Below are 72089 nucleotides of genomic sequence, written 5' to 3'. Positions count from 1 at the left end.
ATTGTAGTGGGGTTTATGTGGTGTCCTATTGTAGTGGGGTTTATGTGGTGTCCTATTGTAGTGGGGTTGATGTGATGTCCTATTGTAGTGGGGTTGATGTGATGTCCTATTGTAGTGGGGTGATGTGATGTTCTATTGTAGTGGGGTTGATGTGATGTCCTATTGTAGTGGGGTTGATGGGTTGATGTGATGTCCTATTGTAGTGGGGTTGATGTGATGTCCTATTGTAGTGGGGTTGATGTGATGTCCTATTGTAGTGGAGTTGATGGGTTGATGTGATGTCCTATTGTAGTGGGGTTGATGTGGTGTCCTATTGTAGTGGGGTTGATGTGATGTCCTATTGTAGTGGGGTTGATGGGATGATGTGGTGTCCTATTGTAGTGGGGTTTATGTGGTGTCCTATTGTAGTGGGGTTTATGTGGTGTCCTATTGTAGTGGGGTTTATGTGGTGTCCTATTGTAGTGGGGTTGATGTGATGTCCTATTGTAGTGGGGTTGATGTGGTGTCCTATTGTAGTGGGGTTGATGTGATGTCCTATTGTAGTGGGGTTGATGTGATGTCCTATTGTAGTGGGGTTGATGTGGTGTCCTATTGTAGTGGGTTTGATGTGATGTCCTATTGTAGTGGGGTTGATGTGATGTCCTATTGTAGTGGGGTTGATGTGATGTCCTATTGTAGTGGGGTTGATGTGATGTCCTATTGTAGTGGGGTGGATGTGATGTCCTGTTGTAGTGGGGTTGATGTGATGTCCTATTGTAGTGGGGTTGATGTGATGTCCTATTGTAGTGGGGTTGATGGGTTGATGTGATGTCCTATTGTAGTGGGGTGGATGTGATGTCCTATTGTATTGGGGTTGATGTGATGTCCTATTGTAGTGGGGTTGATGGGTTGATGTGATGTCCTATTGCAGTGGGGTTGATGTGATGTCCTATTGTAGTGGGGTTGATGTGATGTCCTATTGTAGTGGGATTGATGTGGTGTCCTATTGTAGTGGGGTTGATGTGGTGTCCTATTGTAGTGGGGTTGATGTGATGTCCTATTGTAGTGGGGTTGATGTGATGTCCTATTGTAGTGGGGTTGATGTGATGTCCTATTGTAGTGGGGTTGATGTGATGTCTTATTGTAGTGGGGTTGATGTGGTGTCTTATTGTAGTGGGGTTGATGTGATGTCCTATTGTAGTGGGGTTGATGTGATGTCCTATTGTAGTGGGGTTGATGGGTTGATGTGATGTCCTATTGTAGTGGGGTTGATGTGTTGATGTGATGTCCTATTGTAGTGGAGTTGATGGGTTGATGTGATGTTCTATTGTAGTGGGGTTGATGGGTTGATGTGATGTCCTATTGTAGTGGGGTTGATGTGGTGTCCTATTGTAGTGGGGTTGATGTGATGTCCTATTGTAATGGGGTTGATGTGGTGTCTTATTGTAGTGGGGTTGATGTGATGTCCTATTGTAGTGAGGTTGATGTGATATACTATTGTAGTGGGTTTGATGTGATGTCCTATTGTAGTGGAGTTGATGGGTTGATGTGATGTCCTATTGTAGTGGGGTTGATGTGATGTCGTATTGTAGTGGGGTTGATGTGATGTCCTATTGTAGTGGGGTTGATGTGATGTCCTATTGTAGTGGGGTTGATGTGATGTTCTATTGTAGTGGGGTTGATGGGATGATGTGGTGTCCTATTGTAGTGGGGTTGATGTGATGTTCTATTGTAGTGGGGTTGATGTGATGTCCTATTGTAGTGGGGTTGATGGGTTGATGTGATGTCCTATTGTAGTGGGGTTGATGTGATGTCCTATTGTAGTGGTGTTAATGCGATGTCCTATTGCAGTGGGGTTAATGCGATGTCCTATTGTAGTGGGGTTGATGTGATGTCCTATTGTAGTGGGGTGATGTGATGTTCTATTGTAGTGGGGTTGATGTGATGTCCTATTGTAGTGGGGTTGATGGGTTGATGTGATGTCCTATTGTAGTGGGGTTGATGGGTTGATGTGATGTCCTATTGTGGTGGGGTTGATGTGATGTCCTATTGTAGTGGGGTTGATGTGATGTCCTATTGTAGTGGGGTTGATGTGGTGTCCTATTGTAGTGGGGTTGATGTGATGTCCTATTGTAGTGGGGTTGATGTGATGTCCTATTGTAGTGGGGTTGATGTGATGTCCTATTGTAGTGGGTTTGATGTGATGTTCTATTGTAGTGGGGTTGATGGGTTGATGTGATGTCCTATTGTAGTGGGGTTGATGGGTTGATGTGATGTTCTATTGTAGTGGGGTTGATGTGATGTCCTATTGTAGTGGGGTTGATGTGATGTCTTATTGTAGTGGGGTTGATGTGATGTCCTATTCTAGTGGGGTTGATGGGTTGATGTGATGTTCTATTGTAGTGGGGTTGATGTGATGTCCTATTGTAGTGGGGTTGATGTGGTGTCCTAATGTGGTGGGGTTGATGTGATGTTCTATTGTAGTGGGGTTGATGTGATGTCCTATTGTAGTGGGGTTGATGTGAGGTACTATTGTAGTGGGGTTGATGTGATGTCCTATTGTAGTGGGGTTGATGTGATGTCCTATTGTAGTGGGGTTGATGTGATGTCCTATTGTAGTGGGTTTGATGTGATGTTCTATTGTAGTGGGGTTGATGGGTTGATGTGATGTCCTATTGTAGTGGGGTTGATGGGTTGATGTGATGTTCTATTGTAGTGGGGTTGATGTGATGTCCTATTGTAGTGGGGTTGATGTGATGTTCTATTGTAGTGGGGTTGATGTGATGTCCTATTGTAGTGGGGTTGATGGGTTGATGTGATGTTCTATTGTAGTGAGGTTGATGTGGTGTCCTATTGTAGTGGGGTTGATGTGGTGTCCTATTGTAGTGGGGTTGATGTGATGTCCTATTCTAGTGGGGTTGATGGGTTGATGTGATGTCCTATTGTAGTGGGGTTGATGTGATGTCCTATTGTAGTGGGGTTGATGTGATGTCCTATTGTAGTGGGGTTGATGTGGTGTCCTATTGTAGTGGGGTTGATGTGGTGTCCTATTGTAGTGGGGTTGATGTGATGTCCTATTGTAGTGGGGTTGATGTGAGGTACTATTGTAGTGGGGTTGATGTGATGTTCTATTGTGGTGGGGTTTATGTGATGTCCTATTGTAGTGGGGTTGATGGGTTGATGTGATGTTCTATTGTGGTGGGGTTGATGTCATGTCCTATTGTAGTGGGGTTGATGTGATGTCCTATTCTAGTGGGGTTGATGGTTTGATGTCATGTCCTATTGTAGTGGGGTTGATGTGAGGTACTATTGTGGTGGGGTTGATGTGATGTCCTATTGTAGTGGGGTTGATGTGATGTCCTATTGTAGTGGGGTTGATGTGATGTCCTATTGTAGTGGGGTTGATGGGTTGATGTGATGTCCTATTGTAGTGGGGTTGATGTGATGTCCTATTGTAGTGGGGTTGATGTGGTGTCCTATTGTAGTGGGGTTGATGGTTTGATGTCATGTCCTATTGTAGTGGGGTTGATGTTGTGTCCTATTGTAGTGGGGTTGATGTGATGTCCTATTGTAGTGGGGTTGATGTGATGTCCTATTGTAGTGGGGTTGATGTGATGTCCTATTGTAGTGAGGTTGATGTGAGGTACTATTGTAGTGGTGTTGATGTGATGTCCTATTGTAGTGAGGTTGATGTGAGGTACTATTGTAGTGGGGTTGATGTGATGTCCTATTGTAGTGGGGTTGATGTGATGTCCTATTGTAGTGGGGTTGATGTGATGTCCTATTGTAGTGAGGTTGATGTGATGTCCTATTGTAGTGGGGTTGATGTGATGTCCTATTGTAGTGGGGTTGATGTGATGTCCTATTGTAGTGGGGTGATGTGATGTTCTATTGTAGTGGGGTTGATGTGATGTCCTATTGTAGTGGGGTTGATGGGTTGATGTGATGTCCTATTGTAGTGGGGTTTATGTGATGTCCTATTGTAGTGGGGGTTGATGTGATGTCCTATTGTAGTGGAGTTGATGGGTTGATGTGATGTCCTATTGTAGTGGGGTTGATGTGATGTCCTATTGTAGTGGGGTTGATGTGATGTCCTATTGTAGTGGGGTTGATGGGATGATGTGGTGTCCTATTGTAGTGGGGTTTATGTGGTGTCCTATTGAATTGGGGTTTATGTGGTGTCCTATTGTAGTGGGGTTTATGTGGTGTCCTATTGTAGTGGGGTTGATGTGATGTCCTATTGTAGTGGGGTTGATGTGGTGTCCTATTGTAGTGGGGTTGATGTGATGTCCTATTGTAGTGGGGTTGATGTGATGTCCTATTGTAGTGGGGTTGATGTGGTGTCCTATTGTAGTGGGTTTGATGTGATGTCCTATTGTAGTGGGGTTGATGTGATGTCCTATTGTAGTGGGGTTGATGTGATGTCCTATTGTAGTGGGGTTGATGTGATGTCCTATTGTAGTGGGGTGGATGTGATGTCCTGTTGTAGTGGGGTTGATGTGATGTCCTATTGTAGTGGGGTTGATGTGATGTCCTATTGTAGTGGGGTTGATGGGTTGATGTGATGTCCTATTGTAGTGGGGTGGATGTGATGTCCTATTGTAGTGGGGTTGATGTGATGTCCTATTGTAGTGGGGTTGATGGGTTGATGTGATGTCCTATTGCAGTGGGGTTGATGTGATGTCCTATTGTAGTGGGGTTGATGTGATGTCTTATTGTAGTGGGGTTGATGTGGTGTCTTATTGTAGTGGGGTTGATGTGATGTCCTATTGTAGTGGGGTTGATGTGATGTCCTATTGTAGTGGGGTTGATGGGTTGATGTGATGTCCTATTGTAGTGGGGTTGATGTGTTGATGTGATGTCCTATTGTAGTGGAGTTGATGGGTTGATGTGATGTTCTATTGTAGTGGGGTTGATGGGTTGATGTGATGTCCTATTGTAGTGGGGTTGATGTGGTGTCCTATTGTAGTGGGGTTGATGTGATGTCCTATTGTAATGGGGTTGATGTGGTGTCTTATTGTAGTGGGGTTGATGTGATGTCCTATTGTAGTGAGGTTGATGTGATATGCTATTGTAGTGGGTTTGATGTGATGTCCTATTGTAGTGGAGTTGATGGGTTGATGTGATGTCCTATTGTAGTGGGGTTGATGTGATGTCGTATTGTAGTGGGGTTGATGTGATGTCCTATTGTAGTGGGGTTGATGTGATGTCCTATTGTAGTGGGGTTGATGTGATGTTCTATTGTAGTGGGGTTGATGGGATGATGTGGTGTCCAATTGTAGTGGGGTTGATGTGATGTTCTATTGTAGTGGGGTTGATGTGATGTCCTATTGTAGTGGGGTTAATGGGTTGATGTGATGTCCTATTGTAGTGGGGTTGATGTGATGTCCTATTGTAGTGGTGTTAATGCGATGTCCTATTGCAGTGGGGTTAATGCGATGTCCTATTGTAGTGGGGTTGATGTGATGTCCTATTGTAGTGGGGTGATGTGATGTTCTATTGTAGTGGGGTTGATGTGATGTCCTATTGTAGTGGGGTTGATGGGTTGATGTGATGTCCTATTGTAGTGGGGTTGATGGGTTGATGTGATGTCCTATTGTGGTGGGGTTGATGTGATGTCCTATTGTAGTGGGGTTGATGTGATGTCCTATTGTAGTGGGGTTGATGTGGTGTCCTATTGTAGTGGGGTTGATGTGATGTCCTATTGTAGTGGGGTTGATGTGATGTCCTATTGTAGTGGGGTTGATGTGATGTCCTATTGTAGTGGGTTTGATGTGATGTTCTATTGTAGTGGGGTTGATGGGTTGATGTGATGTCCTATTGTAGTGGGGTTGATGGGTTGATGTGATGTTCTATTGTAGTGGGGTTGATGTGATGTCCTATTGTAGTGGGGTTGATGTGATGTCTTATTGTAGTGGGGTTGATGTGATGTCCTATTCTAGTGGGGTTGATGGGTTGATGTGATGTTCTATTGTAGTGGGGTTGATGTGATGTCCTATTGTAGTGGGGTTGATGTGGTGTCCTAATGTGGTGGGGTTGATGTGATGTTCTATTGTAGTGGGGTTGATGTGATGTCCTATTGTAGTGGGGTTGATGTGAGGTACTATTGTAGTGGGGTTGATGTGATGTCCTATTGTAGTGGGGTTGATGTGATGTCCTATTGTAGTGGGGTTGATGTGATGTCCTATTGTAGTGGGTTTGATGTGATGTTCTATTGTAGTGGGGTTGATGGGTTGATGTGATGTCCTATTGTAGTGGGGTTGATGGGTTGATGTGATGTTCTATTGTAGTGGGGTTGATGTGATGTCCTATTGTAGTGGGGTTGATGTGATGTTCTATTGTAGTGGGGTTGATGTGATGTCCTATTGTAGTGGGGTTGATGGGTTGATGTGATGTTCTATTGTAGTGAGGTTGATGTGGTGTCCTATTGTAGTGGGGTTGATGTGGTGTCCTATTGTAGTGGGGTTGATGTGATGTCCTATTCTAGTGGGGTTGATGGGTTGATGTGATGTCCTATTGTAGTGGGGTTGATGTGATGTCCTATTGTAGTGGGGTTGATGTGATGTCCTATTGTAGTGGGGTTGATGTGGTGTCCTATTGTAGTGGGGTTGATGTGGTGTCCTATTGTAGTGGGGTTGATGTGATGTCCTATTGTAGTGGGGTTGATGTGAGGTACTATTGTAGTGGGGTTGATGTGATGTTCTATTGTGGTGGGGTTTATGTGATGTCCTATTGTAGTGGGGTTGATGGGTTGATGTGATGTTCTATTGTGGTGGGGTTGATGTCATGTCCTATTGTAGTGGGGTTGATGTGATGTCCTATTCTAGTGGGGTTGATGGTTTGATGTCATGTCCTATTGTAGTGGGGTTGATGTGAGGTACTATTGTGGTGGGGTTGATGTGATGTCCTATTGTAGTGGGGTTGATGTGATGTCCTATTGTAGTGGGGTTGATGTGATGTCCTATTGTAGTGGGGTTGATGGGTTGATGTGATGTCCTATTGTAGTGGGGTTGATGTGATGTCCTATTGTAGTGGGGTTGATGTGGTGTCCTATTGTAGTGGGGTTGATGGTTTGATGTCATGTCCTATTGTAGTGGGGTTGATGTTGTGTCCTATTGTAGTGGGGTTGATGTGATGTCCTATTGTAGTGGGGTTGATGTGATGTCCTATTGTAGTGGGGTTGATGTGATGTCCTATTGTAGTGAGGTTGATGTGAGGTACTATTGTAGTGGTGTTGATGTGATGTCCTATTGTAGTGAGGTTGATGTGAGGTACTATTGTAGTGGGGTTGATGTGATGTCCTATTGTAGTGGGGTTGATGTGATGTCCTATTGTAGTGGGGTTGATGTGATGTCCTATTGTAGTGAGGTTGATGTGATGTCCTATTGTAGTGGGGTTGATGTGATGTCCTATTGTAGTGGGGTTGATGTGATGTCCTATTGTAGTGGGGGTGATGTGATGTTCTATTGTAGTGGGGTTGATGTGATGTCCTATTGTAGTGGGGTTGATGGGTTGATGTGATGTCCTATTGTAGTGGGGTTTATGTGATGTCCTATTGTAGTGGGGTTGATGTGATGTCCTATTGTAGTGGAGTTGATGGGTTGATGTGATGTCCTATTGTAGTGGGGTTGATGTGATGTCCTATTGTAGTGGGGTTGATGTGATGTCCTATTGTAGTGGGGTTGATGGGATGATGTGGTGTCCTATTGTAGTGGGGTTTATGTGGTGTCCTATTGAATTGGGGTTTATGTGGTGTCCTATTGTAGTGGGGTTTATGTGGTGTCCTATTGTAGTGGGGTTGATGTGATGTCCTATTGTAGTGGGGTTGATGTGGTGTCCTATTGTAGTGGGGTTGATGTGATGTCCTATTGTAGTGGGGTTGATGTGATGTCCTATTGTAGTGGGGTTGATGTGGTGTCCTATTGTAGTGGGTTTGATGTGATGTCCTATTGTAGTGGGGTTGATGTGATGTCCTATTGTAGTGGGGTTGATGTGATGTCCTATTGTAGTGGGGTTGATGTGATGTCCTATTGTAGTGGGGTGGATGTGATGTCCTGTTGTAGTGGGGTTGATGTGATGTCCTATTGTAGTGGGGTTGATGTGATGTCCTATTGTAGTGGGGTTGATGGGTTGATGTGATGTCCTATTGTAGTGGGGTGGATGTGATGTCCTATTGTAGTGGGGTTGATGTGATGTCCTATTGTAGTGGGGTTGATGGGTTGATGTGATGTCCTATTGCAGTGGGGTTGATGTGATGTCCTATTGTAGTGGGGTTGATGTGATGTCTTATTGTAGTGGGGTTGATGTGGTGTCTTATTGTAGTGGGGTTGATGTGATGTCCTATTGTAGTGGGGTTGATGTGATGTCCTATTGTAGTGGGGTTGATGGGTTGATGTGATGTCCTATTGTAGTGGGGTTGATGTGTTGATGTGATGTCCTATTGTAGTGGAGTTGATGGGTTGATGTGATGTTCTATTGTAGTGGGGTTGATGGGTTGATGTGATGTCCTATTGTAGTGGGGTTGATGTGGTGTCCTATTGTAGTGGGGTTGATGTGATGTCCTATTGTAATGGGGTTGATGTGGTGTCTTATTGTAGTGGGGTTGATGTGATGTCCTATTGTAGTGAGGTTGATGTGATATACTATTGTAGTGGGTTTGATGTGATGTCCTATTGTAGTGGAGTTGATGGGTTGATGTGATGTCCTATTGTAGTGGGGTTGATGTGATGTCGTATTGTAGTGGGGTTGATGTGATGTCCTATTGTAGTGGGGTTGATGTGATGTCCTATTGTAGTGGGGTTGATGTGATGTTCTATTGTAGTGGGGTTGATGGGATGATGTGGTGTCCAATTGTAGTGGGGTTGATGTGATGTTCTATTGTAGTGGGGTTGATGTGATGTCCTATTGTAGTGGGGTTAATGGGTTGATGTGATGTCCTATTGTAGTGGGGTTGATGTGATGTCCTATTGTAGTGGTGTTAATGCGATGTCCTATTGCAGTGGGGTTAATGCGATGTCCTATTGTAGTGGGGTTGATGTGATGTCCTATTGTAGTGGGGTGATGTGATGTTCTATTGTAGTGGGGTTGATGTGATGTCCTATTGTAGTGGGGTTGATGGGTTGATGTGATGTCCTATTGTAGTGGGGTTGATGGGTTGATGTGATGTCCTATTGTGGTGGGGTTGATGTGATGTCCTATTGTAGTGGGGTTGATGTGATGTCCTATTGTAGTGGGGTTGATGTGGTGTCCTATTGTAGTGGGGTTGATGTGATGTCCTATTGTAGTGGGGTTGATGTGATGTCCTATTGTAGTGGGGTTGATGTGATGTCCTATTGTAGTGGGTTTGATGTGATGTTCTATTGTAGTGGGGTTGATGGGTTGATGTGATGTCCTATTGTAGTGGGGTTGATGGGTTGATGTGATGTTCTATTGTAGTGGGGTTGATGTGATGTCCTATTGTAGTGGGGTTGATGTGATGTCTTATTGTAGTGGGGTTGATGTGATGTCCTATTCTAGTGGGGTTGATGGGTTGATGTGATGTTCTATTGTAGTGGGGTTGATGTGATGTCCTATTGTAGTGGGGTTGATGTGGTGTCCTAATGTGGTGGGGTTGATGTGATGTTCTATTGTAGTGGGGTTGATGTGATGTCCTATTGTAGTGGGGTTGATGTGAGGTACTATTGTAGTGGGGTTGATGTGATGTCCTATTGTAGTGGGGTTGATGTGATGTCCTATTGTAGTGGGGTTGATGTGATGTCCTATTGTAGTGGGTTTGATGTGATGTTCTATTGTAGTGGGGTTGATGGGTTGATGTGATGTCCCTATTGTAGTGGGGTTGATGGGTTGATGTGATGTACTATTGTAGTGGGGTTGATGTGATGTCCTATTGTAGTGGGGTTGATGTGATGTTCTATTGTAGTGGGGTTGATGTGATGTCCTATTGTAGTGGGGTTGATGGGTTGATGTGATGTTCTATTGTAGTGAGGTTGATGTGGTGTCCTATTGTAGTGGGGTTGATGTGGTGTCCTATTGTAGTGGGGTTGATGTGATGTCCTATTCTAGTGGGGTTGATGGGTTGATGTGATGTCCTATTGTAGTGGGGTTGATGTGATGTCCTATTGTAGTGGGGTTGATGTGATGTCCTATTGTAGTGGGGTTGATGTGGTGTCCTATTGTAGTGGGGTTGATGTGGTGTCCTATTGTAGTGGGGTTGATGTGATGTCCTATTGTAGTGGGGTTGATGTGAGGTACTATTGTAGTGGGGTTGATGTGATGTTCTATTGTGGTGGGGTTTATGTGATGTCCTATTGTAGTGGGGTTGATGGGTTGATGTGATGTTCTATTGTGGTGGGGTTGATGTCATGTCCTATTGTAGTGGGGTTGATGTGATGTCCTATTCTAGTGGGGTTGATGGTTTGATGTCATGTCCTATTGTAGTGGGGTTGATGTGAGGTACTATTGTGGTGGGGTTGATGTGATGTCCTATTGTAGTGGGGTTGATGTGATGTCCTATTGTAGTGGGGTTGATGTGGTGTCCTATTGTAGTGGGGTTGATGTGATGTCCTATTGTAGTGGGGTTGATGTGATGTCCTATTGTAGTGGGGTTGATGGGTTGATGTGATGTCCTATTGTAGTGGGGTTGATGTGATGTCCTATTGTAGTGGGGTTGATGTGGTGTCCTATTGTAGTGGGGTTGATGGTTTGATGTCATGTCCTATTGTAGTGGGGTTGATGTTGTGTCCTATTGTAGTGGGGTTGATGTGATATCCTATTGTAGTGGGGTTGATGTGATGTCCTATTGTAGTGGGGTTGATGTGATGTCCTATTGTAGTGAGGTTGATGTGAGGTACTATTGTAGTGGTGTTGATGTGATGTCCTATTGTAGTGAGGTTGATGTGAGGTACTATTGTAGTGGGGTTGATGTGATGTCCTATTGTAGTGGGGTTGATGTGATGTCCTATTGTAGTGGGGTTGATGTGATGTCCTATTGTAGTGAGGTTGATGTGATGTCCTATTGTAGTGGGGTTGATGTGATGTCCTATTGTAGTGGGGTTGATGTGATGTCCTATTGTAGTGGGGTGATGTGATGTTCTATTGTAGTGGGGTTGATGTGATGTCCTATTGTAGTGGGGTTGATGGGTTGATGTGATGTCCTATTGTAGTGGGGTTGATGTGATGTCCTATTGTAGTGGGGTTGATGTGATGTCCTATTGTAGTGGAGTTGATGGGTTGATGTGATGTCCTATTGTAGTGGGGTTGATGTGATGTCCTATTGTAGTGGGGTTGATGTGATGTCCTATTGTAGTGGGGTTGATGGGATGATGTGGTGTCCTATTGTAGTGGGGTTTATGTGGTGTCCTATTGAATTGGGGTTTATGTGGTGTCCTATTGTAGTGGGGTTTATGTGGTGTCCTATTGTAGTGGGGTTGATGTGATGTCCTATTGTAGTGGGGTTGATGTGGTGTCCTATTGTAGTGGGGTTGATGTGATGTCCTATTGTAGTGGGGTTGATGTGATGTCCTATTGTAGTGGGGTTGATGTGGTGTCCTATTGTAGTGGGTTTGATGTGATGTCCTATTGTAGTGGGGTTGATGTGATGTCCTATTGTAGTGGGGTTGATGTGATGTCCTATTGTAGTGGGGTTGATGTGATGTCCTATTGTAGTGGGGTGGATGTGATGTCCTGTTGTAGTGGGGTTGATGTGATGTCCTATTGTAGTGGGGTTGATGTGATGTCCTATTGTAGTGGGGTTGATGGGTTGATGTGATGTCCTATTGTAGTGGGGTGGATGTGATGTCCTATTGTAGTGGGGTTGATGTGATGTCCTATTGTAGTGGGGTTGATGGGTTGATGTGATGTCCTATTGCAGTGGGGTTGATGTGATGTCCTATTGTAGTGGGGTTGATGTGATGTCCTATTGTAGTGGGATTGATGTGGTGTCCTATTGTAGTGGGGTTGATGTGGTGTCCTATTGTAGTGGGGTTGATGTGGTGTCCTATTGTAGTGGGGTTGATGTGATGTCCTATTGTAGTGGGGTTGATGTGATGTCCTATTGTAGTGGGGTTGATGTGATGTCTTATTGTAGTGGGGTTGATGTGATGTCCTATTGTAGTGGGGTTGATGTGATGTCCTATTGTAGTTGGGTTGATGGGTTGATGTGATGTCCTATTGTAGTGGGGTTGATGTGTTGATGTGATGTCCTATTGTAGTGGAGTTGATGGGTTGATGTGATGTTCTATTGTAGTGGGGTTGATGTGATGTCCTATTGTAGTGGGGTTGATGTGGTGTCTTATTGTAGTGGGGTTGATGTGATGTCCTATTGTAGTGGGGTTGATGTGATGTCCTATTGTAGTGGGGTTGATGGGTTGATGTGATGTCCTATTGTAGTGGGGTGGATGTGATGTCCTATTGTAGTGGGGTTGATGTGATGTCCTATTGTAGTGGGGTTGATGGGTTGATGTGATGTCCTATTGCAGTGGGGTTGATGTGATGTCCTATTGTAGTGGGGTTGATGTGATGTCCTATTGTAGTGGGATTGATGTGGTGTCCTATTGTAGTGGGGTTGATGTGGTGTCCTATTGTAGTGGGGTTGATGTGGTGTCCTATTGTAGTGGGGTTGATGTGATGTCCTATTGTAGTGGGGTTGATGTGATGTCCTATTGTAGTGGGGTTGATGTGATGTCTTATTGTAGTGGGGTTGATGTGATGTCCTATTGTAGTGGGGTTGATGTGATGTCCTATTGTAGTGGGGTTGATGGGTTGATGTGATGTCCTATTGTAGTGGGGTTGATGTGTTGATGTGATGTCCTATTGTAGTGGAGTTGATGGGTTGATGTGATGTTCTATTGTAGTGGGGTTGATGTGATGTCCTATTGTAGTGGGGTTGATGTGGTGTCTTATTGTAGTGGGGTTGATGTGATGTCCTATTGTAGTGAGGTTGATGTGATATACTATTGTAGTGGGTTTGATGTGATGTCCTATTGTAGTGGAGTTGATGGGTTGATGTGATGTCCTATTGTAGTGGGGTTGATGTGATGTCCTATTGTAGTGGGGTTGATGTGATGTCCTATTGTAGTGGGGTTGATGTGATGTTCTATTGTAGTGGGGTTGATGGGATGATGTGGTGTCCTATTGTAGTGGGGTTGATGTGATGTCCTATTGTAGTGGGGTTGATGTGATGTCCTATTGTAGTGGGGTGATGTGATGTTCTATTGTAGTGGGGTTGATGTGATGTCCTATTGTAGTGGGGTTGATGGGTTGATGTGATGTCCTATTGTAGTGGGGTTGATGTGGTGTCCTATTGTAGTGGGGTTGATGTGATGTCCTATTGTAGTGGTGTTAATGCGATGTCCTATTGCAGTGGGGTTAATGCAATGTCCTATTGTAGTGGGGTTGATGTGATGTCCTATTGTAGTGGGGTAATGTGATGTTCTATTGTAGTGGGGTTGATGTGATGTCCTATTGTAGTGGGGTTGATGGGTTGATGTGATGTCCTATTGTAGTGGGGTTGATGGGTTGATGTGATGTCCTATTGTGGTGGGGTTGATGTGATGTCCTATTGTAGTGGGGTTGATGTGATGTCCTATTGTAGTGGGGTTGATGTGGTGTCCTATTGTAGTGGGGTTGATGTGATGTCCTATTGTAGTGGGGTTGATGTGATGTCCTATTGTAGTGGGGTTGATGTGATGTCCTATTGTAGTGGGTTTGATGTGATGTTCTATTGTAGTGGGGTTGATGGGTTGATGTGATGTCCTATTGTAGTGGGGTTGATGGGTTGATGTGATGTTCTATTGTAGTGGGGTTGATGTGATGTCCTATTGTAGTGGGGTTGATGTGATGTCTTATTGTAGTGGGGTTGATGTGATGTCCTATTCTAGTGGGGTTGATGGGTTGATGTGATGTTCTATTGTAGTGGGGTTGATGTGATGTCCTATTGTAGTGGGGTTGATGTGGTGTCCTAATGTGGTGGGGTTGATGTGATGTTCTATTGTAGTGGGGTTGATGTGATGTCCTATTGTAGTGGGGTTGATGTGAGGTACTATTGTAGTGGGGTTGATGTGATGTCCTATTGTAGTGGGTTTGATGTGATGTTCTATTGTAGTGGGGTTGATGAGTTGATGTGATGTCCTATTGTAGTGGGGTTGATGGGTTGATGTGATGTTCTATTGTAGTGGGGTTGATGGGTTGATGTGATGTCCTATTGTAGTGGGGTTGATGGGTTGATGTGATGTTCTATTGTAGTGGGGTTGATGTGATGTCCTATTGTAGTGGGGTTGATGTGAGGTACTATTGTAGTGGGGTTGATGTGATGTCCTATTGTAGTGGGTTTGATGTGATGTTCTATTGTAGTGGGGTTGATGGGTTGATGTGATGTCCTATTGTAGTGGGGTTGATGGGTTGATGTGATGTTCTATTGTAGTGGGGTTGATGGGTTGATGTGATGTCCTATTGTAGTGGGGTTGATGGGTTGATGTGATGTTCTATTGTAGTGGGGTTGATGTGATGTCCTATTGTAGTGGGGTTGATGTGATGTTCTATTGTAGTGGGGTTGATGTGATGTCCTATTGTAGTGGGGTTGATGGGTTGATGTGATGTTCTATTGTAGTGAGGTTGATGTGGTGTCCTATTGTAGTGGGGTTGATGTGGTGTCCTATTGTAGTGGGGTTGATGTGATGTCCTATTCTAGTGGGGTTGATGGGTTGATGTGATGTCCTATTGTAGTGGGGTTGATGTGATGTCCTATTGTAGTGGGGTTGATGTGATGTCCTATTGTAGTGGGGTTGATGTGGTGTCCTAATGTGGTGGGGTTGATGTGATGTCCTATTGTAGTGGGGTTGATGTGAGGTACTATTGTAGTGGGGTTGATGTGATGTCCTATTGTAGTGGGATTGATGTGATGTCCTATTGTAGTGGGGTTGATGGGTTGATGTGATGTCCTATTGTAGTGGGGTTGATGTGATGTCCTATTGTAGTGGGGTTGATGTGATGTCCTATTGTAGTGGGGTTGATGTGATGTCCTATTGTAGTGGGGTTGATGTGATGTCCTATTGTAGTGGGGTTGATGTGATGTCCTATTGTAGTGGGTTTGATGTGATGTTCTATTGTAGTGGGGTTGATGGGTTGATGTGATGTCCTATTGTAGTGGGGTTGATGGGTTGATGTGATGTTCTATTGTAGTGGGGTTGATGTGATGTCCTATTGTAGTGGGGTTGATGTGAGGTACTATTGTAGTGGGGTTGATGTGGTGTCCTATTGTAGTGGGGTTGATGTGATGTCCTATTGTAGTGGGGTTGATGTGAGGTACTATTGTGGTGGGGTTGATGTGATGTCCTATTGTAGTGGGGTTGATGTGATGTCCTATTGTAGTGGGGTTGATGTGATGTCCTATTGTAGTGGGGTTGATGTGATGTCCTATTGTATTGGGGTTTATCTGATGTCCTATTGTAGTGGGGTTGATGTGATGTCCTATTGTAGTGGGGTTGATGGGTTGATTTGATGTCCTATTGTGGTGGGGTTGATTTGATGTCCTATTGTGGTGGGGTTGATTTGATGTCCTATTGTAGTGGGGTTGATGTGGTGTCCTATTGTAGTGGGGTTGATGTGAGGTACTATTGTAGTGGGGTTGATGTGATGTCCTACTGTAGTGGAGTTGATGTGAGCTACTATTGTAGTGGGGTTGATGGGTTGATGTCATGTCCTATTGTAGTGGGGTTGATGTGATGTCCTATTGTAGTTCGGTTGATGTGAGGTACTATTGTGGTGGGGTTGCTCTACCATACCTAACAGCTGCTCTACCATACCTAACAGCTGCTCTACCATACCTAACAGCTGCTATACCATACCTAAAATCTACTATACTATACCTAACAGGTGCTCTACCACACCTAACAGCTGCTCTACCATACCTAACAACTGCTCTACCATACCTAACAGCAGAATCACTACTCTACCACACCTAACAGCTGCTCTACCATACCTAACAGCTTCTCTATCATACCTAACAGCAAAATTACTACTCTACCATACCTAACAGCTGCTGTACCATACCTAACAGCTGCTCTATCATACCTAACAGCTGAATCACTGCTCTACCATGCCTAAAATCTACTCTACCATACCTAACAGCTGCTCTACCATACCTAATAGCAGAATCACTACTCTACCATACCTAACAGCTGCTCTACCATACCTAACAGCTGCTCTACTATGCCCAACTGCTGCTCTACCATACCTAACAGCTGCTCTACCATACCTAACAACTGAATCATTGCTCTACCATACCTAACAGCTACTCCACCATACCTAACAGATTTTCTAACATAACTAACAGCAGATTCACTACTCCTCCATACCTAACAGCTGCTCTACCATTCCTAACAGCTGCTCTACCATACCTAACAGCTGCTCTACCAAACCTAACAGCTGAATCACTGCTCAGCCATACCTAACAGCTACTCTACCATACCTAACAACTGCTCTAACATACCTAACAGCTTCTCTACCATACCTAACAGCTGCTCTACCATACCTAACAGCTGAATCACTGCTCTGCCATACCTAACAGCTACTCTACCATACCTATCAGCTGCTCTACCATACCTAACAGCTGCTCTACCATACCTAACAGCTGAATCACTGCTCTGCCATACCTAACAGCTACTCTACCATACCTATCAGCTGCTCTACCATAACTAACTGCTGCTCTACCATAACTAACAGCTGAATCACTGCTCTGCCATACCTAACAGCTACTCTACCATACCTAACAGCTGCTCTACCATACCTAACAGCTGCTCAACCATACCTAACAACTGAATCACTGCTCTACCATACATAACAGCTGCTCTACCATACCTAACAGCTGCTCTACCATACCTAACAGCTGCTCTACTATACCTAACAGGTGCTCTACCTCACCTAACAGCTGCTCTACCAAACATAACAGCTGCTCTACCATACCATATGGAGGGGCCAGTTGGATAACTCCCTCGGGCAGATAACGTCTTTAGTCCAGTTGTGAAGGCCCGATGGGGCTCCGCATCGGCAGTAAAATGGGTCCGGATAGGTGATTGTAGCCCAGGAGTGGCTAATGGAACTCTTCAGCTGGCTAGCTCCGGAATGATTGATGTTAGCTCCGGGACCAACGTTAGCCAATAGTCAGTCGGGTAGCAGCTAGCTAGCTGCAAGATCCAAGTGTAAATGTCCAGAGCCTGCGGTAGAAATCCGGGGATATGGAGAGAAAAACAGGTCCGGTATGCTCTGGTCTGAGTTGTGCTGTACAAAACTGCCGATAGCTTTTCGAGCTAAGGGATAGCTGATGACTGCCAACCATGGCTAACTGAACTCCAACGTTAGCCAGTGAACTGGCCAGCCTCTGGCTAACCTCTGGCTAGCTTCTGTTGTGGATTTCAGATTTGAGGTAAATAATATATATTTTTTTTTATTGTTGCAGGAGAGTGTTTTGAGGTTGAGTTTTTAGAAAAAAATATAAAAAGATATGCGAAGAAAAGATGTAAATATATATATACACGGGACAAGACAAGAGGAAGACAAAGGACTGCTATGCCATCTTTGAATGTATATATGTATGTATATAGCTAACAGCTGCTCTACCATACCTAACAGCTGCTCTACCATACCTAACAGCTGCTCTACCATACCTAAAATCTACTCTACCATACCTAACAACAGAATCACTACTCTACCATATCTAACAGCTGCTCTACCATACCTAACAGCAGAATCACTACTCTACCATACCTAACAGCTGCTCTACCATACCTAACAGTTACTCTACCATACCTAACAGCTGAAACACTGCTCTACCATACCTAACAGCTGCTCTACCATACCTAACAGCTGCTCTACCATACCTAACAACTGCTCTACCATACCTAACAGCTGCTCTACCATACCTAACAGCTGCTCTACCATAACCTAACAGCTGCTCTACCATACCCAACAGCTGCTCTACCATACCTAACAGCTGAATCACTGCTCTGCCATACCCAACAGCTGCTCTACCATACCTAACAGCTGCTCTACCATACCTAACAACTGCTCTACCATACCTAACAGCTGCTCTAACATACCTAACAGCTGTTCTACCATACCTAACAGCTGCTCTACCATACCTAACAGCAGAATCACTACTCTACCATACCTAACAGCTGCTCTACCATACCTAACAGCAGAATCACTATTCTACCATACCTAACAGCTGCTCTACCATACCTAACAGTTACTCTACCATACCTAACAGCTGAAACACTGCTCTACCATACCTAACAGCTGCTCTACCATACCTAACAGCTGCTCTACCATACCTAACAACTGCTCTACCATACCTAACAGCTGCTCTACCATACCTAACAGCTGCTCTACCATACCTAACAGCTGCTCTACCATACCTAACAGCTGCTCTACCATACCCAACAGCTGCTCTACCATACCTAACAGCTGCTCTACCATACCTAACAGCAGAATCACTATTCTACCATACCTAACAGCTGCTCTACCATACCTAACAGTTACTCTACCATACCTAACAGCTGAAACACTGCTCTACCATACCTAACAGCTGCTCTACCATACCTAACAGCTGCTCTACCATACCTAACAACTGCTCTACCATACCTAACAGCTGCTCTACCATACCTAACAGCTGCTCTACCATACCTAACAGCTGCTCTACCATACCTAACAGCTGCTCTACCATACCCAACAGCTGCTCTACCATACCTAACAGCTGCTCTACCATACCTAACAGCTGAATCACTGCTCTACCAGCAGAGCATAGTATTATCAACTCATTTACAGTAAACATCTTGTAACGCCCTGGCCATAGAGAGGGGTTTTTTGTTCTTTATTTTGGTTAGGCCAGGGTGTTACATTGGGTGGGCGTTCTATGTTCGTTTTCTAGGTTTTTTGTATTTCTTTGTTTTGGGCCGTGTGTGGCTCCCAATCAGGCACAGCTGAAGTTCGTTGTTGCTGATTGGGAGTCACACATAAGGAGCATGTTTTTCCTTTGGGTTTTGTGGGTAATTGTTTCTGTTGAGTGTTTTGAACCAGACAGGACTGTTTGGCTGTCAGTTTTCTTGTTTGTTTTGTGTAGTGTTCTTTATTAAATAAAAATCATGATGAACACTAACTCCGCTGCGCCTTAGTCTACTCTGTCTCCCGACAGCCGTTACAGATCTCTACTTCAGAGGATGTCTATAGATAGATATAGAATGAAAATAAGTATTGAATGATCTTGAGTCCACAACATACATGGGAATAAATATGTTGTTAATCTTTCATTTTCACTTACAGAAAGATTCATAGTGATTGACAGATTGCTTGGTTGATTTATTTATTGATCGATCAATCGATTTAATTTATTTTAGAATCAAAAGGAGAAGGGTGCTCCAGCCAGACACAACATTGCAATCAATAAAAACAAATATAGAGGATAAACACACGTTGGCTGAAGGCTTATTTCCATTGTGGTTCACTGATTATCATCTCACACTGGGAAGAGCAGGAAGCCACTGAAGGTGTTTCTCTTGTGATGATCATCATAGATTGTGGTTCCACCCAGTTGAACGTCAACTACATCTCCCTGCTCTAGCAGCAGAGAGGCAGCATTAGCTACATGGTGCTGGGATTTTGCAATGTATTCCCAAAGACCTGCCTTCAGGGTTACATTGCCATTTGTGCGGAGGTTGCAATGTATGCCGCTGTTCCTTTCTACGATTCCGAACAAGGCGATTCTGAAGTAGTACACTCCCCTCACTGGGGCTGTGAAGTGACCTGGGAAAGAGATTAAACATGTGAGTCTGTCTCCATACATAGTTCAGTTGAAGACTCTCTATAGATAATTCAGCTGAACACTCTCTATAGATAATTCAGTTGAAGACTCTCCATAGATAATTCAGTTGAAGACCCTCTATAGATAATTCAGTTGAACACTCTCTATAGATAATTCAGTTGAAGACTCTCCATACATAGTTCAGTTGAAGACTCTCTATAGATAGACTGAACTATCTCTCTCCATAGATAATTCAGTTGAAGACTCTCTATAGATAGTTCAGTTGAAGACTCTCCACAGATCAGTTCAAGAGTAAGAAACTGCAGCAAAGCATACATTGTAACTCACCATTAGTTGGGTTGTAGTGATTGCCGATGTTTGTCAGGATGTCCTTGTAGACCAGGGTATTGGATGTGGGTCCATAGTAACCACCATAGTAACCCCCAACTCCCAAAGTAACAGAGAACGCTACATTCCCTTCTAAGAGGAAACAAACAAAAACAAACACTGGTCAGAAACCAACAAGACACTTTGTGTAATGCTTTAGTTACCACGGCAGCCTAACCTCTACTCCTGTACCTGTTCTCTGTCCTCAGCTCCTCCTGTACCTGTTCTCTGTCCTCAGCTCCTCCTCTACCTGTTCTCTGTCCTCAGCTCCTCCTCTACCTGTTCTCAGTCCTCAGCTCCTCCTGTACCTGTTCTCTGTCCTCAGCTCCTCCTCTACCTGTTCTCAGTCCTCAGCTCCTCCTCTAACTGCTCTCTGTCCTCAGCTCCTCCTCTACCTGTTCTCTGTCCTCAGCTCCTCCTCTACCTGTTCTCTGTCCTCAGCTCCTCCTCTACCTGTTCTCAGTCCTCAGCTCCTCCTCTACCTGTTCTCTGTCCTCAGCTCCTCCTCTACCTGTTCTCTGTCCTCAGCTCCTCCTCTACCTGTTCTCTGTCCTCAGCTCCTCCTCTACCTGTTCTCTGTCCTCAGCTCCTCCTCTACCTGCTCTCTGTCCTCAGCTCCTCCTCTACCTGTTCTCTGTCCTCAGCTCCTCCTCTACCTCTACCTGTTCTCTGTCCTCAGCTCCTCCTCTACATGTTCTCTGTCCTCAGCTCCTCCTCTACCTGCTCTCTGTCCTCAGCTCCTCCTCTACCTGTTCTCTGTCCTCAGCTCCTCCTCTACCTCTACCTGCTCTCTGTCCTCAGCTCCTCCTCTACCTGTTCTCTGTCCTCAGCTCCTCCTCTACATGTTCTCAGTCCTCAGCTCCTCCTCTACATGTTCTCTGTCCTCAGCTCCTCCTCTACCTGTCCTCTGTCCTCAGCTCCTCCTCTACCTGTTCTCTGTTCTCAGCTCCTCCTCTAACAGTCCTCTGTCCTCAGCTCCTCCACTCTTCTACCTGTTCTCTGTCCTCAGCTAATCCACTCTTCTACCTGTCCTCTGTCCTCAGCTCCTCCTCTACATGTTCTCAGTCCTCAGCTCCTCCTCTACATGTTCTCTGTCCTCAGCTCCTCCTCTACCTGTCCTCTGTCCTCAGCTCCTCCTCTACCTGTTCTCTGTCCTCAGCTCCTCCTCGACCTGTTCTCTGTCCTCAGCTACCGCTCCTCCTCTACCTCTACCTGTCCTCTGTCCTCAGCTCCTCCTCTACCTGTTCTCTGTCCTCAGCTCCTCCTCTACCTCTACCTGTTCTCTGTCCTCAGCTCCTCCACTCTTCTACCTGTTCTCTGTCCTCAGCTCCTCCACTCTTCTACCTGTCCTCTGTCCTCATCTCCTCCTCTACCTGTTCTCTGTCCTCAGCTCCTCCTCTACCTGTTCTCTGTCCTCAGCTCCTCATCTACCTGTTCTCTGTCCTCAGCTCCTCCTCTACCTCTACCTGTTCTCTGCCCTCAGCTCTACCTCTACCTGTAACTCTGTCCTCAGCTCCTCCTCTACCTGTTCTCTGTCCTCAGCTCCTCCTCTACCTGTCCTCTGTCCTCAGCTCCTTCTCTACCTGTTCTCTGTCCTCAGCTCCTCCTCTACCTGTCCTCTGTCCTCAGCTCCTCCTCTACCTGTTCTCTGTCCTCAGCTCCTCCTCTACATGTTCTGTCCTCAGCTCCTCCACTCTTCTACCTGTCCTCTGTCCTCAGCTCCTCCTCTACCTGTTCTCTGTCCTCAGCTCCTCCTCTACATGTTCTCTGTTCTCAGCTCCTCCTTTACCTGTTCTCTGTCCTCAGCTCCTCCTCTACCTGTTCTCTGTCCTCAGCTCCTCATCTACCTGTTCTCTGTCCTCAGCTCTACCTCTACCTGTTCTCTGCCCTCAGCTCTACCTCTACCTGTCCTCTGTCCTCAGCTCCTCCTCTACCTGTTCTCTGTCCTCAGCTCCTCATCTACCTGTTCTCTGTCCTCAGCTCCTCCACCCTTCTACCTGTCCTCTGTCCTCAGCTCCTCCTCTACCTGTTCTCTGTCCTCAACTCCTCCTCTACCTCTACCTGTCCTCTGTCCTCAGCTCCTCCTCTACCTGTTCTCTGTCCTCAGCTCCTCCTCTACATGTTCTCTGTCCTCAGCTCCTCCACTCTTCTACCTGTCCTCTGTCCTCAGCTCCTCCTCTACCTGTTCTCTGTCCTCAGCTCCTCCTCTACCTGTTCTCTGTCCTCAGCTACCGCTCCTCCTCTACCTCTACCTGTTCTCTGTCCTCAGCTCCTCCTCTACCTGTTCTCTGTCCTCAGCTCCTCCTCTACCTGTTCTCTGTCCTCAGCTCCTCCACTCTTCTACCTGTTCTCTGTCCTCAGCTCCTCCTCTACATGTTCTCTGTCCTCAGCTCCTCCTCTACCTGCTCTCTGTCCTCAGCTCCTCCTCTACCTGTTCTCTGTCCTCAGCTCCTCCTCTACATGTTCTCTGTTCTCAGCTCCTCCTTTACCTGTTCTCTGTCCTCAGCTCCTCCTCTACCTGTTCTCTGTCCTCAGCTCCTCATCTACCTGTTCTCTGTCCTCAGCTCTACCTCTACCTGTTCTCTGCCCTCAGCTCTACCTCTACCTGTCCTCTGTCCTCAGCTCCTCCTCTACCTGTTCTCTGTCCTCAGCTCCTCATCTACCTGTTCTCTGTCCTCAGCTCCTCCACCCTTCTACCTGTCCTCTGTCCTCAGCTCTACCTCTACCTGTTCTCTGTCCTCAGCTCCTCCTCTACCTGTCCTCTGTCCTCAGCTCCTTCTCTACCTGTTCTCTGTCCTCAGCTCCTCCTCTACCTGTCCTCTGTCCTCAGCTCCTCCTCTACCTGTCCTCTGTCCTCAGCTCCTCCTCTACCTGTTCTCTGTCCTCAGCTCCTCCTCTACCTGTCCTCTGTCCTCAGCTCCTCCTCTACCTGTCCTCTGTCCTCAGCTCCTCCTCTACCTGTTCTCTGTCCTCAGCTCCTCCTCGACCTGTTCTCTGTCCTCAGCTACCGCTCCTCCTCTACCTCTACCTGTCCTCTGTCCTCAGCTCCTCCTCTACCTGTTCTCTGTCCTCAGCTCCTCCTCTACCTCTACCTGTTCTCTGTCCTCAGCTCCTCCACTCTTCTACCTGTTCTCTGTCCTCAGCTCCTCCACTCTTCTACCTGTCCTCTGTCCTCATCTCCTCCTCTACCTGTTCTCTGTCCTCAGCTCCTCCTCTACCTGTTCTCTGTCCTCAGCTCCTCCTCTACCTGTTCTCTGTCCTCAGATCCTCCTCTACCTGTTCTCTGTCCTCAGATCCTCCTCTACCTGTTCTCTGTCCTCAGCTCTACCTCTACCTGTTCTCTGCCCTCAGCTCTACCTCTACCTGTCCTCTGTCCTTAGCTCCTCCTCTACCTGTTCTCTGTCCTCAGCTCCTCCTCTACCTGCTCTCTGTCCTCCGTGCCTCCTCTACCTGTTCTCTGTCCTCAGCTCCTCCTCTACCTGTTCTCTGTCCTCAGATCCTCCTCTACCTGTTCTCTGTCCTCAGCTCTACCTCTACCTGTTCTCTGCCCTCAGCTCTACCTCTACCTGTCCTCTGTCCTTAGCTCCTCCTCTACCTGTTCTCTGTCCTCAGCTCCTCATCTACCTGTTCTCTGTCCTCTGCTCCTCCACTCTTCTACCTGTCCTCTGTCCTCAGCTCCTCCTCTACCTGTTCTCTGTCCTCAACTCCTCCTCTACCTCTACCTGTTCTCTGTCCTCAGCTCCTCCTCTACCTGTCCTCTGTCCTCAGCTCCTTCTCTACCTGTTCTCTGTCCTCAGCTCCTCCTCTACCTGTCCTCTGTCCTCAGCTCCTCCTCTACCTGTTCTCTGTCCTCAGCTCCTCCTCTACATGTTCTCTGTCCTCAGCTCCTCCACTCTTCTACCTGTCCTCTGTCCTCAGCTCCTCCTCTACCTGTTCTCTGTCCTCAGCTCCTCCTCTACCTGTTCTCTGTCCTCAGCTACCGCTCCTCCTCTACCTCTACCTGTTCTCTGTCCTCAGCTCCTCCTCTACCTGTTCTCTGTCCTCAGCTCCTCCTCTACCTGTTCTCTGTCCTCAGCTCCTCCACTCTTCTACCTGTTCTCTGTCCTCAGCTCCTCTACTCTTCTACCTGTCCTCTGTCCTCAGCTCCTCCTCTACCTGTTCTCTGTCCTCAGCTCCTCCTCTACCTCTACCTGTTCTCTGTCCTCAGCTCCTCCTCTACCTGTTCTCTGTCCTCAGCTCCTCCTCTACCTGTTCTCTGTCCTCAGCTACCGCTCCTCCTCTACCTGTTCTCTGTCCTCAGCTCCTCCTCTACCTTTTCTCTGTCCTCAGCTCCTCCTCTACCTGTTCTCTGTCCTCAGCTCCTCCACTCTTCTACCTGTTCTCTGTCCTCAGCTCCTCCACTCTTCTACCTGTCCTCTGTCCTCAGCTCCTCCTCTACCTGTTCTCTGTCCTCAGCTCCTTCTCTACCTGTTCTCTGTCCTCAGCTCCTCCTCTACCTCTACCTGTTCTCTGTCCTCAGCTCCTCCTCTACCTGTTCTCTGTCCTCAGCTCCTCCTCTACCTCTACCTGTTCTCTGTCCTCAGCTCCTCCTCTACCTGTTCTCTGTCCTCAGCTCCTCCTCTACCTGTTCTCTGTCCTCAGCTCCTCCTCTACCTGTTCTCTGTCCTCAGCTCCTCCTCTACCTCTACCTGTTCTCTGTCCTCAGCTCCTCCTCTACCTGTCCTCTGTCCTCAGCTCCTCCTCTACCTGTTCTCTGTCCTCAGCTCCTCCTCTACCTGTTCTCTGTCCTCAGCTCCTCCTCTACCTGTTCTCTGTCCTCAGCTCCTCCTCTACCTCTACCTGTTCTCTGTCCTCAGCTCCTCCTCTACCTGTCCTCTGTCCTCAGCTCCTCCTCTACCTGTTCTCTATCCTCAGCTCCTCCTCTACCTGTTCTCTGTCCTCAGCTCCTCCACTGTTCTACCTGTCCTCTGTCCTCAGCTCCTCCTCTACCTGTTCTCTGTCCTCAGCTCCTCCTCTACCTGTTCTCTGTCCTCAGCTCCTCCTCTACCTGTTCTCTGTCCTCAGCTCCTCCTCTACCTGTTCTCTGTCCTCAGCTCCTCCTCTACCTCTACCTGTTCTCTGTCCTCAGCTCCTCCTCTACCTGTCCTCTGTCCTCAGCTCCTCCTCTACCTGTTCTCTATCCTCAGCTCCTCCTCTACCTGTTCTCTCTCCTCAGCTCCTCCACTGTTCTACCTGTCCTCTGTCCTCAGCTCCTCCTCTACATGTTCTCTGTCCTCAGCTCCTCCTCTGCCTGTTCTCTGTCCTCAGCTCCTCCTCTACCTGTTCTCTGCCCTCAGCTCCTCCTCTACCTGTTCTCTGCCCTCAGCTCCTCCTCTACCTGTTCTCTGTCCTCAGCTCCTCCTCTACCTGTCCTCTGTCCTCAGCTCCTCCTCTACCTGTTCTCTGTCCTCAGCTCCTCCTCTACCTGTTCTCTGTTCTCAGCTCCTCCTCTAACAGTCCTCTGTCCTCAGCTCCTCCACTCTTCTACCTGTTCTCTGTCCTCAGCTAATCCACTCTTCTACCTGTCCTCTGTCCTCAGCTCCTCCTCTACCTGTCCTCTGTCCTCAGCTCCTCCTCTACCTGTTCTCTGTCCTCAGCTCCTCCTCTACCTGTTCTCTGTCCTCAGCTCCTCCTCTACCTGTTCTCTGTCCTCAGCTCCTCCTCTACCTCTACCTGTTCTCTGTCCTCAGCTCCTCCTCTACCTGTCCTCTGTCCTCAGCTCCTCCTCTACCTGTTCTCTGTCCTCAGCTCCTCCTCTACCTGTTCTCTGTCCTCAGCTCCTCCTCTACCTCTACCTGTTCTCTGTCCTCAGCTCCTCCTCTACCTGTTCTCTGTCCTCAGCTCCTCCTCTACCTGTTCTCTGTCCTCAGCTCCTCCTCTACCTGTTCTCTGCCCTCAGCTCCTCCTCTACCTGTCCTCTGTCCTCAGCTCCTCCTCTACCTGTTCTCTGTCCTCAGCTCCTCCTCTACCTGTCCTCTGTCCTCAGCTCCTCCACTCTTCTACCTGTCCTCTGTCCTCAGCTAATCCACTCTTCTACCTGTCCTCTGTCCTCAGCTCCTCCTCTACCTGTCCTCTGTCCTCAGCTCCTCCTCTACCTGTTCTCTGTCCTCATCTCCTCCTCTACATGTTCTCTGTCCTCAGCTCCTCCTCTACCTGTTCTCTGTCCTCAGCTCCTCCTTACCTGTTCTCTGTCCTCAGCTCCTCCTCTACCTCTACCTGTTCTCTGTCCTCAGCTCCTCCTCTACCTGTTCTCTGTCCTCAGCTCCTCCTCTACCTCTACCTGTTCTCTGTCCTCAGCTCCTTCTCTACCTGTTCTCTGTCCTCAGCTCCTCCTCTACCTCTACCTGTTCTCTGTCCTCAGCTCCTCCACTACCTGTTCTCAGTCCTCAGCTCCTCCTCTACCTGTTCTCAGTCCTCAGCTCCTCCTCTACCTGTTCTCTGTCCTCAGCTCCTCCTCTACCTGTTCTCTGTCCTCAGCTCCTCCTCTACCTGTCCTCTGTCCTCAGCTCCTCCTCTACCTGTCCTCTGTCCTCAGCTCCTCCTCTACCTTTTCTCTGTCCTCAGCTCCTCCTCTACCTGTTCTCTGTCCTCAGCTACTCCTCCTCCTCTACCTCTACCTGTTCTCTGTCCTCAGCTCCTCCTCTACATGTTCTCTGTCCTCATCTCCTCCTCTACCTGTCCTCTGTCCTCAGCTCCTCCTCTACCTGTTCTCTATCCTCAGCTCCTCCTCTACCTGTTCTCTGTCCTCAGCTCCTCCTCTACCTGTTCTCTGTCCTCAGCTCCTCCTCTACCTGTCCTCTGTCCTCAGCTCCTCCTCTACCTGTTCTCTGTCCTCAGCTCCTCCTCTACCTGTTCTCTGTCCTCAGCTCCTCCTCTACCTGTTCTCTGTCCTCAGCTCCTCCTCTACCTGTCCTCTGTCCTCAGCTCCTCCTCTACCTGTTCTCTGTCCTCAGCTCCTCCTCTACCTGTTCTCTGTCCTCAGCTCCTCCTCTACCTGTTCTCTGTCCTCAGCTCCTCCTCTACCTGTCCTCTGTCCTCAGCTCCTCCACTCTTCTACCTGTTCTCTGTCCTCAGCTAATCCACTCTTCTACCTGTCCTCTGTCCTCAGCTCCTCCTCTACCTGTCCTCTGTCCTCAGCTCCTCCTCTACCTGTTCTCTGTCCTCAGCTCCTCCTCTACCTGTTCTCTGTCCTCAGCTCCTCCTCTACCTGTTCTCTGTCCTCAGCTCCTCCTCTACCTCTACCTGTTCTCTGTCCTCAGCTCCTCCTCTACCTGTCCTCTGTCCTCAGCTCCTCCTCTACCTGTTCTCTATCCTCAGCTCCTCCTCTACCTGTTCTCTCTCCTCAGCTCCTCCACTGTTCTACCTGTCCTCTGTCCTCAGCTCCTCCTCTACCTGTTCTCTGTCCTCAGCTCCTCCTCTACCTGTTCTCTGTCCTCAGCTCCTCCTCTACCTGTTCTCTGTCCTCAGCTCCTCCTCTACCTCTACCTGTTCTCTGTCCTCAGCTCCTCCTCTACCTGTCCTCTGTCCTCAGCTCCTCCTCTACCTGTTCTCTATCCTCAGCTCCTCCTCTACCTGTTCTCTCTCCTCAGCTCCTCCACTGTTCTACCTGTCCTCTGTCCTCAGCTCCTCCTCTACATGTTCTCTGTCCTCAGCTCCTCCTCTACCTGTTCTCTGTCCTCATCTCCTCCTCTACATGTTCTCTGTCCTCAGCTCCTCCTCTACCTGTTCTCTGTCCTCAGCTCCTCCTTACCTGTTCTCTGTCCTCAGCTCCTCCTCTACCTCTACCTGTTCTCTGTCCTCAGCTCCTCCTCTACCTGTTCTCTGTCCTCAGCTCCTCCTCTACCTCTACCTGTTCTCTGTCCTCAGCTCCTTCTCTACCTGTTTTCTGTCCTCAGCTCCTCCTCTACCTCTACCTGTTCTCTGTCCTCAGCTCCTCCTCTACCTGTTCTCAGTCCTCAGCTCCTCCTCTACCTGTTCTCAGTCCTCAGCTCCTCCTCTACCTGTTCTCTGTCCTCAGCTCCTCCTCTACCTGTTCTCTGTCCTCAGCTCCTCCTCTACCTGTCCTCTGTCCTCAGCTCCTCCTCTACCTGTCCTCTGTCCTCAGCTCCTCCTCTACCTTTTCTCTGTCCTCAGCTCCTCCTCTACCTGTTCTCTGTCCTCAGCTACTCCTCCTCCTCTACCTCTACCTGTTCTCTGTCCTCAGCTCCTCCTCTACCTGTCCTCTGTCCTCAGCTCCTCCTCTACCTGTCCTCTGTCCTCATCTCCTCCTCTACCTGTCCTCTGTCCTCAGCTCCTCCTCTACCTGTTCTCTATCCTCAGCTCCTCCTCTACCTGTTCTCTGTCCTCAGCTCCTCCTCTACCTGTTCTCTGTCCTCAGCTCCTCCTCTACCTGTCCTCTGTCCTCAGCTCCTCCTCTACCTGTTCTCTGTCCTCAGCTCCTCCTCTACCTGTTCTCTGTCCTCAGCTCCTCCTCTACCTGTTCTCTGTCCTCAGCTCCTCCTCTACCTGTTCTCTGTCCTCAGCTCCTCCTCTACCTGTCCTCTGTCCTCAGCTCCTCCTCTACCTGTTCTCTGTCCTCAGCTCCTCCTCTACCTGTTCTCTGTCCTCAGCTCCTCCTCTACCTGTTCTCTGTCCTCAGCTCCTCCTCTACCTGTTCTCTGTCCTCAGTTCCTCCTCTACCTATACCTTTTCTCTCTCTCTTCAGCTCATCCTCCATCTCTACCTGTGTTCTCTCTCTCTTCTCTTCTACCTGTTCTCTCTCTCTTCTCCTCTACATTTCCCCTCTCTTCTCCTCTACCTCTGTTCTCTCTCTTCTTCTGCTCTACCTGTTTTCTCTCTCTTCTTCTCCTCTATCTGTGTTCTCTCTCTTCTTCTGCTCTACCTCTGTTCTCTCTCTTCTTCTCCTCTATCTGTGTTCTCTCTCTTCTTCTCCTCTATCTGTGTTCTCTCTCTTCTTCTCCTCTATCTGTATTCTCTAACTTCTCTAAAATTCAACGTTAAACATAAAAATAAAATAAATCAGAAAATAGTTTAACAACCCTGTTTGTCAGCTTTCAAATTATTTCAAAGTCCTCCATGATTGTTTTTCAGTGATGAAGACATGGAAGTCTCATGGTAGGGTGGGGTATGCAACATGGGTCAACTTGGAACACCTCTATGACCTGAATGTTTTGGCATTCAGGTTCAACGTGTCCCTTTCTGACCACTTCCACCATGGGCAAACATGGAATGTTTGTTCAAATCAAAGGGGGTGCAATCAGAAAGTGATTGAAATCATACGGAACGACCAATAAATAAATACATAATATTGGTTCAAATATATTACCCAAATCACAGATTCACCAAAGTCTCTTGTTTTACCTTGAATCTCAGCCTTCAGTAGCTTCACCTAGTTCTCTGCAGTTCTCAGCCTGAACTGCATCTCTGGAATAAGAACTACAACAACTCTTATTGACCATTTACACCTGGTAATAATATGGGTCTTGTGCTTTGATTCCTATCAACGGAAGTTAGCTCTCAACACTGTTGCCCTAAAACAATCCTAGCATGAATGTTATTAGTTATTGTTCAGCTCAAAGACACATTTTAAAGCTTCCGACTAGCGTCCTTGAGCTCTGGTCAGATCTGCAAGATATCATGGATAAGGCAGGGAAAAGCAAATCAAAGAAATAACACAAGGAGTATTGTATATTTTGCCCCAATGTTTACATAGTATATACTGTTTACATAGTAAATAATGTTTACATTGCATAGAATGTTTACATAGTGTATAATGTTTGCATAGTATATAATGTTTACATAGTATAAACAGTTTACATAGCATAGAATGTTTACATAGTATATAATGTTTACATAGCATAGCATGTTTACATAGCATATAAAGTTTACATAGTATAGAATGTTTACATAGTATAGAATGTTTACATACCATAGGATGTTTACATAGTATATAATGTTTACATAGCATTGAATGTTTACATAGCATCGAATGTTAGCATAGAATGTTTACATAGTGTATAATGTTTACATAGTGTACAATGTTTGCATAGTATATAATGTTTACATAGCATAGAATGTTTACATAGCATATAATGTTTACATAGCATAGAATGTTTACATAGTGCAGAATCTTTACATAGTATAGAATGTTTACATAGTAAAGAATGCTTACGAAGCATAGGATGTTTACGAAGCATATAATGTTTACATAGAATATAATGTTTACATAGTATAGAATTTGTACATAGCACGTTATTTCTAAAGACCTTATTTATCCTCTATGGGCTAGGTGGGACGCTAGCGTGCCACCCGTGGTGCACTCCATCAACAGCAGGTGCATTTCAAGAGCGGCAAATTTGAATCCAAATAAATGTCAAAATTCAAATTTTTCAAAAATACAACTATTTTACACCATTTGAAAGATAAACATCTCCTTAATCTAACCACGTTTTACGATTTCAAAAAGGTTTTACGGCGAAAGCATAAATTTAGAGTATGTTAGGACAGTACATTTACAAGAGTTGTGTGTAATGTTTTGTCAAGTCAAAGACAGGGTCACCAAAACCATAAAACCAGCTACAATGATGCACTAACCTTTTACAATCTCCATCAGATGACACTCCTAGGACATTATGTTAGACAATGCATGCATTTTTAGTTCTATCAAGTTCATATTTATATCCAAAAACAGCGTTTTACTATGGCATTGATGTTGAGGAAATCGTTTCCCTCCAATAACCGGCAGTCAAGTCAGCGTCACAAATTAAATAATTAAAATTAGAAAACATTGGTAAAATATTATATTGTCATTTAAAGAATTATAGATTTACATCTCTTGAACGCAATCAACTTGCCAGATTTAAAAATAACCTTACTGGGAAATCACACTTTGCAATAATCTGAGCACTGCGCCCAGAAAAATACGCGTTGCGATACAGACTAGACGTCATGTTGGGGAGATCTAAAATCGAAAATACTATGTAAATAATCCATTACCTTTTGATTCTCTTCATCAGATGTCACTTCCAGGTATCACAGGTCCATAACGAATGTAGTTTTGTTCAAAAAAGCTCATCATTTATGTCCAAAAATCTCCGTCTTGTTCGCACATGATCTAAGCCAGCCGGACTTCTCGTCATGAACGAGGGGAAAAAATATATTTCCGTTCGTTCAAACATGTCAAACGTTGTATAGCATAAATCATTAGGGCCTTTTTTAACCAGAACATGAATAATATTCAAGGTGGACGAATGCATACTCTTTTATAACGTATTGGAACGAGGGTACCCAACATGAACTCGCGCCAGGTGTCTAATGGGACATCATCGTTCCATGGCTCTTGTTCGGTCAGATCTCCCTCCAGAAGACTCAAAACACTTTGTAAAGGCTGGTGACATCTAGTGGAAGCAATAGGAAGTGCCAAAATATTCCTAAACCCCTGTGTTTTTCAATGGGATAGGTTTAAAGTCAATACAACACATCAGGTATCCACTTCCTGTCAGAAAATGTCTCAGGGTTTTGCCTGCCAAATGAGTTCTGTTATACTCACAGACACCATTCAAACAGTTTTAGAAACTTTAGAGTGTTTTCTATCCATATATAATAAGTATATGCATATTCTAGTTACTGGGTAGGATTAGTAACCAGATTAAAATCGGGTACATTTTTTTTATCCAGACGTGCAAATGCTGCCCCCTAGCCCTAACAGGTTATTTATTTTTTTACATGAAATCCAGATTTAAATAATATTGTGCTGTCTCAATCATGGTCCTCCATTCAATTTCAGTCCCCCTTCACTTTACAAAGATAAAGACAATATTTCAACCAAATGTCTTTGTTGGAGTGTATGATGTGTTATGTGAGAATTTTGATTCAGTTTTGTCTTAAAACGTCATAATACTTAATACTACATCCAGAAACAAGGACCACATCTGAAGGAGCAGAATTGAGCACAACAGAGGATCATTTTGATTTGGATTAAATGTTTATGAAAAACAGATCACAATCTGATGGTATAAATTACTCAAGTAAAAATCTTTATAGTACTACTTAAGTCGTTTTTGTGGATATATTCTATGGGCTACGTGGGACGCTAGCGTCAGGCAGTGAAATATCAGGGCGGCAAATTCAAAACAACAAAATCTCATAATTCCAATTTCTCAAACATACAACTCTTTTACACCATTTTAAAGATACACTTGTCCTTAATCCAACCACATTGTCTGATTTCAAAAAGGCTTTACGGCGAAAGCATAAAGTTAGATTATGTTAGGACAGAGCGTCAACAAGAAAAACCGCACAGCCATTTCCCAAGCAGGAGGGGCGTCACAAAAAACAGAAATACAGCTAAAATTAAGCACTAACCTTTGACGATCTTCATCAGATGACACTCCTAGGACTCAATGTTACACAATACATGTATGTTTTGTTCGATAAAGTTCATATTTATATCCAAAAACCACATTTTACATTGGCGCATGATGTTCAGAAAATATTTTGCCGCCAAAACCTCCGGTGAATGAGCACAACAATTTACAAAAATACTCATCATAAATGTTGATAAAATATTAAACTGTTATTCAAAGAATTATAGATAAACATCTCCTTAACTTCTATGGGCTACGTGGGACGTCAGCGTCCCACCCGCGGGACACACTATTCAACAGCCAGTGAAAAATCAGAGCGCCAAATTAGAAAACAACTAAATGTCATAATTCAAATTTCTCAAACATGCAACTATTTTACACCATTTTATAGATAAACATCTCCTGAATCCAACCACGTTGTCCGATTTCAAAAAGGCTTTACAGCGAAAGCAAAACATTAGATTATGTTAGGATACCACCACAGCCAAAGAACAACACAGCCATTTTCTTAGCATTTTCAAAGCAACAGTATTCATCCAAAAGCACAAAACCAGCTAAAATGATGCACTAACCTTTGACAATCTTCATCAGATGACACTCCTAGGACATTATGTTAGACAATACATGCATTGTTTGTTCTATCAAGTTCATATTTATATCCAAAAACAGCATTTTACATTAGCACGTGATGTTCAGAAAATATTTTGCCTCCAAAAATGCTGGTGAATCAGCACAACAAATTACAAAATGTCTCATTATAAACGTTGATAAAATATTAAACTGTTATTCAAAGAACTATAGATTAACATCTCCTGAATGCAATCGCGTTGACAGATTTAAAAATAACTTTACTGGGAGAGCACACTTTGCAATAATCTGAGTACTGTGCTCAGAAAAAAACAGCAGACAATTATAGACACCGGCCATCTTGGAGTAATCTAAACGCATAAATAGCATAAGAAATATTCACTTACCTTTAATAATCTTCATCAGAAGGCACTTCCAGGAATCCCAGGTACTCAACAAATGTTGTTTTGTTCGATAAAATCCATAATTTATGTGCAAATAGCTTATTGTTGTTCGCGCGTTCAGTTCAGCTACTCCAAATGTGCGCGCGGAAAATGTTACGACGAAAAGTAAAAGAAAGGTCCACAATAAATGCGAGGTCCACAATAGGTCCACAAAATCCACGGTCCACAATAAATGTTGTTTTGTTCGATAAAGTTCATAATTTATGTCCAAATAACTCCATGTTGTTTGCACGTTCAGCAGGCTACTCAAAATGTACGGCGCGCGAGGCAACCTTTACGACGAAAAGTAAAAAAAAGTACTATTTACGTTCGTTCAAACATGTCAAACGTTGTATAGCATCAATCTTTAGGGCCATTTTAAGTTCAAACTTCAATAATATTTCAACCGGACGTTTGCAATGTCTTGAAAAAGGTTTTGGAACATTAGGTCCCATCTAACGTGAACGCGCCCTATGAACTCAAGGGAATTTCTGGTTACCTGCTTACCAGCGTTCTCCTTCGGTCTGTGTTCACCGCAAAAGGCCCAAACAACTTTCTAAGACTGTTGACATCTAGTGGAAGCCTTAGGAAGTACTATTTGAGTCCTAACTCACTGTGTGTCAGAAAGGCAAGGACTTGAGGAAACTACAGGAACCAGATTTTAATTTCCTAGTTGGATTTCTCTCAGGTTTTTGCCTGCCATATGAGTTCTGTTATACTCACAGACATCATTCAAACAGTTTTGGAAACTTTAGAGTGTTTTTTATCCAAATCTACTAAAATATGCATATTCTAGTTGATGGGCCAGAGTTGTAACCTGTTTAAAATGAGTACGTTTTTCATCCCGCCATGACAATACTGTCCCCTAGCCCAGACAGGTTAATGCAGCCACTGTGACAGATTTCAAAAAATCTTCACGGGGAAAGCACACTTTGCAATAATCTGAGTACAGCGCTCAGAAAACCAAACCAGCAATACAGATACCCGCCATTTTGGAGTCATCTAAAATCATAAATAGCATTATAAATATTCACGTACCTTTGATGATCTTCATCAGAATGCACTCTCAGGAATCCCAGGTCCACAATAAATGTTGTTTTGTTCGATAAAGTCCATAATTTATGTCCAAATACCTCCTTGTTGTTTACGCGTTCAGTAAGCTACTCCAAATGTAGGAAGCGTGCCGAAAATTTCACGACGAAAAGTCAAAAAAAGTTATATTTACATTCGTAGAAACATGTCAAACGTTGTATAGCATCAATCTTTATGGCCTTTTTAACATAAAACTTCAATAATATTCCAACCGGACGTTTCCAATGTCTTGAAAAATGTTATTGAACACAGCTACCTCATCACGTGAAAGCGCACCACTGAAGTCATGTCATTTTCTGAGTCACCAACTTCTTGTTCGCTCTCTGTTCACTGCAAAAGCCTGGAACAAGGTTCTAAAGACTGTTGACATCTAGTGGAAGCCTTAGGAAGTGCAAAATGAACCCTAAGTCACTGTGTGTTAGATAGGCAATGACTTGAAAAGACTACAAGTATCAGATTTTCCACTTCCTGGTTGGATTTTTCTCAGGTTTCTGCCTGCCATATGAGTTCTGTTATACTCACAGACATCATTCAAACAGTTTTAGAAACTTCAGAGTGTTTTCTATCCAAATACTAATAATATGCAAATATTTGACTCTGGGCCCGAGTATTAGGCAGTTTACTCTGGGCACGCTTTTCATCCGAAAATGAAAATACTGCCCCCTATACCTAAAAAGATATGTGTACTTTACTTTACTATTTATATTTTTGTTACATTATGACAGGAAAATGGTCCAATTCACACACTTATCAAGAGAACATCCCTGGTGATTCCTACTGCCTCTGATCTGACTGACTCACTAAACACAAATGCATAGTTTGTAAATTATATCTGAGTGTTGGAGTGTGGCCCTGTGTATCCGTCAATGAAAAAAATAAACATAAAATTGTGTCGTCTGATTTGCTTAATGTACGGAACTTGAAATGATTTATACTTTTGATACTTAAGTATATTTCAAACCAAATACTTTTAGACTTTTACGTAGTATTTTATTGCGTGACTTTCCCTTTTACTTGAGTAACTTTCTATTAATTTATCTTTACTTTTACTCAAGTATGAGAGTTGGGTACTTTTTCTGCCACTGGTTTTAACAGTGTGTCTCCTATCTGGCTCCAGTGTCCACATTGTGTCTGTATGTTCCTTTGCCGTGCTATATTCAATGTGCTGTGTTGAGTGTGATACCTTACCTAGATCTCTCTTACCATCAGAATGCATTGACATCTTACCAATGTAAACTATCTTAGTACAATGGCAGATTGTTTTGCTTATTTTAACATAATAAGGCTTGAAAGAAGTCAGAATATTGTAAAACAAGACAAATCATCTTGATTGTCTGGGAAAGAGAAATGAACACAAAACAAGTAAATACATTTTCTGGGAAAGTGAGACCGACTCAAAACAAGAACATGTAACTTCATTATCTCAAAACACTACAAAACATCTAGGTAAGATTGACATTTTTTTGCACTTATTACCTGAATTCTGTGTCTTCATATCCTCCAGTTGACTTTGAGTGACAGCCAGTTCCACTCTCTGTTCCACCACCATGTCTCTCAGCGCTCTCAGCTCAGCCCAGAGGTCTGGCTCAGAGTCTGTCCGTCCATCTGTCTTTCCATCTGCTGGTGTTGTGACCACCTCGTTTTCCGTCTTGAACTCTACAGCTTTGGTGACCTCTACCCCTTGACCTTTGGTGACCCCTACCACAGACAGACAGAGGAGCAACAACAGAGGAACAACAGAGACAGACTTCTGCATCTTCATATCACAATCACAGCTTGATAATGGAACTGGAGGTCTGAATATTGCTTACCCTTATATACACACTGATTCAGAATTCACCCATCCCCCTAGTCATGTTGCAACACTAAACTAGTCAAGCCTCACTCCTCCTCCTCACTCCTCCTCCTCCTCGGTTGCTTCCCACTTAATGAATTTCATCAGGATCTTTGGGTTAAAAAAAACTCCTGTTCACTTCTCAATCACTGGGACGACACACATGATCATAACCAGTTCAGACCAAGGTGTGGTCCAGAATAAGGGGAGGGGTCTGAGGAGGAGGAATAACAAAGTTCTGAATATGTATTTCTGGACACGTAGCTGAGGACACTCATGGTGGTGTTTACCAATGAACTGATAGTGAACGGACGTCTCTATTTGTTTAACTGAGAGGGAGGAGTGAGTGGGGAGCAGGAACAGGGTCAAGTTAAATAAACTGAATCTCTGTCCAACATGGCACTCTATTCCCTACATAGTGCACTACTTCTAGAAACAGTGACTTATATAAGGAATAGGGCTCCATTGTGGGCGCACCCAGACAGTCATGGTGATGGGAACTGGTTGGATCAGGGCCATGACAGGTTTACCGGCAGTTATTGAGATGAACTCAATTGAACCCAGTCCACTTTGTTTTTGTTCGGTAATGTGTTTTTTTATATTCATTTGACTGCAGGATTTCTTAAACATGGTCCTGGGGACCCAAAGGGTGCACATTGTTGGTGTTGACCTAGCAGTAGACAGCTGATTCAAATCATTACATTTACATTTTTTTGTCATTTAGCAGACGCTCTTATCCAGAGCGACTTACAGTAGTGAATGCATACATTTCATACAATTTCATACATTTTTTTTGCTGGCCCCCCGTGGGAATCGAACCCACAACCCTGGCATTGCAAACACCATGCTTTACCAACTGAGCTACAGGGAAGGCTTATCAAGCTTTAAGGATGAAGAAAGTTGAGTATTGAATGCTGTTGCTTTAAGAATATCACGTGACGTTTTGTATGGGTTGCTAACAGGTTTATTTGAATATTGAATATTGGACAACAAGCCTCTGTGCTAACAGATATTATGATCCCGTTTTATATCGAACATGAAAACAGAGTTGCGTTTAAATATTTGCTCATCTGTGGCGTCATTGAATCTTCCCGTTTTGTTATGTTCCCAGACAAGAAACCAAAAATGTTGCTCAAACAGAATGGGTGTAACGGATGTCTGAGGAAGAAGTGGACCAAAATGCGGCGGAGTTAGGGTTCGTCATATTTAATTAAACGAACACCAGGCAATTCACAAAACAACAAAACTGACAGCCAACACAGTCCAGTCAGGTGCAACCACAATGACAAGAACAATTACCTACGAAACACAAAGGAAACGTAGGCAACTTATGTGTGACTCCCAATCAACCACAACCCTCTACAGCTGTGCCTGATTGGAAGTCACACGGCCAAAATCAATGAAACAATAAAAAACACACACTCCCTTCTGCCACGTCCTGACCCAACTACACCCTCTACTGGTCAGGACGTGACAATGGGGAAGTAACGAAGAGTCACTAACAGATGAGGTTCTAGGAGGGGTTCTGAAATACACTAAAGTTGACTAACAACAACTGGGACCTAAAAGACCCCCACTATGAGGGCCCACCATGATGGCCCACCATGAGGGCCCAGTATGAGGGCCCGCCATGAGGACCAAACTAAATGAAACACCCACCAAACTGAAAGACAGGAAGCAAGACACAATGTAGTGATGTTAAGTTTGATACCAGAGCAGCTCTTAGGCATTGAAATCGCTAAGAAGTTTATTTGGAAGCAGTATTCCTATGCTTTTTCCTCTTTATCAGAAGCACGTCAATGGTGTCCAAAGCTTTATATCATCGAACAACCACCTGATTGGTTTGATGTTGGTTTTGGTAGAAGACAAGGCGACCCTGTGCACGAGCTACGTCGTCTATAATAATTTGTCTGTTATAATTATTTTGACCAGCAGGCGTCACTAGTGTACACTGTGTTGATGAAAGCCTCGAGTGATTAACCAATTTTTCGATACAATTGTCTGGAAATGCTCAATGCTTCAAGAGAGCTTAGTTTCCCCATGACAACCAAAAAGTGGAGCCAAATGAAAACAGAATATCAGATAGAGGATTGTTTTGCTTTAAATCAAACAGGGAAAGTCAACTAAAGGTGTTAACCCTCCACATCACTCAAGCCAAAAGGAGCAGTGGGCCAGCCTCTCTTAAATATCACCTGTGTCAGCACACATGTAACACATACTGAGTAACGAGGTGACACCAATCAGTGTGCCAAATGTGCTAATGTCCAACCTCGAAATAGAAATGGAAATAACCAACGCCCGTAGCACCTTCCCCCTTAAGACAACAAATATATTGCATGTTTTAGTAGGACAAGTTTGCTCAAAACCAACAGAAAACAACTTCCATTTCACAACATGATCAACTAAAATGTGTCACTCCTTAAATGCATCACATTCTCCAATGTAAACACTGGCGGTCTCTCATAAGACAAAACAACCACTTTTTACATGTTTTTTTGTTTTGACCAAATATCTTGTCTGGCTGCACATTCTCTTTCCCATTCCTTGTGCTAAAGCTCTAATTTCTGATGCTGTCACCATAGACACCTGTCACCATCTGATCCTGCTAAGACAGCATAGACACCTGTCACCATCTGATCCTACTAAGACAGCGTAAACACCTGTCACCATCTGATCCTGCTAAGACAGCATAGACACCTGTCACCATCTGATCCTGCTAAGACAGCGTTGACACCTGTCACCATCTGATCTTGCTAAGACAGCATAGACACCTGTCACCATCTGATCCTGCTAAGACAGCATTGACACCTGTCATCATCTGATCCTGCTAAGACAGCGTAGACACCTGTCACCATCTGATCCTGCTAAGACAGCATAGACACCTGTCACCATCTGATCCTGCTAAGACAGCATAGACACCTGTCACCATCTGATCCTGCTAAGACAGCATAGACACCTGTCACCATCTGATCCTGCTAAGACAGCATAGACACCTGTCACCATCTGATCCTGCTAAGACAGCGTTGGCACCTGTCACCATCTGATCCTGCTAAGACAGCATAGACACCTGTCACCCTCTGATCCTGCTAAGACAGCATAGACACCTGTCACCATCTGATCCTGCTAAGACAGCGTTGGCACCTGTCACCATCTGATCCTGCTAAGACACACCATATCGCTATCTGACAGATAGCTAGAGGCTAGAGCTGAACTGGCTGTGATAGCTAATACTTGTTAGCAAATTCATTCACCTCAATACTACCTCAGCACTACCTCAGCACTGGGAATAATACTGGGTATAATACTCACCTCAATACTACCTCAGCACTGGGAATAAATAATAGTTTCTATTTTTTTTGTTAAGTTAAACAGCAGTTACCTTGCCAGCTACATCAGTCAACTAAAGAGTAGCCAGTTTCTGCACTGCTTGCTTTTACAACTCGGAGAAAGACCGCAACACACACACTCTGACAGCAGCTGCCTCTGTTCAACTCTCTGGTTCAACAGGTCAGTACGTCAGGAGTAATTGTCAGTTGGTTTTTCATAGCCGAGCATTCAGAGGTCAAGACAGCAGGTGTGGGTAGAGAGAGAGAGAGAGAAGGGAGAGAGAGAGAGAGAGAAAGAGAGAAAAAGAGAGAGAGAGAGAGAGAGAGAGAGAGAGAGAGAGAGAGAGAGAGAGAGAGAGAGAGAGAGAGAGTCGAAAACAGCAGGTCTGGGACAAGGTAGCACGTCCAGTGAATATGTTAGGGTTCCATAGCTGCAGGCAGAACAATTGAAACTGGAGCAGCAGCACTACCAGGTGGACTGGGGACAGCTAGGAGTCATCAGACTAGTATCAGGTAGTGCTGAGGCATGGTCCTAGGGCTCAGGTCCTCCGCGATGCTGCTGTTTCGGGTTTTAGGCTGGGTTTCTGTATAGCACTTTGTGACATCAGCTGATGTAAAAAGGGCTTTATGAATACATTTGATTGATTGATTGATTGATTGATTGATTGATTGATTGATTGATTGATATCAATCCCACATATCTGGGATCAATCAGTCACTTGTTGACCACGGGTGTGGACCAAAAATAACCATATTCCCTATCTAGTGCACAACCAGGGTTCTGGTCTAAAGTAGTGCACTATAAAGGGAATAGGGCCCTAGTCAACAGTAGTGAACTATATAGGGAATAGGGCCTGGTCTAAAGTTGTTCACTATATAGGGAATAGGTCCCTGGTCTAAAGTAGTTCACTATATAGGGAATAGGGCCCTGGTCAACGGTAGTGAACTATATAGGGAATAGGGCTCTGGTCACTAGTAGTTCACTATATAGGGAATAGGGCCCTGGTCACTAGTAGCACACTATATAGGGAATATGGTGCCATTTGGAACGTAACCCATCCTGGTAGTCCAAGTACCTGGTCCAGGCTAGAGGTAAGATGTGGGTAATGGAAATGGACAGTCTTACTGTGGCCCTGGGGTGAAGTGTGCTGCCCCTTAGAGGTGAGATGTGGGTAGGGGAAAAGGAATGTCTTACTGTGGCTCTGGGGTGACGTCTGCTGCCTCCTAGAGGTGAGATGTGGGTAGTGGAAATAGAATGTCTTACTGTGGCTCAGGGGTGGAGTCCAAATGAACCAGATCCAGTCATTCAGTAGGGTTCCCAATATTGGAACCGCCCACATATTATAACGTAAATCACATAGTGCACAACCTTTTACTACATTGGCAATAGAAGGCAGACATAATGACAACACTGATAACTGATCCAGACTAACAAGCTGTTAAACTGCTGAGCTCATATAATGATTCATGCTCAATTAAGTGTGTGTGTGTGTGTGTGTGTGTGTGTGTGTGTGTGTGTGTGTGTGTGTGTGTGTGTGTGTGTGTGTGTGTGTGTGTGTGTGTGTGTGTGTGTGTGTGTGTGTGTGTGTGTAGTGCTGTAAAGTAAATAAGTAAAAATATGTTTGAAGTAATAGTTATGTCATTTTTGGTGCATCTGTACTTTACTTTCCTATTTATATTTGACAACTTTTTCTCCAGTAGATTCCTAAAATATATATATACTGTATACTTTGCAACATTTTATATGACACCCAAAATTGCTTGCTACATTTTGAATGCTTAGCAGTACAGAAAAATGGTCCAACTCAGGCACTTACTGGTAGAATGTGCAGTCATCACCACTGCCTCTGATCTGGTGGACTCACTAAACTAAAGAACTGAAATATGACAGCACTCCGGTAAATACACTTAAATTGACATATTTATTGCTGCACAAATGTTTCAGATAATAGCTCTTCTTCAGCATCCAAGTCAATGGCAATCAATGTCACAACAACAATACCACACCAGTGGGCATAATTAGAAATTCACATTCAGTATTGGCCCTATCAAGTGATCCCAGCAGAGGGCGCTGTGGAGGACACATAAATATACTGTTTATAGACAATACAAATACTACTATGATGTACCTGTCAAAACGATGTAATTTCCTGTCATTATGACATCATTACCTGTCTTTAGGATGTCATTACCTAAATGTTTGGGCTATTTTGAACCTACTCCAAAAAAACAAGAAAAATAGCATTCTTCATTAAGGCCTGCTGGGACAAGAGTGACCAAGCGTTCTACCCAATATGTCTCTCTTTGGAGAGGTAATTTATTCCTATCCCCTCCCCTTTGTGATGTCTTCACCAATCCAATGAACATATAAGGTAAGGTCTTACCCACATAATGCAAGTACAGGAACACTTAAAGAGATATACAACCCATTTTGTGTTATATTATTCTACGTCAAACCTTTATCCTTTCACCTGAATGGGGATGGATAAGAGAGTTCTCTCTGATCATGGCATAACAGTAGATGTAGTTGTGACAAGGGTCACTACCATCAGGAATGATAGACATGAAATCCAATGCTTTTTTCTCAGTCAAAGCTGACTTTACTAAACAAACCAATTTGAGGGTATATTGGGGGGGGGGGATTCGAAGGCTTTACCAAAGCTGGGGTCGCAGTGTAATATGTTCCAATGTACCTGTTGGGGCTCGGGGGCAGTATTGAGAAATTTTGAAAAAAATATGTGCCCATTTTTAACTGCCTCCTACACCAACTCAGAAGCTAGGATATGCATATTATTAACACATTCGGATAGAAAACACTCTGAATTTTCTAAAACAGTTTGAATGGTGTCTGTAAGTATAACAAAACTCATATTGCAGGCAAAAACCTGTGAAAAATAGATCAAAAAAAAAAATGAATTTTGTGACTGTACTATTTAGTGTCATTGTTTTATAGATACCATAGTGAGAAAGGATTCATTTCGCAACTCCTACGGCTTCCACTAGATGTCAACGATCTTTATAAAGTTGTTTGAAGCGTCTATGATGAACAGAGACCGGATGGCAAGGAAGAGAAGTTGACCTCCCTGGGATGTCGTCACTTCATTATTGGCTGCACCTGCGCAATCATGTGATGCGATACATTTTTCAAAGACGTTTTTCAAGACACAGGAGAGGTCGGGTTGAAACATTACTGATGTTTCACGTTAAAAATGGCTCTAAAGATTGATGCTAAACAACGTTTGACATGTTTGAACAATGTAAATAGATTTATTTTTTTACTTTTCGCCGTGACTCCCCCCCGCTACTTTTTAGTAGCCTACCGAAGCGCTAACAACATGGAACAACAACAAAGAAACCACATTTGTAGTGGACCTGGGATTTCTGGAAGTGCCAATGGATGAAGATAATCAAAGGTAAGGGAATATTGACAATAGTAATTTTGATATTACATGGTTACAGATGGTGCTAACCTGTATAGCCTAGCCTATTGTTCTTAGCACAGCATCCGGTTTATTGCAAATTGTGATTTCCCAGTAAAGTTATTTTGAAATCTGGCATTGCAGTAGCATTTACGAAATGTTAAACTATGAATATTTGAATGACAATAATATAATTTACCAATGTTATCGAATAGTAATTTTGTGATTTGTAACGTTGTTCACCGGAAGCATTTGAGAGAAAAAAAATCTGATTTTCACCGCTTCGGTAAAATGCTGTTTTTGGATATAAATATGAACTTGATGGAACAAAAAATGCATGTATTGTGTAACATAATGTCTTAGGAGTGTCATCTGAGGAAGATTGTCAAAGGTTGGTGCATAATTCTAGCTGGTTATCCGCTTATGGTGACGCCTGTCTTTGAATTGACAAAACATTACACACAGCTATTTTCAATGTACTCTCCTAACATAACCTAACTTTATGCTTTCGCCGTAAAGCCTCTTTGAAATCGGACAATGTGGTTGGATTTAGGAGATGTTTATCTTTCAAATTGTGAGAAATAGTTGATTGTTTGAGAAATTGAAATTATTAGATTCTTGCAGTTTTTGAATTTCCCGCCGTGGTCTCTTGACAATGAATCCCGATATCGGGATAAGATCCCCAACAGGATAACCTGTTAGGGCTAGGGGGCAGTATTGACACGGCTGGATAAAAAACGTACCCGATTTAATCTGGTTACTACTCCTGCCCAGTAACTAGAATATGCATATAATTATTGGCTTTGGATAGAAAACACCCGAAAGTTTATAAAACTGTTTGAATGGTGTCTGTGAGTATAACAGAACTCATATGGCAGGCAAAAACCTGAGAAGATTTCATGCAGGAAGTGGCCTGTCTGACAAGGTGTCGTTCTTCTTGTTTCTGTTTATTGAAGAGTGAGGATCTTAGCTGTCCCGTGACACTTCCTACGGCTGCCATAGGTTCTCAGAAGGCGGCAAAACGCTGAATCGTGGCTTTGCAGGCTCTGGCTGAAACAAAGTAGCGCGTTTGGGTAGTGGCTGGTTACAGTACTGTGAGACTCAGGCTCGTGCCCGCGTCGACCGAAAGCTTTGTTTTCTTTCCTCTGTTTAGCTAAATGGACATTCCCGGTCGGAATATTATCGCTTTTTTACGAGAAAAATGGCATAAAAATGGATTTTAAACAGCGGTTGACATGCTTCGAAGTACGGTAATGGAATATTTCGGGTTTTTTTGTCACGAATTGCACCATTACGCGCGACCCTGATTTATCAATTCGGATAGTGTCTGGGACGCACAAACAAAACGCCGCTATTCGGATATAACGATGGATTATTTTGGACCAAACCAACATTTGTTATTGAAGTAGCAGTCCTGGGAGTGCATTCTGACGAAGACAACAAAAGGTAATCAAACTTTTATAATAGTAAATCTGATATTGGTGAGTGCTAAACTTGCCGGGTGTCTAAATAGTTAGCCCGTGATGGCTGGTCTATGTACTTAGAATATTGCAAAATGTGCTTTCACCAAAAAGCTATTTTAAAATCGAACATATCGAGTGCATAGAGGAGTTCTGTATCTATAATTCTTAAAATAATTGTTATGCTTTTTGTGAACGTTTATCGTGAGTAATTTAGTAAATGTTTAGTAACTAAGATTGGTGGGTATTGTTATCCACGTCGGCACCAACGATGTTAGGATGAAACAGTCAGAGGTCACCAAGCGCAACATAGCTTCAGCGTGTAAATCAGCTAGAAAGATGTGTCGGCATCGATTAATTGTCTCTGGCCCCCTCCCAGTTAGGGGGAATGATGAGCTCTACAGCAGAGTCTCACAACTCAATCGCTGGTTGAAAACTGTTTTCTGCCCCTCCCAAAAGATAGAATTTGTAGATAATTGGCCCTCTTTCTGGGACTCACCCACAAACAGGACCAAGCCTGGCCTGTTGAGGAGTGACGGACTCCATCCTAGCTGGAGGGGTGCTCTCATCTTATCTATGAACATAGACAGGGCTCTAACTCCTCTAGCTCCACAATGAAATAGGGTGCAGGCCAGGCAGCAGGCTGTTAGCCAGCCTGCCAGCTTAGTGGAGTCTGCCACTAGCACAGTCAGCGTAGTCAGCTCAGCTTTCCCCATTGAGACCGTGTCTGTGCCTCGATCTAGGTTGGGCAAAATTAAAAATGGCGGTGTTCGCTTTAGCAATCTCACTAGTATAAAGACCTCCTCCATTCCTGCCATTATTGAAAGAGATTGTGATACCCCACATCTCAAAATTGGGTTACTTAATGTTAGATCCCTCACTTCCAAGGCAGTTATAGTCAATTAACTAATCACTGATAATAATCTTGATGTGATTGGCCTGACTGAAACATGGCTTAAGCCTGATGAATTTACTTTGTTAAATGAGGCCTCACCCCCTGGTTACACTAGTGACCATACCCCCCGTGCATCCGGCAAAGTCGGAGGTGTTGCTAACATTTACGATAGCAAATTTCAATTTACAAAAAAAAAAAACAATGACGTTTTCGTCTTTTGAGCTTCTAGTCATGAAATCTATGCAGCCTACTCACTCACTTTTTATAGCTACTGTTTACAGGCCTCCTGGGCCATATGCAGTGTTCCTCACTGAGTTTCCTGAATTCCTATCGGATCTTGTAGTCATAGCAGATAATATTCTAATGTTTGGTGACTTTAACATTCACATGGAAAAGTCCACAGACCCACTCCAAAAGGCTTTCGGAGCCATCATCGACTCAGTGGGTTTTGTCCAACATGTCTCTGGACCTACTCACTGCCACAGTCATACTCTGGACCTAGTTTTGTCCCATGGAATAAATGTTGTGGATCTAAATGTTTTTCCTCATAATCCTGGACTATCGGACCACCATTTTATTACGTTTGCAATTGCAACAAATAATCTGCTCAGACCCCAACCAAGGAGCATTAAAAGTCGTGCTATAAATTCTCAGACAACCCAAAGATTCCTTGATGCCCTTCCAGACTGCCTCTGCCTACCCAAGGACGTCAGAGGACAAAAATCAGTTAACCACCTAACCGAGGAACTCAATTTAACCTTGCGCAATACCCTAGATGCAGTTGCACCCCTAAAAACTAAAAACATCTGTCATAAGAAACTAGCTCCCTGGTATACAGAAAATACACGAGCTCTGAAGCAAGCTTCCAGAAAATTGGAACGGAAATGGCGCCACACCAAACTGGAAGTCTTCCGACTAGCTTGGAAAGACAGTACCGTGCAGTATCGAAGAGCCCTTACTGCTGCTCGATCATCCTATTTTTCCAACTTAATTGAGGAAAATAAGAACAATCCGAAAAAAAAAAAATTATACTGTCGCAAAGCTAACTAAAAAGCAGCCTTCGCAAATGGAGGATGGCTTTCACTTCAGCAGTAATAAATTTATGAACTTCTTTGAGGAAAAGATCATGATCATTAGAAAGCAAATTACAGACTCCTCTTTAAATCTGGGTATTCCTCCAAAGCTCCATTGTCCTGAGTCTACACAACTCTGCAAGGACCTAGGATCAAGGGAGATACTAAAGTGTTTTAGTACTATATCTCTTGACGCAATGATGAAAATAATCATGGCCTCCAAACCCTCAAGCTGCATACTGGACCCTATTCCAACTAAACTACTGAAAGAGCTGCTTCCTGTGCTTGGCCCTCCTATGTTGAACATAATAAACGGCTCTCTATCCACCGGATGTGTACCAAGCTCACTAAAAGTGGCAGTAATAAAGCCTCTCTTAAAAAAAAGCCGAATCTTGATCCAGAAATTATAAAAAACTATCGGCCTATATCGAATCTTCCATTCCTCTCAAAAATTTTAGAAAAAGCTGTTGCACAGCAACTCACTGCCTTCCTGAAGACAAACAATGTATACGAAACGCTTCATTCTGGTTTTAGACCCCATCATAGCACTGAGACTGCACTTGTGAAGGTGGTAAATGACCTTTTAATGACGTCAGACCGAGGCTCTGCATCTGTCCTCGTGCTCCTAGATCTTAGTTCCGCTTTTGATACCATCGATCACCACATTCTTTTGGAGAGATTGGAAACCCAAATTGGTCTACATGGACAAGTTCTGGCCTGGTTTAGATCTTATCTGTCGGAAAGATATCAGTTTGTCTCTGTGAATGGTTTGTCCTCTGACAAATCAATTGTAAATTTCGGTGTTCCTCAAGGTTCTGTTTTAGGACCACTATTGTTTTCACTATATATTTTACCTCTTGGGATGTCATTCGAAAACATAATGTTAAATTTCACTGCTATGCGGACGACACACAGCTGTACATTTCAATGAAACATGGTGAAGCCCCAAAATTGCCCTCGCTAGAAGCCTGCGTTTCAGACATAAAGAAGTGGATGGCTGCAAACTTTCTACTTTTAAACTCGGACAAAACAGAGATGCTTGTTCTAGGTCCCAAGAAAAAAAGATCTTCTGTTGAATCTGACAATTAATCTGGATGGTTGTACAGTCGTCTCAAATAAAACTGTGAAGGACCTCGGCGTTACTCTGGACCCTGATCTCTCTTTTGAAGAACATATCAAGACTGTTTCAAGGACAGCTTTTTTCCATCTACGTAACATTGCAAAAATCAGACATTTTCTGTCCAAAAATGACGCAGAAAAAGTTATCCATGCTTTTGTTACTTCTAGGCTGGACTACTGCAATGCTCTACTTTCCGGCTACCCGGATAAAGCACTAAATAAACTTCAGTTAGTGCTAAATACGGCTGCTAGAATCCTGACTAGAACCAAAAAATTTGATCATATTACTCCAGTGCTAGCCTCCCTACACTGGCTTCCTGTTAAGGCAAGGGCTGATTTCAAGGTTTTACTGCTAACCTACAAAGCATTACATGGGCTTGCTCCTACCTATCTTTCCGATTTGGTCCTGCCGTACATACCTACACGTACGCTACGGTCACAAGACGCAGGCCTCCTAATTGTCCCTAGAATTTCTAAGCAAACGGCTGGAGGTAGGGCTTTCTCCTATAGAGCTCCATTTTTATGGAATGGTCTGCCTACCAATGTGAGAGACGCAGACTCAGTCTCAACCTTTAAGTCTTTACTGAAGACTTATCTCTTCAGTAGGTCCTATGATTAAGTATAGTCTGGCCCAGGAGTGTGAAGGTGAACGGAAAGGCTGGAGCAACGAACCGCCCTTGCTGTCTCTGCCTTGCCGGTTCCCCTCTTTCCACTGGGATTCTCTGCCTCTAACCCTTTTACAGGGGCTCAGTCACTGGCCTACTGGTGTTCTTCCATGCCGTCCATGGGAGGGGTGCGTCACTTGAGTGGGTTGAGTCACTGACGTGGTCTTCCTGTCTGGGTTGGCGCCCCCCTTGGGTTGTGCCATGGCGGAGATCGTTGTGGGCTATACTCGGCCTTGTCTTAGGACGGTAAGTTGGTGGTTGGAGACATCCCTCTTGTGGTGTGGGGGCTGTGCTTTGGCAAAGTGGGTGGGGTTATATCCTGCCTGTTTGGCCCTGTCCGGGGGTATCATCGGATGGGGCCACAGTGTCTTCTGATCCCTCCTGTCTCAGCCTCCAGTATTTATGCTGCAGTAGTTTATGTGTCGGGGGGCTAGGGTCAGTCTGTTACATCTGGAGTATTTCTCTTGTCTTATCCGGTGTCCTGTGTGTATTTAAATATGCTCTCTCTAATTCACTCTTTCTCTCTTTCTGTCTTTCTCTCGGAGGACCTGAGCCCTAGGACCATGCCTCAGGACTACCTGGTATGATGACTCCTTGCTGTCCCCAGTCCACCTGGCCGTGCTGCTGCTCCAGTTTCAACTGTTCTGCCTGTGGCTATGGAACCCTGACCTGTTCACCGGACGTGCTTGTTGCACCCTCGACAACTACTATGATTATTATTATTTGACCATGCTGGTCATTTATGAACATTTTAACATTTTAACATCTTGACCATGTTCTGTTATAATATCCACCCTGCACAGCCAGAAGAGGACTGGCCACCCCTCATAGCCTGGTTCCTCTCTAGGATTCTTCCTAGGTTTTTGGCCTTTCTAGGGAGTTTTTCCTAGCCACCGTGCTTCTTTCACATGCTTTGCTTGCTGTTTGGGGTTTTAGGCTGGGTTTCTGTACAGCACTTTGAGAATATCAGCTGATGTACGAAGGGCTATATAAAAATAAATTTGATTTGAGTAAATTCACCGGAAGTTTGCGGGGGGTATGCTAGTTCTGAACATCACATGCTAATGTAAAAAGTTGTTTTTTGATATAAATATGAACTTGATTGAACAAAACATGCATGTATTGTATAACATAATGTCCTAGGTGTGTCATCTGATGAAGATCATCAAAGGTTAGTGCTGCATTTAGCTGTGGTTTAGGTTTATGTGACATTATATGCTAGCTTGAAAAATGGGTGTCTGATTATTTCTGGCTGGGTACTCTGCTGACATAATCTAATGTTTTGCTTTCGTTGTAAAGCCTTTTTGAAATCGGACAATGTTGTTAGATTAACGAGAGTCTTGTCTTTAAAATGGTGTAAAATAGTCATATGTTTGAGAAATTGAAGTAATAGCATTTCTAAGGTATTTGAATAACGCGCCACACGATTCCAATGGCTGTTACGTAGGTGACAAAATACATAACAATTATTTTAACCTCTAGGGTCGGCGGGACGAAATCGTCCCACCGACGTAACAGCCAGTGGAATCCTGTGGCGCGTTATTCAAATACCTTAGAAATGCTATTACTTCAATTTCTCAAACATATGACTATTTTACACCATTTTAAAGACAAGACTCTCGTTAATCTAACAACATTGTCCGATTTCAAAAAGGCTTTACAACGAAAGCAAAACATTAGATTATGTCAGCAGAGTACCCAGCCAGAAATAATCAGACACCCATTTTTCAAGCTAGCATATAATGTCACATAAACCCAAACCACAGCTAAATGCAGCACTAACCTTTGATGATCTTCATCAGATGACACACCTAGGACATTATGTTATACAATACATGCATGTTTTGTTCAATCAAGTTCATATTTATATCAAAAACCAGCTTTTTACATTAGCATGTGATGTTCAGAACTAGCATACTTCCGGTGAATTTACTAAACATTTACTAAATTACTCACGATAAACGTTCACAAAAAGCATAACAATTATTTTAAGAATTATAGATACAGAACTCCTCTATGCACTCGATATGTCCGATTTTAAAATAGCTTTTCGGTGAAAGCACATTTTGCAATATTCTGAGTAGAAAGCCCGGCATCACAGGGCTAGCTATTTAGACACCCAGCAAGTTTAGCACTCACCAAAGTCAGATTTACTATAAGAAAAATGTTATTACCTTTGGTGTTCTTCGTCAGAATGTACTCCCAGGACTTCTACTTCAATAACAAATGTTGGTTTGGTCCCAAATAATCCATAGTTATATCCAAATAGCGGCGTTTTGTTCATGCGTTCAAGACACTATCCGAAAGCGTAAATAAGGGTTACGCGCACGACGCATTTCGTGACAAAAAAATTCTAAATATTCCATTACCTTACTTCGAAGCATGTCAACCGCTGTTTAAAATCCATTTTTATGCAATTTTTCTCGTAAAAAAGCGATAATTTTCCGACCGGGAATCTGTGTTTAGGTTCAGAGACGAACGAAAATAAAAACATGGGGTCAACTCGTGCACACGCCTAAGCCCATTGTCCTCTGATAGAGCACTTGCCAAAAGCGCTAATGTGTTTAAGCCTGGGGCTGGAATTACATCATTCAGCTTTTTCCCGCCTTCTGAGAGCCTATGGGAGGCGTAGGAAGTGTCACGTTACAGCAAAGATCCTCAGTCTTCAATAAACCAAGTCAAGAAGCTCAAGGAATGGTCAGACAGGCCACTTCCTGTAAGGAATCTTCTCTGGTTTTGGCCTGCCATATGAGTTCTGTTATACTCACAGACACCATTCAAACAGTTTTAGAAACTTTCGGGTGTTTTCTATCCAAAACCAATAATTATATGCATATTCTAGTTACTGGGCAGGAGTAGTAACCAGATTAAATCGGGTACGTTTTTTATCCGGCCGTGCAAATACTGCCCCCTATCCCCAACAGGTTAAGAATTATAGATACAGAACTCCTTTATGCAATCGCGATGTCAGATTTTAAAATAGCTTTTAGGCGAAAGCACATTTTTCAATATTCTGAGTACATAGCTCAGCCATCACGGCTAGCTATTTTGACACCCGCCATGTTCGAGGCACACTAAACTCAGAATTAGTATTAGAAAAATTGTATTACCTTTGCTGATCTTCGTCAGAATGCACTCCCAGGACTGCTACTTCCACAAGAAATGTTGTTTTTGTTCCAAATAATCCATAGTTATGTCCAAATACCTCCATTTTGTTCATGCGTTCAGGTCACTATCCAAAGGGTAAACATTAGATTATGTCAGGAGAGTACATAGTCAGAAATAACCACACAGCCATTTTTCAAGCAAGCATATATGTCACAAAAACCAAAAACACAGCTAAATGCAGCACTAACCTTTGATGATCTTCATCAGATGACACTCCTAGGACATTATGTTATACAATACATGCATGTTTTGTTCAATCAAGTTCATATTTATATCAAAAACCAGCTTTTTACATTAGCATGTGATGTTCAGAACTAGCAACTAGCATACACACCGCAAACTTCCGGTGAATTTACTTAATTACTCACAATAAACGTTGACAAAAAAACAAATTATTTTAAGAATTATAGATACAGAACTCCTTTATGGAATCGCGGTGTCAGATTTTAAAATAGCTTTTCGGCGAAAGCACATTTTGCAATATTCTGAGTAGATAGCCCGGCCATCACGGCTAGCTAATTTGACACCCACCAAGTTTGGCCCTCACCAAACTCAGATTTACTATAAGAAAAATTGGATTACCTTTGCTGTTCTTCGTCAGAATGCACTCCCAGGACTTCTACTTCAACAACAAATGTTGTTTTGGTTCGAAATAATCCATAGTTATATTGAAATAACTCCGTTTTGTTCGTGCGTTCAGGTAACTATCCGAAGGGCGCATTTCGTGACAAAATTTCAAAATATTCCATTACTGTTCTTCGAAGCATGTCAAACGCTGTTAAAAATAAATGTTTACGTGATTTCTCGTAAAATAGCGATAATATTCCAACCGGGCGACGTGGTATTCGTTCAAAGACTGAAAGAACAAAATGGAGAATTCACATGAACGCACATCTCCAGTGTCACTGTCCCCAGGCAGGCCAGTAAGAAACAGAGCTGCTGTACTTAGCCCAGAGACAGCAGAGCTCTCATTCCACTTTCTGGCGCCTTCTGAGAGCCAATGGAATCCTTAGAAAATGTCACGTTACAGCAGAGATGCTGTATTTTTGATAGAGATAACCTAGAAGGACAACAAATTCTCAGACAGGGCACTTCAAGCATGGAATCTTCTCAGGTCTGCCATATGGGTTATGTTATACTCACAGACACCATTCAAACAGTTTTAGAAATGTTAGTGTTTTCTATACAAATCTACTAATTATATGCATATTCTAGTTTCTGGGCAGGAGTAGTAACCAGATTAAATTGGGTACGTTTTTTATCCGGCCGTGCAAACACTGCCCCCTAGCCCCAACAGGTTAACCTCTATGGGCTAGGTGGGATGCTTGCGTCCCACCTACTCAACAGCCAGTGTAATCCCGTGGCGCGTTATTCAAATACCTCAAAAATGCAAAAACTTCAATTTTTCCAACATATGACTATTTTACACCATTTTAAAGACAAGACTCTCATTAATCTAACCACACTGTCCGATTTCAAAAAGGCTTTACAATGAAAGCAAAACATTAGATTATGTCAGCAGAGTACCCAGACAGAAATAATCAGACACCCATTTTTCAAGCTAGCATATAATGTCACATAAACCCAAACCACAGCTAAATGTAGCACTAACCTTTGATGATCTTCATCAGATGACAACCCTAGGACATTATGTTATACAATACATGCATGTTTTGTTCAATCAAGTTCATATTTATATCAAAAACCAGCTTTTTACATTAGCATGTGACTAGCATGTGACTAGCATTCCCACCGAACACTGCCGGTGAATTTACTAAATTACTCACGATAAACGTTCACAAAAAGCATAACAATTATTTTAAGAATTATAGATACAGAACTCCTCTATGCACTCGATATGTCCGATTTTAAAATAGCTTTTCGGTGAAAGCACATTTTGCAATATTCTCAGTAGATAGCCCGGCATCACAGGGCTAGCTATTTAGACACCCAGCAAGTTTAGCACTCACCAAAGTCAGATTTACTATAAGAAAAATGTTATTACCTTTGCTGTCTTCGTCAGAATGCACTCCCAGGACTTCTACTTCAATAACAAATGTTGGTTTGGTCCCAAATAATCCATTGTTATATCCAAATAGCGGCGTTTTGTTCGTGCGTTCAAGACACTATCCGAAAGGGTAAATAAGGGTGACGAGCATAGCGCAATTCGTGACAAAAATATTCTAAATATTCCATTACCATACTTCGAAGCATGTCAACCGCTGTTTAAAATCAATTTTTATGCAATTTTTCTCATAAAAAAGCGATAATATTCCGACCGGGAATCTGCGTTTAGGTAAACAGACGAAAGAAAATAAAGCATTCGGTCGACTCGGGCACGCGCCTAAGCCCATAGTACTCTGATCGGCCACTTGCCAAAAGCGATAATGTGTTTCAGCCAGAGGCTGCCTCGATATCGTTCAGCTTTTTCCCGGGCTCTGAGAGCCTATGGGAGCCGTAGGAAGTGTCACGTTATAGCAAAGATCCTCAGTCTTCAATAAAAAGAGCCAAGATGAAACACAACTTGTCAGACAGGCCACTTCCTGCATGGAATTTTCTCAGGTTTTGGCCTGCCATATGAGTTCTGTTATACTCACAGACACCATTCAAACAGTTTTAGAAACTTTAGGGTGTTTTCTATCCAAAGCCAATAATTATATGCATATTCTAGTTACTGGGTAGGAGTAGTAACCAGATTAAATCGGGTACGTTTTTTATCCGGCCGTGTCAATACTGCCCCCTAGCCCTAACAGGTTAAAATCATGTCAAACGCTGTTTTTCGCGGCCTCCAGCGAAAAATCATATATCATTAGCATAACAAAATGTAATAAAAAAAAAAGTGCATTCTGTTCTTCGTCAGAATGCACTCCAAGGACTTCTACTTCAATAACAAATATTGGTTTGGTTCCAAATAATCCATAGTTATATCCAAATAGCGGCGTTTTGTTTGTGCGTTCAAGACACTATCCGAAGTGTTCAAAATATTCCATTACCGTACTTCGAAGCATGTCAAACGCTGTTTAAAATCAATTTTTATGCGATTTTCATCGTAAAATAGTGATATTCCGACCGGGAGAAGTTGTTTTCGTTCAAAGACTCAAAGAAGAAAATGGACTCTTCATGTGCACGCGCGCACCTGTCTCACCCCAACCAAGGAGCATTAAAAGTCGTGCTATAAATTCTCAAACAACCCAAAGATTCCTTGATGCCCTTCCAGACTCCCTCTGCCTACCCAAGGACGTCAGAGGACAAAAATCAGTTAACCACCTAACCGAGGAACTCAATTTAACCTTGCGCAATACCCTAGATGCAGTTGCACCCCTAAAAACTAAAAACATCTGTCATAAGAAACTAGCTCCCTGTACAGAAAATACACGAGCTCTGAAGCAAGCTTCCAGAAAATTGGAACGGAAATGGCGCCACACCAAACTGGAAGTCTTCCGACTAGCTTGGAAAGACAGTACCGTGCAGTATCGAAGAGCCCTCACTGCTGCTCGATCATCCTATTTTTCCAACTTAATTGAGGAAAATAAGAACAATCCGAAATTTCTTTTTGATACTGTCGCAAAGCTAACTAAAAAGCAGCCTTCGCAAATGGAGGATGGCTTTCACTTCAGCAGTAATAAATTTATGAACTTCTTTGAGGAAAAGATCATGATCATTAGAAAGCAAATTACAGACTCCTCTTTAAATCTGGGTATTCCTCCAAAGCTCCATTGTCCTGAGTCTACACAACTCTGCAAGGACCTAGGATCAAGGGAGATACTAAAGTGTTTTAGTACTATATCTCTTGACACAATGATGAAAATAATCATGGCCTCCAAACCCTCAAGCTGCATACTGGACCCTATTCCAACTAAACTACTGAAAGAGCTGCTTCCTGTGCTTGGCCCTCCTATGTTGAACATAATAAACGGCTCTCTATCCACCGGATGTGTACCAAGCTCACTAAAAGTGGCAGTAATAAAGCCTCTCTTGAAAAAGCCGAATCTTGATCCAGAAATTATAAAAAACTATCGGCCTATATCGAATCTTCCATTCCTCTCAAAAATTTTAGAAAAAGCTGTTGCACAGCAACTCACTGCCTTCCTGAAGACAAACAATGTATTCGAAACGCTTCAGTCTGGTTTTAGACCCCATCATAGCACTGAGACTGCACTTGTTAAGGTGGTAAATGACCTTTTAACCTCTTACATCTAGACGTTCCGCTAGCGGAACACCTGCTCCAATATCCAATGATGGGCGTGGCGCGAATTACAAATTCCTCAAAAATACAAAAACTTCAATTTTTCAAACATATGACTATTTCACAGCATTTTAAAGACAAGACTCTCCTTTATCTAACCACACTGTCCGATTTCAAAAAGGCTTTACAGCGAAAGCAAAACATTAGATTATGTCAGCAGAGTACCCAGCCAGAAATATTCAGACACCCATTTTTCAAGCTAGCATATAATGTCACAAAAAACAAAACCACAGCTAAATGCAGCACTAACCTTTGATGATCTTCATCAGATGACACACCTAGGATATTATGTTATACAATACATGCATGTTTTGTTCAATCAAGTTCATATTTATATCAAAAACCAGCTTTTTACATTAGCATGTAACGTTCAGAACTAGCATACCCCCTGCAAACCTCCAGTGAATTTACTAAATTACTCACGATAAACGTTCTCAAAAAACATAACAATTATTTAAAGAATTATAGATACAGAACTCCTTTGTGCAATCGAGATGTCCGATTTTAAAATAGCTTTGTGTTCTTCGTCAGAATGCACTCCCAGGGCTGCTACTTCAATAACAAATGATGGTTTGGTCCCAAATAATCCATTGTTATATCCAAATAGCGGCGTTTTGTTCGTGCGTTCAAGACACTATCCGAAGTGTAAATAAGGGTCACGCGCACGACACATTTCGTGACAAAAAATGTCTAAATATTCCATTACCGTACTTCGAAGCATGTCAACCGCTGTTTAAAATCTATTTTTATGCCATTTTTCTCGTAAAAAAGCGATAATATTCCGACCGGGAAAGCGTGTTTACGTACAAAAGAGAGAGAAAATAAAAGCATGGGATCCCCTCGTGCACGAGCCTGAGTCTCATAGTACTGTGACTGGCCACTATCCAAACGCTCTAATGTTTTTCAGCCAGGGGCTGCCTCGATATCATTCAGCTTTTTGCCGCCTTCTGAGAGCCCATGGGAGCCGTAGGAAGTGTCACGTAACAGCAGAGATCCCCAGTATTGGATAGAGATAATCAAGAAGGCCAAGAAATGGTCAGACAGGGTACTTCCTATACAGAATCTTCTCAGGTTTTGGCCTGCCAAATGAGTTCTGTTATACTCACAGACACCATTCAAACAGTTTTAGAAACTTTGGAGTGTTTTCTATCCAAAGCTAATAATTATATGCATATTCTCGTTTCTGGGCAGGAGTAATAATCAGATTAAATTGGGTACGTTTTTTTATCCGGCCGTGAAAATACTGCCCCCTAGCCATAACAGGTTAAATTATATAGTCTACCAAGTGTTAATGTCACCATCATGGATGTTTAAGTTATATAGTCTACCAAGTGTTAATGTCTCCACCATGGATGTTTAAGTTATATATTCTACCAAGTGTTAATGTCTCCACCATGGATATTTAAGTTATATAATCTACCAAGTGTTAATGTCTCCACCATGGATGTTTAAATTATATAGTCTACCAAGTGTTAATGTCACCATCATGGATGTTTAAGTTATATAGTCTACCAAGTGTTAATTTCTATCCTACTGTGATACTTGTGAGTTGATGTGATGTCATTGATGATTTCTAACAGATAAACCTTGATGTTGTTTTGTCCTTTTCTTATTTTACTTGAATAAACTCAAGACTTGAATGTAGTTTGTAGTCATTTACTTTCTTATAGGGTTGTTGTTTACCGACAGCTGTAGGCTGACCTGACCCCAACCTGACCCCAACCTTGAAATACAGCATCAGATCTGTCGAAGAGGGGGGAGAAGGGAGGAAGTGAGCAACTGGGGGAGGAGGGAGAGCGAGAGATAGGAGAGAGAAAGAGTTCTTCCTCACAGACAGACTTGGTTGGTAGAAGGAGACAGGGGAGGAGGGAGAGAGATGAGAGAGATAGTTCTTACTCACTAACGACTGGGTTGGTAGAAGGAGACAGGGGAGGAGATAGAGAAAGACAAACATTTAAATCAATTGAATATATTTGTGTCACTGACCAGTAACCTGTCATCAGAAGCAGTAACCTTTTCCTCTCTTGTCCCAGTCCAGCCTGACCCTGACATATAGCATCAGACCTGTTGAGTTGACTTGGGTAACAGACCTCTAGCTTCTACACCACATCCCCCCTTCTCCTGCTCTAACATGAGACCTCATCAGTACTCATTTTGGGTGCTGGTACTGTTTATATTTAGGTGCTGGAACATTAAGCCAATATTCTATAAGAGGTGAACTCAAGCAGCAGAAAGTTAGAGGTGATATTATAGCACACACTATGTGTAATTTTGCTGCTCTGCCAGCAGTTTCCTGTGGAGTTTTTCTAATGTCAGTGTTTCCTGTAGGTAGGTGGGTTTAACTGATCTTATCTGCTTAAAAGTTTGTCACGTCATAGGAGTAAGGAAGTAATGAGATAGAAGTCATATAGCCTAGCAGTATTTTTCACTCTTCAGAATTCTCTCCCTGACCCCCACCAGTCTAGTACATAACTCAACTCTCTCCAAAATAAAATCCTTCCCACCTTTTGTTTTAGTTTTTATCCCAAGATAAAGATTTGGAAGCACCTGCAGATACATTAACACAGAAACAGTACAATTCATCTCATATGACCAAGTAGTACTGTAGAGCTATTTATCATCCACACAATATAGCTGGGTCTCCCTGTCCTGTCCCTATGTGTCCACTGCCCTGCAGAGCCCCAACCCAACACATCCCATTCAGCTTTAGGGTCTTAGTGGTTTCAGGTGTGTTAGGTCAAGGCCAGAGTGACAACCTACAGGACAGCAGACCACCAGGGCAGGACTGAGCAACCCAGCAGCTATTGAAAACATGAAGTGGTCATGTTTTCAATACAGACTCCTTTTGTTGTACAGTATTCCATATAAGGCATCCAGACATTATTCAAGTTGTCCAGTATACCGTTATAAGAGGTGAACTCAAGCAGTAGAAAGTTAGACCTGATATTATAGCACATGCTATGTGAAACTTTACTGCTCTGACAGCAGTTTCCTGTGGAGTTTTTCTAATGTCAGTGTTTCCTGTAGGTAGGTGGGTTTAACTGATCTTATCTGCTTAAAAGTGTGTCACGTCATAGAAGTAAGGAAGTAATGAGATAGAAGTCATATAACCTAGAAGTATTTCTCACTCTTCAGTCCTCTCTTTATGACAGTAGACTAGTTTCACTCAGTGGAGCCCCAGTTAGAGACAGATATGATACCTGCAGGGATACTGATGGCCCTATTGTGGGGTACAGGTAGGATGCTGTTAAACTGATATACACTTGTGACAGTTACTGAGATATGATTTGATATTGTAAGATATAGTATAATTTGCAGGGTTAGTAAAAGAACATGCAGACAGTAAATTTCAGTCACAAAGCAGGACAATGATGTGATCACCTGTAAATGTACTTTACTGTAGCCTAACTGTCCATCTGGGGACAGGCACTAATGTCAGTTAAGTTGTGATGGTGTCATGCATCTGACTGTTGCATATTCAGTGTGCCAATGATTGAATGTATCTGAGAGTACATTTTATGTATCTATTTAATATTGGTGTTATGTTAGAGTAGGAGAAGGGAGGGGTGAGGATGCTAGAGGTCTATGAGCTGAGTCAAGATCAACAAGTCCAACACTATGTCATGAAGAGAGAGAGAACATGCTCAAGAGAGAGAGATGACCAGTGTGAGAGGCAGGAGAGAGGAGGGGTGGGGAGAGCAGAGGAGAGAGTTGTGGAGGGGTCAGAGGAGGAGAGGGGAGGGGAGAGAGGGGGGTAGGGGAGAGAAAAGGGGAGGTGACATTTGTGGAGGAGAGAGAAAGAGAGAGAAGGGGAGGGGAGAGAGGAGGGGAGGGTATATTTGTGGAGGAGAGAGAAAGTGGCAAGGAAGGGCCCCACTAGGGCCCTCTCAGCCTGCCGACTCCACTAGGGCCCTCTCAGCCAGCTGGTGTCTGTAGGAGAGTGTGAGCTGTGTGAACAAAAAGTAGAAGTACAAATGTCAAGGGAAATGAACTAAAGTGATACATCTAGTCCTAGGTTTTATTTACTGTGGTGTTTGTTCTCCACTGGTTACCCTGTTCTCATCACAACAGGTCACACATTCTGCTGCCATGATTGCACACTGTGGTATTTCACCTAAAAGATACGGGAGCTTGTCAATATTATATTTGTTTTCAAAATATTTTGAGGTCTTTGTAATCTGAGTGAAATATGTGTCTCTTATATTGTTGTACATTTGGCAGGAGGTTAGGAAGTAGAGCTCAGTATCCAACTCATTTTGTGGGCAGTGGGCACATCGCCTGTCTTCTCTCTGCCTGTGGCGACCTCTCTCAATAACAAGGCTATGCTCACGGAGTCTATAAATTGTCCATTTTTTTCTCAGTTTTCTATCAGTCATGGTGGGCAGCTAGTTTGCCATCATTTATGTATGTTTGGTTATAATTTGTTTTCTTTTCTCTATGTTCATCTCTTGGCATTTCAGTGGTGGTCTCTTGTTTTTATGTGGTTATAGACATTGATGTCTTGTTTCTGGATATTAATTAGTGATGGATATTAATTAGTGATGGATATTAATTAGTGTTGGGTATTAATTAGTGATGGATATTGGTCTAATTCTGTCCTACATGCATTATTTGGGCCTTTTTCTCTGTACTCTAAGAATGTTTTTGCAGAATTTATTCATGCAGTATTTAAATGCAGTATTTAAAATCTTGATTGGTTAGTGGACCCCACAGTTTACCTCCATATAGGGCAATTGGTTCAATTGTAGATTTAAATATTTTGTGTGAGATTCTAATTGGTATGTCAATTTGAATTTGTCTTTTGATAGCTCAAACGGTGCTCATGGTGGAAGACTTACGGTTTAGGGCCAAATAGCATTTAAAATCACTTTGACATTTGCAGTTGTGTAGCTATAAATACTGTGTGGGTTATTATATTTTCTAGTTAGTAAATATGTAATAATTGTGTACTTCTAGATACTGTGGGTTTATTATATTGTCGCCCACAGCATTGAATGAAAGGGAAACCAGCAGGCATTTGGCCTCCCTTGATGAATGTTTTATTAATTAATAGCCAATCAGCGTTGAGCTAAACTGAGTGAGCTCAGCTGTGAATGGTCCTGGCGCACCAAAAAAAGTGTAAAGGGAAGCCAGTTTGGATTTGGCTTCAGACCAATCACATCACAAGCCAAACGTCATGATTTACAGAAACAATCTTGAATGCATCTCATTGTGTTATTGTCTAGCTAGCTAAAATTGTCCCTTTCCTAAATTAGCTATAGATGGAGGGAGTTGGACTTGTCGTTTTAATTCTCTGTACTGGACAATGATTAAAACGGAGATTCTGATCCAACCATAAATTCAACCTGCAGTGGAGCAGGTTCAGAGCTTCAAGTTCCTTGGTGTCCACACCACCAACAAACTAACATGGTTCAAGCCCACCAAGACAGTTGTGAAAAGGGCACGATAAAACCTATTCCCCCTCAGGAGACTGAAAAGACTTGGCATGGGTCCTCAGATCCTCAAAAGGTTCTACAGCTGCACCATCGAGAGCATCCTGACGGGTTGCAACACTGCCTGGTATGGCAACTGCTCGGCCTCTGACCGCAAGGCACTACAGAGGGTAGTGCGAGCGGCCCAGTACATCACTGGGGCCAAGCTTCCTGCCATCCAGGATCTCTATACCAGGCGGTGTCAGAGGAAGGCCCTAAAAATTGTCAAAGACTCCAGCCAGTCTCCACCCTAGTCATAGAATGTTCTCTCTGCTACCGCACGGCAAGCGGTACCGGAGCGCCAAGTCTAGGTCCAAGAGGGTTCTAAACAGCTTCTACCCCCAAGACTCCTGATCAACTAGTCAAATGGCTACCAAGACTATTTGCAGTGCCCCCCCCCCCCCTTTACACCACTGCTACTCCCTGTTGTCATCTACAGTCGTGTCCAAAAGTTTTGAGAATGACACAAATATGAATTTTCACAACGTCTGCTTCCTCAGTTTGTATGATGGCAATTTGCGTATACTCCAGAATGTTATGAAGAGTGATCAGATGAATTGCAATTAATTGCAAAGTCCCTCTTTGCCACGCAAATGAACTGAATCCCCCAAAAAACATTTCCACTGCATTTCAGCCCTGCCACAAATGGACCAGCTGACATTATGTCAGTGATTCTCTTGTTAACCTGTTATGGCTAGGGGGCAGTATTTTCACGGCTGGATAAAAAACGTGCCCGATTTAATCTGGTTACCACTCCTACCCAGTAACTAGAATATGCATATACTTATTACATATGGATAGAAAACACCCTAAAGTTTCTAAAACTGTTTGAATGGTGTCTGTGAGTATAACAGAACTCATTTGGCAGGCAAAAACCTGACAAGGTTTCAGGCAGAAAGTGGCCTGTCTGACAAGGTGTCGTTCTTCTTGTCTCTGTTTATTGAAGAGTGAGGATCTTAGCTGTCCCGTGACACTTCCTACGGCTGCCATAGGGTCTCAGAAGGAGGTAAAAAGCTGAATCGTGGCTTTGCAGGCTCTGGCTGAAAAAAAGTAGCGCGTTTGGGTAGTGGCTGGTTACAGTACTGTGAGACTCAGGCGCGTGCCCGCGTCAACCGAATGCTTTGTTTTCTTTCCTCTGTTTAGCTAAAAGGAGATTCCCGGTCGGAATATTATCGCTTTTTTACGAGAAAAATGGCATAAAAATGGATTTTAAACAGCGGTTGACATGCTTCGAAGTACGGTAATGGAATATTTCGGGTTTTTTTGTCACGAATTGCACCATTACGCGCGACCCTGATTTATCAATTCGGATAGTGTCTGGGACGCACAAACAAAACGCCGCTATTCGGATATAACGATGGATTATTTTGGACCAAACCAACATTTGTTATTGAAGTAGCAGTCCTGGGAGTGCATTCTGACGAAGACAACAAAAGGTAATCAAACTTTTATAATAGTAAATCTGATATTGGTGAGTGCTAAACTTGCCGGGTGTCTAAATAGTTAGCCCGTGATGGCTGGTCTATGTACTTAGAATATTGCAAAATGTGCTTTCACCAAAAAGCTATTTTAAAATCGAACATATCGAGTGCATAGAGGAGTTCTGTATCTATAATTCTTAAAATAATTGTTATGCTTTTTGTGAACGTTTATCGTGAGTAATTTAGTAAATTCTTAGTGAATTCGCCCGGAAGTTTGCGGGGGGTATGCTAGTTCTGAACGTCACATGCTAATGTAAAAAGCTTGTTTTTGATATAAATATGAACTTGATTGAACAAAACATGCATGTATTGTATAACATAATGTCCTAGGGTTGTCATCTGATGAAGATCATAAAAGGTTTGTGCTGCATTTAGCTGTCTTCTGGGTTTTTGTGACATTATATGCTAGCTTGAAAAATGGGTGTCTGATTATTTCTGGCTTGGTACTCTGCTGACATAATCTAATGTTTTGCTTTCGTTGTAAAGCCTTTTTGAAATCGGACAGTGTGGTTAGATAAAGGAGAGTCTTATCTTTAAAATGCTGTGAAATAGTCATATGTTTGAAAAATTGAAGTTTTTGTATTTTTGAGTTTGTATTTCGCGCCACGCCCATCATTGGCTGTTGGAGCAGGTGTTCCGCGAGCGGAACGTCTAGATGTAAGAGGTTAACACAGGTGTGAGTGTTGACGAGGACAAGGCTGATTGAGTTCGAATAACAGAGAGGAAGCTTCAAAAGGAGGGTGGTGATTGGAATCATTGTTCTTCCTCTGTCAACCATGGTTACCTGCAAGGAAACACATGCCGTCATCATTGCTTTGCACAAAAAGGGCTTCACAGGCAAGGATATTGCTGCCAGTAAGATTGCACCTAAATCAACCATTTATCGGATCATCAAGAACTTCAAGGAGAGTGGTTCAACTGTTGTGAAGAAGGCTTCAGGGCGCCCAAGAAAGTCCAGCAAGCGCCAGTACCGTCTCCTAAAGTTGATTCAGCTGCGGGATCGGGGCACCACCAGTACAGAGATTGCTCAGGAATGGCAGCAGGCAGGTGTGAGTGCATCTGCACGCACAGTGAGGCGAAGACTTTTGGAGGATAGCCTGGTGTCTAGCAGGGCAGCAAAGAAGCCACTTCTCTCTTGGAAAAACATCAGGGACAGACTGATATTCTGCAAAAGGTACAGGGATTGGACTGCTGAGGACTGGGGTAAAGTCAGTTTCTCTGATGAATCCCCTTTCCGATTGTTTGAGGCATCAGGAAAAAAGCTTGTCCGGAGAAGACAAGGTGAGCGCTACCATCAGTCCTGTGTCATGCCAACAGTAAAGCATCCTGAGACCATTCATGTGTGGGGTTGCTTCTCAGCCAAGGGAGTGGGCTCACTCACAATTTTGCCTAAGAACACAGCCATGAATAAAGAATGGTACCAACACATCCTCCGAGAGCAACTTCTCCCAACCATCCAGGAACAGTTTGGTGACATACAATGCCTTTTCCAGCATGATGGAGCACCTTGCCATAAGGCAAAAGTGATAACTAAGTGGCTCGGGGAACAAAACATCGATATTTTGGATCCATGGCCAGGAAACTCCCCAGACCTTAATCCCATTGAGAAGTTGTGGTCAATCCTCAAGAGGCGGGTGGACAAACAAAAACCCACATATTCTGACAAACTCCAAGCATTGATTATGCAAGAATGGGCTGCCATTAGTCAGGATGTGGCCCAGAAGTTAATTGACAGCATGTCTGGGAGGATTGCAGAGGTCTTGAAAAAGAAGGGTCAACAGTGCAAATATTGACTCTTTGCCTCAACTTCATGTAATTGTCAATAAAATCCTTTGACACTTATGAAATGCTTGTAATTATACTTCAGTATTCCATAGTAACATCTGACAAAAATATCTAAAGACAGCAAACTTTGTGGAAATTAATATTTGTGTCATTCTCAAAACTTTTGGCCACGACTGTATAGTTGAAGTCGAAAGTTTACATACACTTAGGTTGGAGTCATTATAACTCGTTTTTCAACAACTCCAAACAAATTTTTCAACCAAATGTCTTGTTAACAAACTAGTTTTTGGCAAGGCGGTTAGGACATCTACCTTGTGCATGACAGATTATTTCACTTATAATTCACTTTATCATAATTCCAGTGGGTCAGAAGTTTACATACATTAAGTTGACTGTGCCTTTAAACAGCTTGGAAATTAAAAAAAAAGGATGTCACGGCTTTAGAAGCTTCTGATAGGCTAATTGACATCATTTGAGTCAATTGGAGGTGTACCTGTGGATGTATTTCAAGGCCTACCTTCAAACTCAGTGCCTCTTTGTTTGACATCATGGGAAAATCAAAAGAAATCAGCCAAAACAATTGAAGACCTCCACAAGTCTGGTTCATCCTTGGGAGCAATTTCCAAACGCCTGAAGGTACCACATTCATCTGTACAAACAATAGTATGCAAGTATAAACACCATGGGACCACGCAGCCGTCATACCGCTCAGGAAGGAGACGCGATCTGTCTCCTAGAAATGAACGTATTTTAGTGCGAAAAGTGCAAATCAATCCCAGAACAACAGCAAAGGACCTTGTGAAGATGCTGGAGGAAACAGGTACAAAAGTATCTATATCCAGAGTAAAACGAGTCCTATATCGACATAACCTGAAAGGCCCTCAGCAAGGAAGAAGCCACTGCTCCAAAACCGCCATAAAAAAGCCCGACTACGGTTTGCAACTGCACATGGGGACAAAGATCGTACTTTTGGGAGAAATATCCTCTGGTCTGATGAAGCAAAAATATAACTGTTTGGCCATAATGACCACTGTAATGTTTGGAGGAAAAAGGGGGAGGCTTGCAAACTGAAGAACACCATCCCAACCGTGAAGCTCGGGGGTGGCAGCATCATGTTTCGGGGGTGCTTTGCTGCAGGAGGGACTGGTGCACTTCACAAAATAGATGGCATCATGACAATTATGTGGATATATTGAAGCAACATCTCAAGACATCAGTCAGGAAGTTAAAGCTTGGTCGCAATTGGGTCTTCCAAATGAACAATGACCCCAAGCATACTTCCAAAGTTGTAGCAACATGGCTTAAGGATAGTAGGCTAATGTTAACTAGCTGGCCTGACAGGATGGAAGTTCAACATGTACTGTAGCTAGATGTAGTAGGCTAATGTTAACTAGCTGGTCTGAGAGGATGGAAGTTCAACATGTACTGTAGCTAGATGTAGTAGGCTAATGTTAACTAGCTGGCCTGACTGGATGGAAGTTCAACATGTACTGTAGCTAGATGTAGTAGGCTAATGTTAACTAGCTGGCCAGGCGCATCGTTGCCCATGCCAGGAAGTTATGCTCGTCAGCAAGCGTTTTAGCCAGATACCTTAGGAGAAAAAAAACTAAAATGGTGTACTGTATGACAGAGTCATAGACGTGTAGGATACATGAAAGAGGAGGATGGCGTTGGTGTTTCTCTACAAGTAGGGTGAGTCAACATGTGTTTTCAACTTAGACACACACACACACACACACACACTTAGCTCACATTGATTGGACTAAATAGTTGTTGGTATCTTTTAGTTGTCACTGTATTAGACTAAACAGAGGTGATTTGATGATGTTGAAGTGTAAATGGTGCTGGAATAGTGGAGGCAGCTCCTGTTTTCTTTGTGACTTGCTGTAACTCTGTGGTTCTAAATCAATAGTTGTTTAGTAGTCAGAAAATGTCAGAAACATGACCTTGCTTGATCATGCTGTAGGTCATGTAACTGTTTGTTACGTGTAATATGTTTTGTGGACTTCACAGGATATTTGTTGCTCTCTGGTTTTGTGATGAAACAAAGGTGTGGTTGAATTTATTCTGCCACTGTGTCTTCTTATAATCTTGGTTTTAGGCTTATATATATCACAGTGTCAAGGCATATAAACTAACAGGTTACAGAGCAAACAATGCATTTATCACAACACACAGGTTGTAATATGGCTTTTCTTTCTGGATTGGATTCCACAGGGATTTTACCCAGAACCCACTGCTGCTGCCAGGGCCGCCTGGATGCGGGAGCTTGTAAATATTATATTTTTTTCAAATTATTTTGGGGTCTTTGTAATCTGAGGGAAATATGTGTATCTTATATCGTTGTACATTTGGCAGGAGGTTAGAAAGTACAGCTCAGTTTACACCTCATTTTGTGGGCAGTATGCACATGGCCTGTCTTCTCTCTGCCTGTTTCAATCCTTTCTCAATAGCAAGGCTATGCTCACTTCATTTGTACATTTTCTCCTCAGTTTTCTATCATGTAGTCTGCCACCGTGTAATGTCTGTTTATGGCCAAATAGTATTGGGATTTTTATATTTTTGGGTAAAATACGTTTTTTTATCCGAGAGATATAAGAAAGATCAGGAAACGCTACATATATTTAACCCCTTATTTTTGGAACTAAACTATCTCCATATATACTTCCATAAATGTGTTAAACTGGTACCAGGAGACCTTCAGACGAGTCTTGTAAAGCTTGTGGACGTCCTAGATCATAACAACCTGTACGTGTTCCTGAGAGTCTCACCTTTCCATAGTGGGGTCATGTTAGTGTGTCCTAGATCATAACAACCTGTACGTGTTCCTGAGAGACTCATCTTTCCATAGTGGGGTCATGTTAGTGTGTCCTAGATCATAACAACCTGTACGTGTTCCTGAGAGACTCACCTTTCCATAGTGGGGTCATGTTAGTGTGTCCTAGATCACTTACTCAAAAACAATCTCCCACAAACCCAGGTGGGAAAAATAACTACTTAAGTATGATCTCCAATTAGAGACAACGATGACCAGCTGCCTCTAATTGGAGATCGTCCCAAAAAAGCCCAAGATAGAAATACAAAAACTAGAACATAACAACATAGAAAATCTAAATAACAAAAAAAAAACTGTCACGCCCAGACCTACTCTACCATAGAAAATAACAGCTTTCTATGGTCAGGACGTGACAATATGTATATGAAGAACAGAGCACAACAAGTATATGATCAATGTAAAAGTGTGTGTGTGTGCGTGCGTGCGTGCGTGCGTGTGTGTGTGTGTGTAGTCTATGTAGTTAATGAATGTGTGTGGGTTTGGTGTGAGAGTGTCAATGTAGTGTGAGGAGAGGGGGAGAAGAGGAGAAATGGGGGGAGAGAGGGAGAGAAGAGGAGAGGGGAAGAGGTGGAGAGGAGAGGGGAAGAGGTGGAGAGGAGAGGGGAAAAAGAGGAGAAGAGAGGGGGAGAAGAGGGTAGGAGTGGGAGACGAGAAGAGAAGAGAAGAGGAGGGGGTGGAGGAGAGGGGGAGGAGAGGAGAGGGGGAGGAGAGGAGAGAGGGAGGAGAGGAGAGAGGGAGGAGAGGGGGAGGAAGCGGAGAGGGGGGGAGAAGTGGAGAGGTGAGAAAAGGAGAGGAGAGGGGGAGAAGAGGAGAGGGGAGAAAAGGAGAGGAGAGGGAGAGAAGAGACGAGAGGAGACAAGAGGGGGAGAAGAGGAGCGGGGCAGAATAGGAGAACAGAAGGGGAGAAAAGGAGAAGAGGAGAAGAGAGGGGTAGAAGAGGAGAAGAAAAGAGGAGGGGGTGGAGAAGAGGTGAGGGGTAGAAGAGGAGAGGGGAGAGAAGGGGAGAAGAGGAGAGGGGAGAGAAGGAGTGGAGAGGGGGAGAGGAGAGGGGGAGAAGAGGAGAGGGAGAAATGAGGGGAGAAGAGAAGAGGAGAGGAGATGAGATGGGAGAAGTGGAAAGGGGGCAGAAGAGGAGAGGGGCGGAAGAGGAGAAGATAGAGGGAGAAGAGGAGAGGGGTGAGAAGAGGAGAGGAGAGGTGGGAGAAGTGCGAGAGGGGGGAGGAGAGGGGGAGGAGAGTAGCGGCGGAGAAGAGGACAGGGGGAGATGAGGAGAGGTGAGAAGAGGAGAAGAGAGGTGGAGGAAAGGAGAGGAGCGGGGGAGAAGAGGAAAGGGGGAGGAGTAGAGGAGAGGAGGAGAGGGGAAGGGAGAGAAGAGGAGGGGGAGAAAAGGAGAGGGGAGAGGAGAGAGGAGAGGGGGAGAATGGGAGAGGAGAGAAATGGAGAGGGGGAGAAGTGGAAAGGGGAAGGAGAAGAGGAGAGGAGGATGGGGAAGGGGAGAAGAGAAGAGGGGGGAGAAGAGGATAATTGGGGAGAGAGGGGGAGAAGAGGAGATGAGATGAGATGGGGAGAAGAGGAGAGGTGTTGAAGAGGAGAGGGAGAGGGGGAGAAGAGAAGAAGAAGGGGGGAGGATAGGAAATTGGGAGGAGAGGAGAAGAGAGTGGGAGAATAGGAGAAGGGGAGGAGAGGGGGAGAAGAGGTGGAGGAAAGGAGAGGAGAGGGGGGGAAGGAGAGGGGGATAATAGGGGAGAGGAGAGGAGAAGGGGGAGGAGAAGAGAGGGGGAGGGGAGAAGATGGGAAAGGAGAGGGGGAGGAGAGGAGGATAAGATGGGAGAAGAGGAGAAGAGGAGAGAAGTAGATGGGGAGAAGAGCGGAGAAGATGGGGAGAAGAGAGGAGAAGATGAGAGGGGGGAGGAGAGAAGAGAGAAGTAGACAGGGAGAAGGGAAGAGTAGATGGGGAGAAGAGAGGAGAAGATGAGAGGGGGAGAAGGGGAGAAGAGTGGGGGAGAAGAGGGGGATAAGAGGAGAGGGGAAGGAGAGGAGAGGGAGGATGGGAGGGGGAGAAGGGAGGGGGAGGAGAGAGGGAAAATTGAAGATAAGAGGTGGAGAAGAGGAAAGGGGGAGGAGAAGATGAGAGGGGAGAGGGGAAGGGGTAGAAGTGGAGAGGGGGAGGAGAGGAGAAGGGAAGAGGGGGGTTAAAGGGGGAGGAGAGGAGAGGAGAGGGGAGGAGAGGAGAATAGAGGGGGAGGAGAGGTGAGGGGCAGAAGAGGAGAATAGAGGGGGAGGAGAAGAGAGGAGGAGAAAAGAGGAGAGGGGGTGAGGAAAGGAGAACAGGGAGGAGAGGAGAGGGTGAGAAGAGGAGACAGTGGAGAAGAGTAGAGTGGATCGAAGAGAAGACTATAATTGGGGAGAAGAGGGGAGAGAAGAGGAGAGGGGGGAAGAGGAGAGGAGAATGGGAGAAGAGGCAAGGGAGAGAAGAGGAGAAGCAGAGAAGAAAGGGGGAGGAGATGAGATTAGGAGAAGAGAGAGGGGTAGATAAGGTGAATGCACCAATTTGTAAATCGCTCTGGATAAGAGTGTCTGCTAAATGACGTAAATGTAAAAATGTAAATGGGAGATGAGGTGAAGAACGGCAGAGGGGGAGAAGAGGAGAGGGGAGAACTGGAGAGGGGTGAGAAGAGAAGAGGGAGAGGAGAAGGGGGAGGAAGGAGAGATAATTGGTGCAATGCTTCTTTCTAGTCTACAGTCCTGTGTCTGTGACACCAGATTACCACCTAGTGGCCATAAGAGGAACTGTCCTGTCAGTGCGTTTTTACTGCTGGCTCAAAACAACACATGACCTGCATACATGATATGATTCATGTGTGAGTACTAAAAGCATGTGCATGTAGTATATTATAGTATATTTATTATATACGTTGGTCTGATAAGTAAACAGTCTTAATGTTTGCTGTTTTATCACTCAGAAGAACATTGGGCACTATGTAACCAAACACATGTGAAACTTCATGATAAACCTGTCTTTCCCATCACATCATGAAAGGTCATGTTGATGTTCATTTAACCTCTGTCTCTCTCTTCCTCTGACTCCTCCCTTTCTCCTTTGTTTCTCTCTATCACTCTGTCTCTTTCTCTCTCTTTCTCCTCTGTCTCTCTCTTCCTCTGACTCCTCCCTTTCTCCTTTGTTTCTCTCTATCTCTCTGTCTCTTTCTCTCTCTTTCTCCTCTGTCTCTCTCCTTCTCAGATCTCCAGGCTCAAAGCGTCAGTCCACCAGGTAGGTAGAGTATAAATCTACAGTGATTATAGCAGTTCAATATTAGTCAACTTTATTATCCCACATGGAGAAATTCATGTGTCCATACAAACCATTCTAAACCCCAATAACAAGTACTGTTTTATGGAACTACTAATACTTGTCAACCACAAAGCACTACTGCTGTTAGAATAACAGAATCACTGTCATCATCTGTCCTCACCACTGTGTTTTCCTCTCTGCTGTTTACAGCTGAACACTCAGTCAGACTGGTGGATGGGACCACTTCCTGTTCTGGGACAGTGGAAGTCTTCTCCAGAGGAGAGTGGTCAGGTCTATGTCCTGGGTGGTGGAGAATGATGAGACAAGCTAAGGTTGTGTGTAGAGAGCTGGACTGTGGGAATCCTGTAGCTGAATCTAGAGGACCTCTGATTAAAGATGGAAGAAAAGGAGTCTCACTATTTAGTAGATGTAGTGGAGATGAGTCTTCTATTAGACAGTGTGACATCATACCTGGTGTCTGTAATGGTAAATATTATCATCATGTGACCTGTTCAGGTAAGAGACTGGTCATATTGAGAGATTTATTTATACATTATACAATATTACCATGTATCATGTTTTATGTGTTTTTATTTCATTTAAATAGAGGGAGAGATGTCAGATGTATTTAAACATTATATTTGTGTTTGTCATATTGGTTTATGGGAGATGTTCATGGGCAGATCATTGTAGTTCAGATGGTACTGAAGTGAAGCTGCCTGATGGATGTCCAGCTGTTTATTTTCTATAAAGTGAAGTGAACTTATTCCTGTCTCCTGCCTGCATTATTCCCAACCCTATCCTGAGTGACTAAGAACCCATTTCTACCTCTTACAGTATCAAACATAGCAAACTACAATCTTTTATCCAACATATTTGTGTTTAGTCCTTGACAGTGTCATCAACAAAACTGATTGAATGTTCAACCAAGTCTTTTTCTCCAGAGTCTGTGCGGCTTGTGGATGGAGCTGGTCTCTGCTCTGGGAGAGTGGAGGTGAAGTCCAATCAGTCCTGGGTCTCAGTGTGTGAAGCTGACTTTGACCGGCAGGATGCAGAGGTAGTCTGTGGGGAGCTTGGCTGTGGGGCTCCTGCAGCTCTACAGGGGGGGCTCTATGGAGAAGGTGAGGGTCAGACCTGGGATAAAGAGTTCCAGTGTAAAGGCAAAGAGTCCCTTCTCCTGGACTGTGACACCTCAGACAGAGAAAACAACACCTGTCTACCTGGTAATGCTGTTGGACTCACCTGCTCAGGTAAGAAACAGTTTGTCACTCAATCAACTTGTTTCTCACCTAGAGTGAAGAATATGAGAGACAATATAGGTGTGTTTTAGTGAGAAAATAGTAAGATTACTGTCT

At 43.7% G+C, this 72089-nt stretch overlaps 2 protein-coding genes across 3 annotated transcripts in view; one reads left to right on the top strand and one right to left on the bottom strand.

Annotated features, from left to right (window-relative positions):
* Positions 1–19319: 19319 nt before the first annotated feature.
* LOC106598732 (complement C1q-like protein 2) lies at positions 19320–36479 on the bottom strand. 2 transcript variants are annotated; one of them, XR_006769527.1, is made up of 4 exons: positions 36141–36479; positions 29558–29620; positions 20120–20251; positions 19320–19773 (listed from the first exon to the last, which is right to left on the bottom strand). XR_006769527.1 is itself a non-coding variant. In XM_045716356.1 (3 exons), exons 1-3 carry the CDS (start codon positions 36424–36426, stop codon positions 19487–19489), a joined length of 705 nt encoding a protein of 234 aa, XP_045572312.1. In that variant the 5' UTR covers positions 36427–36476; the 3' UTR covers positions 19320–19486. The 2 variants fall into 2 exon arrangements, 1 of the variants encoding a protein (XP_045572312.1); XM_045716356.1 differs by lacking the exon at positions 29558–29620 and having other exon boundaries at positions 36141–36476.
* Positions 36480–70686: 34207 nt separating this feature from the next.
* LOC106601382 (deleted in malignant brain tumors 1 protein) overlaps positions 70687–72089 on the top strand; it is a 3684-nt gene continuing 2281 nt past the window's right edge. The window contains exons 1-3 of the mRNA XM_045716355.1: positions 70687–70713; positions 70945–71250; positions 71679–71984. Coding sequence (XP_045572311.1) covers positions 71049–71250; positions 71679–71984 — 508 coding nt within the window. The 5' untranslated portion in view covers positions 70687–70713; positions 70945–71048. The remainder of the gene's footprint in view (positions 70714–70944; positions 71251–71678; positions 71985–72089) is intronic.

The sequence above is a fragment of the Salmo salar genome, chromosome ssa04 (assembly GCF_905237065.1).
Source record: "Salmo salar chromosome ssa04, Ssal_v3.1, whole genome shotgun sequence".
Lineage (NCBI taxonomy): Eukaryota > Metazoa > Chordata > Actinopteri > Salmoniformes > Salmonidae > Salmo > Salmo salar.
This window is presented reverse-complemented; position numbering and strand designations above follow the sequence as displayed.

Excerpts from the sequence above, each read along its gene's own strand:
- LOC106598732 (XM_045716356.1), bottom strand. The coding sequence starts at position 36,426 with ATGAAGATGCAGAAGTCTGTCTCTGTTGTTCCTCTGTTGTTGCTCCTC. Across the intron at positions 20,252-36,140 it reads TATGAAGACACAGAATTCAG|AAGGGAATGTAGCGTTCTCT; the intron begins GTAATAAGTGCA and ends GTTTCCTCTTAG. Across the intron at positions 19,774-20,119 it reads TCACTACAACCCAACTAATG|GTCACTTCACAGCCCCAGTG; the intron begins GTGAGTTACAAT and ends TCTCTTTCCCAG.